This window comes from Platalea leucorodia, assembly GCF_965183815.1.
Source record: "Platalea leucorodia genome assembly, chromosome: 2".
Lineage (NCBI taxonomy): Eukaryota > Metazoa > Chordata > Aves > Pelecaniformes > Threskiornithidae > Platalea > Platalea leucorodia.
This window is the reverse complement of record NC_138824.1, coordinates 70,043,016-70,115,104: the sequence shown is the minus strand read 5'-3', so window position 1 is coordinate 70,115,104 and position 72,089 is coordinate 70,043,016. Positions and strand designations below refer to the sequence as shown.

Sequence of the window (72,089 nt, the reverse complement as noted above, 5' to 3'; positions counted from 1 at the left end):
GGTCCTGTGCAAGGGTTTGTGGAGTCTTTCCCTCTTCCCCCAGGCAGCAATGTACCCATGCATCAGTTTAACATGTCAGGTCCTTCTTTAACAGGACCTGTAGTAGTTCCAACAGCTTTATCAGAGTTTTTGTGGACTACTTCAGAGTTAACCTTTTCTCTGTGTTCACTGAAGTAGAGAAAATTTTGATTCTTTGTTACCCCATGTCCTGGTTTCAGCTGGGATAGAGTTAATTTTCTTCTTAGTAGCTGGTAGAGTGCTGTGTTTTGGATTTAGGATGAGAATAATGTTGATAAGACACTGATGTTTTGGTTCTTGCTGAGTAGAGTTTACACTAGTCAAGGACTTTTCAGCTTCTTGTGCTCTGCCAGGTGCATAAGAAGCTGGGAGGGAGCATAGCTAGGACAGCTGACCCAGACTGGCCAAAGGGCTAGTGCATACCATATGACATCATGCTCAGTATATAAGCTGGGGGAAGAAGAAGGAAGGGGGGGACGTTTGGAGTGATGGCGTTTGCCTTCCCAAGTAACCGTTACGCGTGATGGAGCCCTGCTTTCCTGGGGATGGCTGAACACCTGCCTGCCAATGGGAAGTAGTGAATGAATTCCTTGCTTTGCTTTGCTTGTGCGTGCGGCTTTTGCTTTACCTATTAAACTGTCTTCATCTCAACCCATGAGTTTTCTCACTTTTACTCTTCCGATTCTCTCCCCCATCCCACCGGGGGGGAGTGAGCGAGCGGCTGGGTGGTGCTTAGTTGCTGGCTGGGGTTAAACCACGACACCCCATTAATGCATTGGAGCTTGTTCTGGAGCATGCTGGAAACAGTTCTTAAAAAGAGAAGCTTAAGTGAGCAAAAAACAGACTCAACCTGTAAAGGAGAGCCGAGTACCTTCCAGCAGCCCAAGTCTTCCCGTCAGTTCTAGCTAGGGACAGATATGTGGTTGAACTTCATGGAAATACCAGATGTACTTTCGGTACTCTGAGGCTGCGTTTCATTGCTGAATGTTTGAACTCAGTATGGCATAAAATCTGAGAGGTTTTCTTTGGAAGCCTCCAGTGACCTTTACAAATAGCAGCATGCAAAATTAACCTTAGCACCTCTTCCGCATGCTACCTTTCTAAGTCTGTGGACACAAATACACATTTTATATAAACATATAATTCAATTTAAATTCAGATTCACAGATCAATAACAATATAGCTATATAATTAACTTTGTGATTTTGCATTTCCAAAAGAACCTTTATTTAACATTTCCTTTTGCCTTTTTTTTTTTCTTTCTGTATAAGCTTCCACCCTGTGTTATTTGTTTTAGCCAGGGAAACACTGTCGTTTCTTTCCTTTACTGTTTGTTTCTTGCGTGACTGACTTACACAGTGGTTATTTTGGCTGCAGGAATTTGGACGTCAGCAGCTAGTTAACAAACAGGTAAGGTTATTGACACCGACACTTCTATCGATCATGCAGCCTGCAAAAGTTGCTCAAGGCTTTTCTATTGAATTTGGCTTCTGATTGTCCTCCTGTAATTTTGTAACCAGTCTCAAATAAGCACATTTGCATTTTCAGTTACAGGTACTGTAAATCCCCTGATATTACTTGGAAGAAATGAAAAAGAAAAAGCAATAAAAAATGGTTTAAAAAAAATAGAACTGAAATTCATAGTTCAGAACTACAAGGTCACAGCCATTGTGCAGCTTTCTAATGGTTACATTGCCATAAGATATATCTTTGCTATTCAGATCATTGCAGGAACTTTTCCTAATAAAGCTAATAGTAAAGCAAACTCCTTTAATGAAATTCAATTTTTTTTCCTTTTTTATTTATCATGTTTAGTTGATTTATGGGACTTTTACATGCCAAAGTTGAAAATCAGCTGGAAGAAACGCAAGGTATGTTCTGGGGATAAACACAATTACAATGCCATAAGGAAGAAGAACTTTTCCTCCTCTTGCCGCCACCCTTCCGCAAAGGGTCGAGTGACAGAAGTTGGCCTGTGGTGGTAAAGCTGCAGATGGTACAAACCATGAGCTCCCGCCTGCACACGGAGAGAAATGCTGTGTCTACAACTGGCACATGGGACTGAGGGGCCGAAAGAAGCTGTTCTGGAAAAGCCCTGTAATGGGAAAACAGGAGATGGAGCCTCCAGGGAGAGCGAAACCTCCTCCTGTCTGCATACACTTTCCCTGCGCACCCTTGCTGAACATACCATAAAGAGACCAGCTGCAAGTACACAGCTTGGCATCCAGCCGGGTTGGGTTACACGGGGCTGAAATGCCTCTAAGGATTAGTCAAAGGTTGGGTGAAATTTGCAGTGATTAGCAGCTGAGTGTGGTGCGATGCTGTCCCTGCCAGCGGCAGTGGAAAGAACAAGGTGTGAGAGCACGGAGCAGCTTTTGCCTAGGCGATGCAGATGGCAATGGAGTGTGCTGGGGAAGATCCCAGAGTTTTCATCAAGTTTTCTCTTAAAAAAATAGAACTGTGACATAAGATGTCATGCAGAAAGATTGTTCGGTAGTAACTTGGCTGAAGACTAACTGTTCAGTGGGAATTTGGCCTGAGACTAATTGGCTCAAACCTGAAACACACTGAGATGAGAAGCTCTTTCTTCATTTCTGACAGCTTGCCTCTATTCCGAAGTGCACCCAGCTGCCCTTTCAGTTCATCCCTAGTCTGCTGATTGCTGTTGACCAAAATGTGCCTGTCATTCAAGCACTGCTCTACCCTGTCCCGGCACAGCTCGGAAGCCTCTTGGGATGGTTTTTTTTCAGAAGCTGCATTACTTTTGAAGGCTCTGAGACAGGGACACGCCACTTTGACAGCTTTGGTAGTAGTACCTAATTAAATACTTTTGGGATGGTACTGTTGAAACTGTGCTAGATGTGGCTAGGCAGAATAAAACCAGCCCTGTCCAAAAGCAAAACAGGATTTAATGTGGAATGAAACAAAAGTTTAGAAACTTATGCCCAGAGCTGTGATTCTGGAAAGAGGCAATGCCTGGAGGAAGGGAAGACTGGCTGGCGGGAGCACGATCAGAGTATGGATAACTATAGGTTTTCAATTAGCCCTCTAAGGGTTTTTTTCCTTAGTACTGTCCCAGCTTCAATGCCACTGCTCTTCAGATTAAGGACTCAATGGGTATACGAGCTCAGTGGATAACTTGAACGCAGAAGTGAAAGTGCTTTAAAAGACCCAGGTCAGGAAAGACATGCAGTGAATAAGGGCTGAGAATTTCGGCTTCCCAAAAACCAGTGGAAATGTCTTCAGCACAAACTGTGCACACGTTTCCAGCTGAGCGTGAGATTCTCAAGAGCAATTGTGGATTGGCATTGTGGGCTGCAGATACACAAAACCTATATACACTAGTAATTGCACTCGAGCGGTCTCACAGTTACTCATTATTTCTGCTGCATTAGTATCCCAAGCGGCATCAGGGTTGCCTTCAGTACTTCACAGAATATGAAGCAAACCCCCCCCCGATTTGCCTTTATACAGATAGACATATTTCTGGGTCTCTTCAAGCTCATTTTAAAATTCCAGTCATTCTCCAGTTTTCCATCGCCATCTCCCTGCAGGTGATGGGAGCCTTTCCAATAACTTTAGTCAGAAACAGATCAAGTCCGTAAGTAAAAGAAGCTGCGTGAAAGGCACGCACACTTCACTGGGATACATAGCGCTTTCCAGTGTGAAAAGGCACTGTGCAATGAGCCTGGCTTTCAAAAGTGAAGGAAAAAAAACAAGTAACATTTTGGGGGGGAATTTTCCTAAAGAGCACTTGGTTGTGACATGTGACAGCTCCTCCCTTAAACAACTGTTTCTGAGAATTATAACAAAGCCTTGCAGATGCCTTTTCCAGTAAATCCATTTGCCCAAAACTCTTGCACAAAAGGCTCAGAACAAATAGGACTCATGCTGCAGAACAGCTTGCTGAAGCAGTTCTTGCGTGGGAGGGGTCTAAAGGTCTTGTCTCAATAATTAGCATACGCAGTCAGCTACCGGAAAGCAAATCTTGCTCCCAGTCGCTGGTATGACATGTGAGCAGATGCCACATTGAACTTGAATGGAGCATACAGTTTTTAGGGATGAATGATGCTTGAGGGATACAATGGGGTACAATCCTATTCCCACTCAAGATAAAGGCAAAGCTCCCACTAACTTCAGGCTCTTATCCTGCATGCATAGGCACAATGAGAATTGTCCTGTTGGCAGATTAAGAGTATGAACGGGATATGTGATAATAAGATTGCAGAAAAGCAAACCTTCACTTGACTTACGTTCCCATAAATGTGGGTTTGGCAGGTTCCCACTTTTCCTTATCAGCCCTTGAAATATTTAACTGTTAAGTTCCTACTACACGAAGGTTGTAGCTAAGCAAGAGAACGAAAGATTTCTTCCTTAAGGACAGGCGATTGCTGCTCCAGGTAGGCTGTACCTGCCATAACATGGGTTGTGTACTGCAAACCAGAGCTTTGGTTTTGTTGTGGCTCATTTAAGGTACTGATAATTCATATTGGAAGGAGCAGATCAGCCCTCAGTACATTTTTTCTCTTCTGTATGCCACTGTCAAATGAAATAAATGGTAAAAACACAGAGAGGATTTTTTTGTTTTAACAGGCTCTGCAAAGGCAGAAGCTGGCGTCAGTGCTTAAGCAGTTAGGATCATTTTTGGCTATGTATGTAGTGCAATGAGTAAATATTGGTACAGTCAGGCTCAAATTGAAGCTGTTTTGACTGCAAGTGCTTTAAAAATTAAAGAGAGAAAGGAAATTACTTAATTAGGCAACTTCATAAAATAAGATAGCAAGTTTTTCTTCACTATGGGAGAAGCCAGTGTAACTGGAGAAGAACAGAGTTTTCTTGATTCAAGCTTTAGTCACTGGAAAATGCCAATTTATTAACACCTAAAATCCTTTAAAAAATGGATTAATTTTGGCCAAAATAATTTCCAGGAAGAACCTTTGCCTGGGACATGGGAAAGCTGGGCTGAATTCTTTGTCCCAAAGCAAGTGAAGTGTGAGGTTGAATCTCTCTCACCACTGCAGTTTTGGCTTTTCTTCAGGAGCTAGGATGTTCTTTAGGCTTTCTGGTGAAAAACTCGAGAAGATTTAATCTTCAACCCAATGTGCTGAGAAAAGAAATATCCAGCTCTTTGGTATCTTCGCCAAAAAGATGTTTTTTGTTTCCTCACAAATTCTTTGGATTTTGGAGCAAGAGTCCACATGCCTTTTGAACTAATTCAGATAATTCTCTGGTGGTTGCTCTTCCAGTTCACAGCCAAGTTCAAGGAATTATTGGAACACGTGGCTTGCCACAGATCTTTTTGGATTTCCTCTCAGTCTGTACTGATAAGGCAATAAGAAAGAGCAATGTTTTCACAACTCACTTGGCCTCTTCAGTCTGAGAATTCATTCATGGATTGTAATAGCTGGAACATCGCTGGCACAGACCAGGAGCAGCTTCAGCATGTCGCAGTGTGAAACACTGGTGCTTCTTGCAACATCAAACCTGGCACTTTTATATGAGTCAGCTGCAGGATGAATGCAATTCACACCAGAACGGCTTAATTATCATGTTGATCACTGAGCTCCAGAAATGCCATGGGAATGCGATCTCTGTGATGCTTCCGATATTGCATGTTATCCCCTTTTTTCTTCTGTCTAGCAAGAATTTCATCCATCATCTGTAGAGTAACAGGGGGTTGGTGTCCATCTGAACCTAAGATAAGCTGCAGAGTCCTATCACTTCTAGCCTGGAACCACTTTTCTTAATCTTGAATGATAGCACCAGACTCCCACAAGGGAGAGAAGAGACCGGCATCCTCTTTCCCTCCCACTGTTAATAGGAGCACTTTAGTCTGCAATTTCCTTTGAGTGCTGTTAAGTAAAAAATGATGGTATATCACACTGTCTGACTTATAGTGGTTCAGGTCACTGGTGCTGCTAACCTGCCAGGAGAGCTCTCAGGGGGGTCCTACTCACATCTGTGCTGGGACTTTTAGCTTGTTGCTCTCGAAAAGGTGAGGTGACAGACCTTGTGTGTGCTACAGAATTATTTAGGCTGGTCAAACACATTAAAACATGCTGTAAGAGCTATGGGAGGGTCTTATTAAATCTTCTCACAGAACTGTCTGATAAAAGGAGGCATTTAAATTTAGTGTAGAAAAATACAAAACCTTTTTGTGCCTGTGGAAAACCAGTATTAGCTGTACCAACAGCCGGCTCTTCTTTCACTGTCTGTGTTCAGGAAAGGCACATTGATATCACTGTGGCTAGTTCTCTGAAAGCATCGGCTCAGTGATGTCTGTCTCAGTCTGCCGGATGGGCTATCTGGTGTTGTTAGGAAAGGAATGGAGAATGGCACCAAAAAGGTCAAGATTCAATGTAGGGTTAGGTACATCAAATAACGTTAGGTGGTTGAATCAAAGGATATAGTTTGGTAGAAGGCTCTTCAGCTTGGAAATGCTGAGAGGATCCTGAGTCATGAACGGTAATGGAGAAAGTGAGCAGGGAAAGATGCGTTCGTTCTTTCTCACATACTCAGAGAGAAGGGTGCCTAGCTAAATTATTGAGTGGCAGATTAAGAAAAAGCAGCGGAGTGTTCCTTTTTAATCACAGCGTGCAGTTAGTGTTTAATGATTAATGTGCAAGTCATTTCCATGGGATGTTGTGGAGGCAAGAAAGATAAGAAGTTTAAAAAGGGACTAGACAGAGCTATGCAGGGAAAGTTAATTAGTAACTACTGAGTATGGGCATGACCTTTTGCTAACGGGATGTCTGAAATGCTATTACTGCGAAACAGGAGAGTAGAACAAATACAGACAAACTCTCATTAGCCTTGTTCAGCTAATATTTTTACAAGTACCTGCAGCTGGCCATAGTCAGAGACAAGAGGTTGTCTCATGGGCTGTATGGGCCCTAGATTTGGCTTTATATGTCTTCTTCTGCCACATTGTCTCTAGCAAGTGAAAAATTTTAAATGCTTCTATTTTGTTAACACATAAGCTACTATGCAGAACAAATGCAGGTCAACGATTTAACTAGTGACTGCTGGAAAAAATGAGGATTAGCTTCACTAGAAACAGATACAGAATCAGCATGAGATCAGCTAAAGCCCTGTCCGTGCATATCAACATAAAGGAGAGTGGGAAGGCAGCACAGTGGAGAGAAGATATGAAAAGGTTTCAAATCTACATTAAATATTAATGCCACGAGTCTGTGCCTAAAAGAGACCCTCGCTCAGTTATTCAGTGGACAAGCAAGAGAATGAGGTTAAAACAACGTCATGTGCTGCTTCCTGGTTATCATAACATAACAAAGTCTTATGGTCTGCCGTCTTCTGGGGCTCCTTAGAGACATGGCTGGCTTAGTTTCCTCTTTGGACGTCCTAAAGGATACAAGCAGTAAATGATGCAGCATAATGAAGGGATTATCATCTGAACAGTGCTTTCTCTTCTGCCTTGGCTCTTCCCCAAACACAGCAGTAATTTTTAGGAGCCACAAAAGCGAGACAGTGTGGTGCCTGCATGCTTCCATATCTGGACTGCACAAGTTTGTGCATAGGGCATTTTAATCTTATCAAATGAAAGGGCTTTTGTCATGGATTTGGTCATTACCTTATTTTAAAGGACCAGCCACAGCTCTGCATTTTTCACTAGAAGTTAGACCTGTCACATAAGAAAAAAGCAATGAAGTGAAGATATAGGTCCTGTTCTGCTTGTGATAAAATGAGCTTTGCATTAGGTAATGTTAGTCCAACATTTGACATTTTTGTGAGTGTTTCTAAGCTGACAAGCTTTTTATGATGTCCTCTGACTCCTGGTTAGGAGCTAAACCAGAGCTGTTGGAAGACAGTAGAGTTCTCCTCCACATCATAGACTTGGGATGAAATCTGCGAGCTGTAAATATAGATATACAATTGAATTTATGTTCTCGAGTGATTTCTCATCACTGACAGCATTATAACAGGAATATACAGCTAATTGGCTTAAATGAATGTGCGTGACTTGTAAACGGGGAAAGGCAGACTCAAGATAGTCTACCATACTGAGGTATGAATACCTGATAAACACACGAACAGTGAGAATGATACCAGATATACCCCTGGTATCTGCTGGGGTAAAATTATCACCCGATGACAGCTGCTGACCAGGTCCTTTTCCACTCCAAACAAACACATGGAAGCTGTTAATGGGGTTTTTGTACATCTGCACAGTGAAAACCAAACAAGAGCTGAGTCAAGTCGTCTTTCTAAAATTAGAAACAGCACCCCAGTGAGCAAAAGATGCAAGAGACTCATGGTCTTTCATAGATGTTGGACAGGCTGACCAACGGGTGTTACGGAAACCATGTTGTGGGAAAGATTTGACGTTAACTGCACCATTTTAAACCCCAAGTCGCGCACCAGATAGCCCAGAGCTGCAGGGCTGCATGAGTTCACATAGCTCACCTTCTGTCAGCTCAGATTTACTCTCTGTTTTCCTTTAACTATAAACACATTACTATGTTTAAATTGTCACTGTAGCATAACCTTGCAGCTGTGTTAATAAAATGTACAGAACAATCCCATGATACTGCCGATACGCGTTCAATCTCACAAGCAATTAAAACTCTGTGTTCTGGTTCTCAGTCCCCATCAAGTTATCCATGGTAAGGGTGAAATTGTAAACTACTTCACGTAGTATAATAACCACAATTTCGCCAACTACCTGAACTCTTAACTAGCTAACCTTTTCAGCCTCTCTCTAGACTCAAAGTAGGCACATGCTGTGTCACTTCCTTTAGTTCTGGATTTCTAGGCATTCGTGTTGTGAATCTGAATAAAGGACGTAGCCCTCAAAAGTGAGGTTTATTTTCCATCGAAAACAAGGGATGAGGGGTCCATACCGTGTACTGGGGTGTCTACCTGATATGAGTTCAAAGCATGGCTGGGGCCTGCAGCTGGACCACAGGGACCCACTCAGCTCTTGGGTGCTGAAACCTCAGGGCTAGAGGCAATAAGCTGTACGGATCTTCACAAAACCAAGGTAAAACAATAATGGGAGGCAGGGGGAAGACAAAAGTGGTTGGAAGCTAGGTTTAAAATAATTTTCACAAATTGTGGTCTTCTCCACGAGACTCAGCCCACATTGCTCAGGAAACTTTAAATGCTTACGGCTATAGTGTGCTCTCAGTTGCCATGTTGTGCAAAAGAGTTTCTGTTCCAACAAACTTTTTTTTTTTTCTTTCTGTGGCTTATGTGGTCCCCTTCCTTACTGTAGTGTCTTTACCTTATGAAATTCTATGTTATAAAAGCTATGTGCAGAAAGAAATGCTGCCATCCCCATTGGAATACGGAGCACAGAATGATGGTAGTGTTTGAGCCACCTCATGGTGTTTCCAGTTCCATTTTCCATTCCAGTTTGGGGGGGACTTAAGATCACTTTATCTCTTGAAAGTCCAAAAATAACCTGTACAACCTCCCACTTGTGTTGCTTTTTTGACCTACTTGGTTAACCAAAATTCAGCATCCTGTGGGTTGTCTCTATCTGGAGGAGAGATTGATGATGGACTCAGATATCTTTGATGCACTTCTGTTTGTTCATGTTTTGCAAATAAAGTCTTATTTCCTGACCGCAGAGTGCTTTGCGTAGGAAACTGTTCTTACTCACAGCTCCAAATCCTCTTTCAGTGAGTTTTATTAGATAGTTTATTAGATTTATTCTTGAACTATAGATTAAATGTGGTTGTGCATTCCAGTTTTAATTTCATTATATGCTCCGTATCTGCTATATAACTTCTTAAAAATTAGCTGACGTTTGATGGTCGTTGTGCTTGAACAATTTGCGGGAAAGCAGAGCTTTAGACCGGTCACTACTACTAATCACTATTTTGACCCAGTGGGCTCAGAGAAAATTGCATCAAAACAGGAAAGCATCTTTTGCAAGCCTGTGAAACAAGACTGCTCAACAATGCTGTGTTGCGGAACAGCAGGTGCAAAAGCACAGGTTGTCATCTAGTAGTATTTTGTTGAAAGCAGAAAACTAGAATGCCTGCAGCACTGAAACTGTTGTCAGACTCACCAGGAATTGGCTGCAGAACACAGAAAAGGCAGAACAAATGGTCCGCCTTAATCCAGTAGGATTTGGCATCCTAAGAGCTAGAGGCATTTCCTGCAAAAGACAGAGAGAGTATCTATTGCAGGAACTGATGGCTCCAGACAGCACTGTTGACCTGACTTACTATCTTCTGTTTCTACAGAGCTGACACCTGGCAGGGAGATATATTAGAGAAGGGATACTGAGTCTGTCTGCTTGTCTAAGAAAATCTGTACAGTGGCCTGTAGACATCAAACATCCCTAAGGCTGACTCACATCCCTAAGGATGACAAACATCCTACCGTTGACCTTCCAAGACAGACACCTCCACCTTGTTACCTGCATAGATTTTGTGATTGCTTCTTAACAGTCTGAGCTCCATGAGCTGTTGCCACATATTTTATGCCTTGCTGCTTCTGCAACAGTTTCTACCTGCTGCATGGCATATGACCACACAGTTGAAAGCATGACTATAGTGTTTGCTACATTTTCTTGCAGAGTTCTTTTAAGAGTCTACCTCTCTGTCCCAGCTCTCTTTTCTGAAGAAGAGATGTAACGTAGGGCACAGAACCATGGGACTGCAGAAAGTAGTTTTCTGTGCTCAGGCTCTGCCAAAAATGGGTAAAATACAAGAGCTACAAAAAGGGACAAGGTTGAGTCCCAGAGTCCGCCATTCAGTAAGGCTTCTAGGCTTGGGGCGGACAGCTGGCAGGGGTCAGAGACGTTGTGACCACAGGGACATTCAGCAGACAGGGATTTGAAGGCACGGGGTGTTAACAGAACGTGGGAGGGATGCTATGATGCTCTTGCAAGTGTATATATCCTGCTGGAACTGGAGGCAGAACGAAAGAGAGCCCTTAAGGACGCCTAAGCACCAAGCGCTCCCACTGTGTAGGCTGTGAATGTATTCTCCTGTGCAGTTCATACGCTGCAGAACCAGGATTGTGAAAGAGGGTGGAAGAGCTCCACGGATGAATAAACAGAGAACTTCAAGCACATGCTGTCCAAGAAGAAACTCCAAATCTGAACCCTGAACAAAGTCTGGGGGAGGAAGAGACTAAAACCATGAGGTTTTAGCTAGGATAGAAAAAGTGTTCAAAGGTCAACTTAAAAAGGGAAAGAAGCTGAACACAGCATAAAAACAATTCTCCTTCACTCTCTTCTTCAGTGGGGGCTTCTGTGAGCAATACCCACGCGTGCAGGCTCTAGGGAATCCGTGGGCATGGCAGAGCAGCAAAGGGCTTCTTTTTGCTGAATGATGTCCCAGTGTTTTCAGAAGAAAAACCCTGAATCTTTGGATGAAGTCAGAAGAGATCAGATGAAGTACTAAATGTACTTAAGATATGAAGGAAAAGAAATGAGATGGAGTGTTGCAAAATGAAAAGCGTAGCGCCCCACAGAATTCTCTGCTAATGTTCAATAGGGTTTTTTCTGGGATTTTGTTAGTTCTTCAGTTCACCTGGATTCGCAGGCGTGGGGGCAGAGATGCAAGCCCTGCAAGTCCTGAAGTGACTGTACACTCTGTACTTCCACTTCTTGAGATTACTGTTTTCTTCCAAAGGCCAGAAGGCTGCCTGCCTGCCAGTGCTCTTTCAGAGCCTCTCTCTCCCCTGTGTAATCACAGGGAGTCTAGTCATCACCTTGAGTTATTTTTAACCTTTAGCAAGGAAACTGCGAAATAAGTCTGAAACAGAGTGTCACAGGAAATGGAATAAATGGGGCAGATTAAAAAAAAAAAAAAAGTGCTTAAAATGATCTGATATGTTTTTTCCCTGTAAATCTTTCTTAGGCTGTATTTAAATATACAGTTCAATATGTAAACTATATATTAAAACCTGTATTATTGCTATGGTTTTCTGTTTATGTATTATAAGCTTTTGTTAAAAATACATCTAATTAGAGAGACACAGTTTACTTTGCAGTGTTCAAATCAACTGATGGACTGGAACTCGGAGTCTTTGAAAGATGCCGAAATAGTTTTGTTCTTGGGAAAATGACATTTCTGGCTGAGCCTGTAAAGACTTACACAGAACTACTGTGCTTAAGGCAGGGGAGTTTGCCCGTAGCAGTAGGTAGCTGAGTTTGCTCTGTGCCTGGCTGAGGGCTCTTGGGAATGCACCGGACTCGGAGGAGATGCTGACATCGTTCTTGCATCTTACAAGTACTTCAAGCTCAGTCTGAGCTCAGGCTGTGTAGAAATATTGCACAGTTTAACGGAGGGTACCTGGAGATGCCTGAACCTTTTCCAAAAGGACTTCTCTAGCCAAGAAAGGTCCCAAGCCATCCTTTTTGTTTGATTTTAAAACAAAGGCAGATAGAAACCATATACTCCGCATTCTGGGAGGCTTGAGCACTGGTCACACCTAACATTTGTTCTTGGGAATACCAGCAATTTAACTTTAAACCTTCTTGCATGACATTCATATTATCTTCCTTTCTAAAATTAAGATAAAGATGTTTTTAGTTGAATACTCAACAAAGCTTCACAGTACTGCACTGCAGGCAATGAACTGGAACTGAAGTCAGATTTCAAGTATGGTGTATCACGTAAATCTCAATCAAAAGGGTAAGAAAGAGGCAAAACCAATGTGAAAATGTAGAAAAAGTTATGAGGTTAGTGAATAAGCCATTTTACAAGGATTAGGTTCTGATTCTGATCAGCAGGACAATGATCATTAAAAGATATTTAAAAAAAAAAAAAGCTTGTTATGCTGAATGTCTTCAAATTGTTAGACTCAACAAGAAAAATAAGGGAATGGTTCATGAGCTTGTCCTGTATATGCAAAAATTCATATTATAATTTGTAATTCATTCATTTATATTGTAACTTGTATTAGCTCTGTGTTAATAGAAGTTTCTTTTCAAAATATAGACATAAATTTAAAAAGAAGAAAACTTTCAATTCATAGCTATGTACAGGGATGCAATTAAAAGCAGATGTTATTTCAGATGAGATAATGCTATCACACAATATAGTCCCATGGCTCACATAGTTAATGTACAGGATTTCATGATTACCTCTGTAGGTGTTTTAATCAGTGAAGTAAAAAAAGATGACCATAAATTATTCATTATTTCTGACTTTCACTTCTATAGTATTCCTCCATTAAGATGATTCAAAGTTCTCCAACTTTGATTTATTTTGCTGGTCTCAAGCAGTAACTCAAGACAGTCCAGTGACTCATTTCAGATAGCTGTTTCATCATCTAACTGGGGTAATCAAGGTCAGTCAAGATACAGTATCATCTGGAGTGCCTCTGTTTGTTACAGATTTGGACTTGCTATTTCTGCTGTATGTGCATGCCACGTTAAAGTTTTGATATTGCAGAGGCAGCTTTGTACACAGCATCTCATTCAAACGTATTAAAATATCAGACTAGTGTACTCTCTGGCTGTGGAAGCAGACCAGGAACGATGAGATTTCTTCCATCTGTTTGGGAAAGGGATTCATTGGTTTTGCTTTGGGTTTTTTCTCACAATTTTAATGAGGAAGAAATCCGCTTACTTGGGAATTAGATTACATCACGTGCAGAGCAAAAGTATTTGGTGTATTACTCAAAACTTAATTGATAATGGTTTATTTCTAAATTCCTCCTCTTCAAGGAGCACAAACAAGTAAGTCTTTTTCATGCTCTGTGTGTGCTTGTTTAAGATGTACGAAGCTCTTGGCAGGGGATGAGGGGGACGTCAGGAGTTTTATCACTTCCTGACATTTTTCATATTAAGCCAAATTACTCCCTTCCCGCTCCATTTTTTAACAGGCTGCAGCGTGACCTGACTTCTGGTTCATTACCAGCCTGTAAGAAACACACGGGGGTTATTATTTTGATTTTTGTTGCCTACTGCATTTTTCTGTTTGTTACTTTCTCTACCGGCACAACACAGAGTGTAGTTGCTGCTCATAGCAATAAGGGCACGGCCGTACCTTCAGCTGCTATGGCTTATCAGCCTCTAAAAATCCTTTGGACGTGCATCAACAAACTTCAAAAAGAAAACCAGAAACATCTTAAAAATTCAGTACACGCCTATTGCTCTTTATTTTTCATTCTGTCATATATGGAAGAATTTCAGGTAAAAGCCTTTGTTCGAAAGGTTATCTGGTGGTGTTCAGAAATCCCTTTTGAGATAGGGAGCCCACATATGTGCTCATGAATGAAAGTGGTTCACGGCAGAGGCACAAGCGCTGTCCCACAACTGTCCTTTCTACCTGCACGCTCCCTGGCACACTTCTGGCTTGTGCCAGCTAGCACTCTGCTGGGAAATACCTGCTGTGGTACAGGGACTAGCCCAGGCTAGGGACTTTTCCCAGTCAGAAGTGAAGCTGAGGACACCCTTTTGAGGACACCTTTAGCCACATGGAGCAAGACCTCAGACAACCGGTTCTCTGGCCCATTCATTTATTTGTACTAAGATAACTGGGGATTGTCACGGTTGATCTGGACCTCTCAAATTCACAGGATAATGTACTCTGTAAGTTAAACTTTATTCTATGAACATTAGGAAAGAAAAGAAACAAACCCAACAAACAAGCCTCATTCCCCTTTGTGCAGACTAGTCTACATGTGAATTCACTTATTCGTCACTTAATTCGTGATGTTTCTAACTAACTCACAAGTTCTCTAATTCATAACTCACAACTCATTACTCGTGCACCTATGAGCAAATCAGTTACCTGGCCGATGGTGAGAATGCTCATCCTTCCTCCTCCGTGATGGTGTGGATGTCCCCTGTATCACACCGGGAAGCACGAAAGCCTGAGCAGTCCAACTGCTGTTGGATCTGCTTCAAAAACTTTTTTGGGGTAAGTTGACATATTTATACCTTCCAGCTTGGAAGTCTGGTCTATACAGTTTCCATGAGTTATTGGATTCTGAAGAAACTGCCAGGCAATCAGTATTCAAGGCTGATGGCCGCAGGACACAGCAAGCTGCAGGTGACAGTGGCTGCATAATGACCTTTAGCCCTTCCTGGCCACCGTGTCCTGCCTACGTGTTGCCCTCGCTTCGACCTAGTGGTGCTGCTCCCAGCATACATCAGGCCTTAGCGTGAGCTGTGTGTTAGTAAAAATCTGAGCAGGAGTTGAGTGAACAGTCACGGGGATGCAGGTCTATGGAGTAGTTTTCAATTTTGTTGAGAAAGCTGTATTTTCTTATGGCAGAAAAGATAAAGGGGCAGGGCAAGAACATGGCAAAAGGTAAGAAATGCAGCTTTGAAGCCTGCAATACGATGCTCCTTTGGTTGGAAAAAGCTGTAACTCCCAAGTAGGGATGAAGAAAAGTTTTTCCATCTAAAAAGAATTCGTGCTGTGTGCTACACTGCTAATGTAGCCCCACCCCCAAACTCCACACCATTAATTACACCGGCATCCACCTGGAGCAACATAAAGTGCAATCTGCGTCTCATGTACGGTAAGTTCATTCTTTGTAGCCTTCATAAAGGGTATGATGACCTTATTAGCCAGTCTAGGCGTTGTCAACTTTGCCAGTATTGGGCTGTCAATGAACAGCAGAGATTTTTGCTCAGCTTCTTAGGGTGTGTATACAAATACCTGCTAGAAGGTGCAAAAATTCTCATCAGTTAGATGCAGTATTTCATAGGCGGCCTCTGTTTCTCTCACAAGGCTGAAGCAGGTTATGGGGAAGGGTGAGTTGATCCACGCCCTAATGGAGGCAGCAGCACTAAGGAGCAAAGATGTGCCTGGGAGTGCTCCTCAGCTGGCAACTTGGGGGCACCTCCAGGCCTCCTCGTTGAGGCAGAGATGTGGAGCATGAGGGGACAAGGAGCACTGAGCCACTTTCCCAATTCTGAAGCTGTAAGAGGACTAAAGAAATACCCATAAGAGATGTGAATGTTGTGAGAATTTGTGAAATATTTAGGCACACTGGCAATTTTTAGGCAGCTAGAGAACTGATCTCATGTCGAATGCTATTGTTCAAATCTAAAAATATGCAGAACTTGAAAACAGAGGAAGACGGTTTGGCAGCATCTTCTCTTTTTCCCTGCCATACATGAAACAAGGAGATAAAACAGGAATCTCCAGCACATCCCTTTATTGTTATGTATTTTTCCAATTCCCTGGAAATGAGGGAGAGAAGTGCAGAGAGGTAGAGCCAACACCGTCTCAAGAAACTTCAAAACAATCTTAGCTGGTCATAATTTGATACACTTATACCATGAAAATGACAATTTCCAACTTCTAAGGGATTTATAAGTATTTCTAAATTATAAGTTATGTATGGGCTAATTAACTCTAAGGCATGAAAGAGAGAGGAAAAGCATAAAGTGGGGAAGGAAAAGGATGCATAAGGGATGGGATGATGACAGACACTTCAGCTACACGTTTCAAGGTCTAGCCAAAACCAGTTGAGTACTGGCAATGTCATGGCATGATTTAAGTAGTGCCTATTATAGCCTGGACACAATCCTTCCCTGCTGAACAGCTGGATTTTATACTGTACAAAAATGATCTCATTTAATTACCTAAAAGTATTGCCTAATGTGGTTTGCTCTAATTCTGGAAGAAAATTCTGGATCAAAATAACCACCATAGTTTATGTTTTAATTATGGAACTTTGACTTTATGCTCAGTGGTATACAAAGGAAGAGCTTTTGAATCTTTTTGAGCGGACTTTTGCTCTCCTCCTGGGTTCAGACTGGGTGATGCCATCCTTCACAGCTATTTCTTGTAAAATTAACGTAAGAAAACATTTGTATTTGAAATTGGCTCAACTGTTTATTCAAGACTGACCTACTCAAAATGAACAATGAATCTGATCCATAAGTCAAAGGACTTCACAAAGGACTTGGCAGTGATAGGTTAACGGTTGGACTCGATGATCTTAAGGGTCTTTTCCAACCTTAACGATTCTATGATTCTATGATAAAGTGTTTCACCTAATGAAAGCACAGTCTATTATTTTTAGTAAAGACTTTGTGAAATAAGCACTTATTAAAAAATACTGGCTTGCTTAGCACGATGTATAAGAAAAATGTCCCAACAAGCCATCTTCAATAGGAAGCACAATCAAGCATCAAAGGCGGCACAGCTATGTTGTTAAAATGTGTAAGATACCGATTATATTTAAGACAGTGATTTATAAAAGCCTATCTATCTATCTCCTGCGTACTAAATCAGGTCGATTTCCATCACTAACTGGGTCAGCTAACCGCAAAGGCACACGCTTCACTTCCTCTTCAAGCACGTCCTTTGGTGGCTTCTCAGAAAGTTACAGCTTGTGTACTTTATGGCAATACTTTGAAACACTTCAGAATCATTAATGTTCCTTTTATATCCATCACCTTTCTGTTCTGGTTTTCTCCTTTTTACCTCAGTTCTTTCTGCTTTTCTTTTCATCATCTTAAAATAAAACTCCCTTCTTTTCCATCTTTAATATGTTCAGCTGCTACTTTATATGAAATGTTAAATGTTTGGGGTTTTTTTTTATGATGATACCTTTTTCTGTAACTTTTTTAGACAATTTTTTGTTTCTGCCTATTCTTGCTTATTTCTCTTCTGTGTTTTATCTTGCTTCTCTGATCAAGCTACACACACAGAATTTCTCCACTCGTATCCTCAATTCTTTACTAGTTCAAATACTCCTTTTCCCCTCTTCTTTTTTACATCAGGTTTGGCTTCCTGTTCTCATTCTCTAATTTGTTTAATCAAGCCCCACCTGTTTTCATCATTATGAGAAATTAGGAACTTTGAAACTAAAATACCATAAAATATTCAGTGTTGATAGCTCATTTACGAAATAAATTTGAGAAATATCGTGAGATGATGCCAAATGTTAAATGTCAAATTCCTGCTTTTATAGAACATGGAAAATTCCACAATACAGTGTTAAGGAGAGTCTTCTGAGGTTTAGCAACCTACAGCTCTGAAGATTTCAGCCTTACTGAACACACTCCATAGCTTTGCGGCTGTTAGTGCTCAGCAGACAGAAGTCGTCTGCGGAGCAATAGGACCCTCCAGTCTAGGAAGAAAATTGGACATTCCCTGTATTTACTCTACTAGCCTACAATGAAACTAGACACTACTGCTGAGAGAGGGAAACCTGTCTCTCCTTGGCTGTCCGTGCTCATCCTGCAGCTGGTAAGGAGGCAGCAGAAATCAATCTGCGTGAGTGCATGAGGGACTACACCCAGGCCAGAGGGAAAGGAGTGGAGAAAAGAAGCATGATGTGATACATCTCAGAGAAGAGGCTAAGGGACATGCCTGGGGAGTGGGAGAACTGAGGCAGGATGGACATGAAGCATAAGATTGAGAAATGGACTAACTCCCGTTAAAGTTAGATTAGGAGCAAGTGGTTCATACTTTGGGCAGTAGCTTGAAGGAATAACAGAAAATAGGTAAAGTGGGTAGGAAAGAGAACTTGACAAAGAGAGGAAGTTTTTCAAAGAGATGGAGATTGTCTAGACAGGTATTAGGCACTTTTGTAGGAAGAAAGAAACAACATGGGGAGAGTTTGACAGGAGATGGGTATACAGGGAGTGGGAGATGAAGAAATGGGTGTAAGAATTAGAGAAGAGGAAACTGGGAACTGGTGAGAATACAGGGAGGGTGTGGTGAAGACGTTGTTTGAAGAAGGTGGTCAGTGGAGAGACTGGGAATGACAGTCACTGGGGAGGAGCTCATGGCCAGCTGTACTGTAGGAGCCTCCAGAAGCAGGGAAATGACAGGGAGGCTGGGGGTGTCTGTTTTGAAGGAGGAGGAGGGAATGAGACCACATATGAAAGGAGACTACGACTGGGGTTAGAGGTCAAAGAAAACAGAGACTGTGACAAGAAACTCCAGGCGCATCTCACAGGACTGAGAAAGTAGGCAAAAAGGAGGCAGATAAATCTCAATGTAGGTAGATGTAAGGTAATGCATGTAGATGAAAATAATCTAGCCCATGCCTACACGATTCTGAACATAGAACTGGCACTTACAGCTCAAGAAAGAAATCATGGACTAATCACTGACAGTTCTCTGAAGGGATCACTTCAATGTGCAGTAGAAGCCAGAAGACGTAGCTAAATGGATTGAGACTAAAACAGAAAGCATCATTTTGCCAGTATATAAAACCTTGGGGCACCTGTGCAGAGTATTGTTTGAACAATTCGAGTATTATATGGTACCCTTACTTCAAGATACAGGTGCACTACACAAAATGATGATTAAATGATGATGCAGCTGTCCCGTGAAGGGAGACAAAAGGCTGAAACTTTTCGGTTTACAGAGAAAGTGGCTGGTGGGGGAGAAGAAAGACATTGTTGGGGCTTACAAAATTTTGAATGCAATGAGTAAGATGAATGTAGAACTTTTATTCACCAAGCCTTATGGTACTAAGATTAGAGGATTGTCATTGCCACTGGCACTTGGCTTAAAAAAAAGACAGTACTTCGCACAGTCAGTACCGACCTTCTGGAAACGGGTGCTACAATGGCTGTGGAGGCAGACAGTATCAGCAGGTTCAAAAAGGAATTAGACTAATGGTCTAGATACTCCTGGGGAAACACATCAACGTGCCCTCTAATTCCACAGTGGCATTGCCCCCTTGCTTGACTGTTACCCTCATGGCTGGTTCTGCCTGCTGAACTCTCTTATGGGTCACAGTCAGGATCCCCTCAGATGTGTTGAGGAGGCCTCTCCCTTCAGAGAGGGCTCAGGCTTGTAATTTATGCTTGCCCCGAAGACAGGATTGCACTGCCTGCCAGGGTCTGGGCCAGGGGTCTCAGCTTAGGGGTCCTGGGTGGCAAGAGTCGAGGAGGAAGGGTCAAGGGAGGGAGTCGTCTGCCCTTGCGAGCAGCTTGCGCTCACTTTAGGGTGTCCCTTGTAGCCCCCTCCCCAGGGACCCTGCTTCACCACTGCAGGCAGTTTCAGCTGAGTTGGCCTGCTCACCCTGACCCCATCACCTGGACAGTGCCACAAAGCAAGGGGACGCCTGGGTCTGAAGGGCTACTGGCTATGGTATATCTGTAGCCCTCGTTTGCCAGTCCTCCTTCCTGCATCAATGGAGAAACCCAGAGGTGCCATGAAGCCCAGCAGAGGAAGGTGGGCAGCAGTGGTGGCACCCCACCCATGGGCAGGCACCCATTTGCCATAGCAGTGGGAGTGGGGTGATCCCAGGAGAGGGGAAACATCCATGTGATTTTTTCAAATGCAAGGCAGAAGGAAGGGAGGAGATGGGTAGGACGAAGGACAGCAATTGCCAACAGCTCCCAGCAATCCTGGATGCGAGATTACATGAGAGGAATGGACCATAGCTAGTGGCCATTTGCGTGATGTCCCTTAACAGCATCTCCCATGGCCATTGCTGGAGACAGAGTGCTGGGCCAGATGAGATATTTCGGTATGGTCTAGCTGGGTATTCCTTTTATTCTCAGAAAATTATCAAGATTGCAGATTCATCATCAAGACTGCAAAATGAATGATTCAAAATTATTTGTTGCTTAAAGTTGCTTATGCAGTCTTAACATTTTTTTCCTTTTACATGTGTTAAAATTATTTAGTCACACACTATTGTACCTTCTAGAAAGTCTTTGGCTCTATTGGCAAGAAAGACGGTGCTCTCTTTTAATGACCATGTAGTCAGGACATTTTTTTCTCCCTAGTAATTCAGTGAGCATCCTCATGCCTTATTTCTTGTCTTCTATTCAAGCTCAGCTCAGAAAGTATTTGTTTCTACATGGATTTCTTTATGGTGCTCACCATTTTTTTTCCAGCACTGGCTTTGCAGTCAAGTTCTTTCAACATAGTGAGTTCATGCTATAAATTCAGTCAGGACAAGACTGTGTGCTGAATGCAATTTTTGCTCTTTATAGCTGCTGACAACACTGACAAAGAAAAGAAGGGCACATCATAAATCTGCCAGTAAGATTTACATATTTCAGGTATCTTAGCATCAAGAGACTTTTTATCAACTGAACAATAAAAACTAGGAAAGGCCAAGCAAAGGTGAGATGCATGAAACTCAGGGACTACAGGTGGTTGCCATCTCTTCAGAATGAGGAATGCTTAAGAAATACGACTTTAGGAATGAAAAGGAGCATCTGCCCATGGGTCCCAGCTGCTAGGGCTCACGTGGGTCACATTCATATTGCACATGTGGACTCGACCCAAAGTAGAGTATAGATGTGAACTAACATGTATCTGTTGTAGATAACCAGCGCATTAGCATCCTGTTTGACCAAGACAGCCAAATATTATCAAATATCTGAAAATGTGGAACAAAAAATATTGATAAAATTAAATCACCTTTTCAATAGAAAGCAAACTTGCAACATCTGCAAGTGCTGATGTTACTTTTATTCTTTGTCACCATTACAGTTCTTCCTTTATTGAGTGTTACAGGGAGAGGCAGGAAGCCTGGCAAACCACAGAAGTATAAGCACAGTGCGCTGGGACCTTTTGAGTAATGTTCCAGTTGCAGCCTAAGCTGCTGTAGTGCTGCACTGATTGCTACTATGCCCATAGTATGACTATGCCCAATGTCTATACTTGTAGACATTATTGCCTATGTGTAGCTTCTCTTGTGGCTGTAGACCTCTTGAATGAGAAATTCAAAGAGTGTTCCAGTGACCTCCATGCAAAATCACTCTTACAGTGAGGAGCTGTTTTCCCTGTGATCTACTTTTTTCTAGGTTTTCAAAAAATGTTTGTAATCAATAAAACAGTATTTTTAATCTAATCAATCTCCTTTGAAAATTATTATTACTGAACAAAACTAGTGACCACTTCAACATTGCAACAAGTGTAGGTTCCCAAAAGCACTGTGGGAGGCTCCTTCGACTGCTTGCCTTATCAGGATGAAACAACTGGTTTTTAAGCAACAGAATTGCTGTCTAGATTACTTCAGCGCAGGTTTTCCTAGGAATGTTTTTCAAAGACTGTTTTTCAAGTAGCCATTGCAATGAAAACATAAGGAAAACCCCATCAATCTTTCATATGCAACTGATTTGTAAATAGAGTGTGTTTTGGCCAGTTTTATATCAAGCTGTTATAACTGGCTGGCATTAGACTTCAGAAAGGGAGTTACAATAGCAATAGTAATTAACAGGTAGTATCATGGATAGGGTTGATAGAAACTCCGTAAGTTTCTGAGTGAGCTCTTGTCAATATTGTTAAAATTATCCCTTTGGACAGAGATTTTCTATGCTTAATAGTCATCTAAATTTGTTTTTAAAAAAGGAAAGTCACCCAGATCCATTCAGAATTTTCTAAAATGAGGTTAAAGAAGAAAAACACTGCTTGTACGTACTTTAAAGCCAGGAACAGAAACACAGTCTTTGTCAGGGACATGTAGCTCGCATTTCTGTGAAGTGCTATGTGGACTTGACCAACTTATAAATCACTGCATCTCACACATGCTCATATTTGCTGGGAGTTACCAGCTAAGCCCTTTGAACAGTTTTCTTTTAGGATGTTTCATCTGATTTCTGCCTGTGCTCCGGGAGCTGGGTTTCTGTGCTATGTGAGAAGTGCTACGTTATTGCAACATCTAAATCATTGATGCCATCTCTTTCCAGAAAACCTAGAAAATTCTGGGTCCTAATGGCTGTAGATACCAGTGCAACGAAGGCGAGGAGACATCCTGCGACTGCTCTGTCCAAGGCCAGCTGGGGCCAGAGGCTATTTTCTCCCACATCTTAGGGTGCTTCTGAAAGCTGCCCTAAACTGTAGCTCTTTCAGAGCAGTCTATCAAGGCCACTCAGCTTTGCTTATGCTTTTTCTTTTCCCTTCTCTACTCCAGCTTTCTTAATGACCATATCTCTGAGATTAACAGCTGGTATACACAGCAGAGGTCCAGAGGAGGAACCTACCAGCCACAGAATCCCCTGGAGGGGCAGGAGGCCTCCTCCAAGTGGGGCACAGCCTGCTAACCACGCTCCTTCCCCTCCCTGCCACTTGCGTTTGAGCATCAGTAAGCAACCTCACCCAGTCGGCACAGAAACATGTGTCAGGTTTGTAATGTTTTCAGTAAACTGAAACATGTCCTTGAAAAGCTGCTCTTGAAGAAAGCAAAACAAGCTTTGAGAAGTTTCTGCTATGAAACAACAAGGGAAAATACCAGTTTTGTAACTTGGTGGACCTGTGCACTTGCTCTGTCCTTTCCCTTGTATCCTTTGCTTTATATGCTCCTTCTCCCAAGTACGCCGTCATTCCAAAACCGTTCCCTGCAAGGCTGCTGAGCAACACAGCACAAACACCACACAAATGAAGGACAATAAAGAGAGCACTTACTGTTGAATCATGTGAACAAAAATTATTGTTTCCCGCTTGCGTGTATGTAATGTGAATTTCCACCCTCGGCATGTCCTATTTAAGAAAAAAAAAAAAAAAAGCATAGTGCTGCGGTCCAACTCCTCTTCCCTCCTTCAGGCTTCTGCTGAAGAGCAAGAAACAGAAATGAGGAGGGTGTGAAGCTCGCTCATCACCTGGTGGCATAAGGGAGGCTGGGAGCGTTCAGAGCTCAGCACTGCTTCTCCCATTTGCTCCAGAGATGGAAGAGATGTTTCCTCCCATGGTATCACCTTCCCAGCTCTCCAAAGAGTGTCCAAAGACGCGGTGGGGCCAGAGGGGGTGTGGGGAGCAACCAGTCATTACAGTAAGTTGAATTTTTCATGCATCCCAAACAAGCATTAAAAAAGCACAGCTGCTTTGTCCATTTTAATTCATTTTCAAGTTCCATGCTTAGCACTCATGAGAGGTTTATATTACCAGTTCAATAGTTTAAACTACCATCAGCTCAAACTACCAGTTTGATACTAGTTAAATGGTAGTCCCTAATCCAGATTTTGTGCCTCCTCTTCTATCAAACATTCTGGTCATTTGCATTGTTTCAGCTACGACCCTCTCAGACAGTCATTTAGCACCAGTTTTAGGGAATGTCCCAAAGGAGAAAGCTTTGAAGTGGCTTGTGCATTCTCTTCTGTTGTTCTCTTAAACTGGTTATATTGCTCAGTCTCAGGCCTGGACATTCCTCATCTCAGTGTGGTTGCTTTGAGCTGGAGAAACATCAAGGCTGCTGTAAGCAACTGTGAATGAGGTGGCTCTGAGTTCATTACTGAGTCTTGCAAAAAGAGTTAAATCAGCAAAAGTTGATTTCATCATAGCAGTAAAAGGCAGCAATTATTGTTGAATGAAAGAAAGCAACGGGTTAATTGGAGGTTATGAGGTTACATCCTGTTGTAAGCTTTCTTTGCAAAAGGCAAGACAAAAGAACCTCCAAACAAATTCACATCAATGACGATCTCCTTTAAGCTGCTTTGGATCCTGTAAATAAGGTCAGGCCCCCTCAAACAATATTTGCTCCCACTCAGTCCCCCTGATTATTTAACAGCTTTTTGATACTTCATGCAGACAAATAATAACACCCTGCCTCCCAAATCCAGAGAGCTCAGTTGCCTTGAAGTGAACAAGAAATGGAGAGAGTAACAAAGCTCAGTGACACGTTTCTAACTCTCCAGCTACACTTGCTTGTAAAATGGTGGTTAACCTCTGAGTCAAAGCTGCGGCTGCTGTTTGTACCGCTCCACCCTCCTGCCACAGCAGCCCGATGACATTTGAATGACGGATTTGAATTAGGATTCCAGTTCAAACATTTGTCACAAACTTGTTCTTAAAACTCTTCGTTGCTCTCTTGCAGGGGATCATGAGGAAACTTTTCTCTATTTGTAAGCACAGTCTTGCTATACCTTGTAATGATACTTCACTTCACTTTTCTTAATCTTTCTTCTTGATGTGGCCCCAGAAATCTGGCCCATCCTCCTTTCTTCCACTCCTTTCTCCCTGCTGATATACAGACTCTCTTCTCACCATTCACTTAGCACCATAATACCATATTTTCAAAAGGCTGTCTCTGACTGTCCGTGCAGGTCCTGCTCAAATTTTCCTCTTCTTTATACAAATCTGGCTGATCTGATGAGCTTTGAAGATCTAAGACAAAGGTTGAGAAGTAATACTTTCTGTGGAATTAAAATTATCAAAACATAAACAGATTTATCTCAGAATAGGGGGCTTGGAATAAACTGCATTGTCTCCCTTGGAAGACCATAGAGAGAGTCCTAATTTATTGTTATTGCCATCTTTGTCCTCCCATATAAAAATTTGTTGGTAACATCCTTTAATTTTACATGTATTCCGTGCTCTTTTGGGCAAAGGTGTACATCACAGCCGTTTGCCCATTGCTTTGCATAATAGGACAAGACATGACTGGGATGCAATATTATAAAAATGATGATCATAAATAATACATATAATGGTAAAGCTCTCTTAAAAAGGCAAGGGGCACTAGAATCAGAAAGCTATATAATTAAGGGGGCTCCAGCACTTGAATCTCTAACTGTTACTTTCTACTGTGTTTACTTAAGCTCTACACATTGCGGCAGAAAGGACTGGGTGCTGCAGAGGAAGCCGTTTCCTCCGGTAGGACGCTGGGAGGCAGGAAGGCTGGCAACAGCCTTCTTACACTACCACCCTCTGTTGTGCCTGACATCTCATGAAAAAAAAAAGCTTCAGCTGCAGTGGAGACAAGTCAAATTATTTCAAGGATTTTCACCTCCTGTCACTATGAATTATTTGAACTCAGGATGCATACGGGATGCATGTGCTCTTTGGTTTCTAAAACTTGTACAATATAGGAACCTTGCACTTTATGTGGGGCATGAACTGACTTAATATACCATGAAGAGAAGAAGAAAATAGTTTAGTATAAGATATGTTCTTAAGTTTAACCTTAACCCTGTAAGTTCATCAACATTAAAGCTGGTTAGTTGTTTTACTACCTTGAATGCCAGGGCATAGAAATAAACCCACAGATTTTGTATTTAGTCTGATTTACTGTCAAGAGGTAAGAAGTCTCTGGCTCATTGAAAGAAAAGCTTGGCATTAACAACACAGACTTCTTCTGGCTCAGGATGTTCCTTAGGGGCTGTGCTTTTTTAAAATATAAAACAGCAAAATCAAAGCCAGAACTTCTCAGGAAACCACAGCCTAAGACAGCCCCAAATGGTTCCCACTTTCCTTACCTCTTTGCTCCACTGAATCATCTTCAGCAGTTGCTTTTTTTTAGCCAAATACTATTTATCTATCACATTAATTTTCCTCCTAAAAGCATTATCAGAAGACATCCATTACACGTAATTTACTCCCATCAGACAATGACTTGTTTAAACCAGGCACATGAGCTGCTGAAAATTGTAGAACTACTCTTCTGTGTGGACCATGCTAGTCTCGGACATGTTTGGGGGGCAAGGCAGCATGGATACCCCTTTTCATTGTTCCCAGTCCTCAGCTGCCACCAGAGCCATCTAGGAGATTTTGAAAAGTCACTTACCATGGGAGAGGACTGAGAAACATAACGGGACTGTTTGCTGTTGTTGGTATCCACAATAGCACACCACCAGTTTAGGCTGAACTATCTCTGACTGGTAATTAAACACTCTTGAAAAAGAGTCTAATCATTGGTGGCTGGTTGCAAACGGCACTTAGGAAGTGCATTAGCAAAAAGGGTATATTTACAAAGCTCTGAAAGAGAGGTATCGGGAAAAGCCATGAGCATATCACGCTCTCTCAATTCATTTGTCTGTCATTCTGTCATTCTGGACAGCCCCTAGGTATCCCTCTGAGTTTACCTAGGAGCATCTGAAGGTACTGTGGTGCATGGTCTGGATGATGCCCTCCATCTGTGCAAGATACCATGCTTGACATGGTTATGGTCTCCACAGACTGGGAAGCTGGTCTGGAGGATGGTCCTGGCAGGAGCCATAAGAGGTAGTATTAGATGTACTCAGAGAAATCTTCTAATCTCCTTGCTGGAGAGGCTTTATAACTGGTTTCATCTCCCTAGTGCAGACTAAGTGCCACCTTGTCGCAGGTGAATTATTAAGAGAAGTCATCGTTGTGGCGTTAACTAAAAGTAGTGTATTAATGATTAAACCATGAGCAAATGATAATTAATCAATGCTAGAATGAAAAATAAATCGTAATCAAATGGTGATTAAGCAATAATTGAATGGTAATCAAACAATGATTTGACGATGATTTGACGATGATTTGACAATGATTTAAATGATAATTTAACAGTCTACTACTTACTACACTTCTAATAATTAAGTTATAGCTGGATATATAGATGTTGCTAGCATACAATAGACTTTTAGGCCTAGTGTAAAATGTTGCTTAGCTCGTTCTAGACATCAGATGCTGGGTCAGGGGTCTCTCAGCCTTGAGGAGTAACCCTGAGAGGCATCCCTGCTCAAGGGGAGGTCACCGCCGTGCAGCCTGCTGCTGTACAGGAGAGCTAATGGGCTCGGGGAGGGGGGGCTACAGATGTTTATAGCGTAAAGTGATTGACTCGTAGTCAAGCTCCCCGTTTGGTGTATGTGCAGGAGCGCAGCTGTGGCAGTTTTTAGTTTTGCCTAGTCCCAGCTCAGGCTGGTACTGTTAGCTCCCGCTAAGACCTGGTCTAGACTCCTTAGTCCGAGCAGTTAAGGCCTAGCACAGTTCTCAAGGTTTGCACAGCAGGGCCGATTTCAGTCAGGCCTCCTTGTCAGTGATGCCTGAACCAAAGTAGCGCTCCCCCAGTCAGGGCGGGGGCATGCCTCACACTCTGCCTCTCACACCTTTTGCCTTTGTGTGCTCCTCCCTCTCCTCCACTTCACCGCACAGCAGGATGGAAGTTCTGACAGTCGACTTACCTGACCGTAGACGCCACAAAGGCAACCCAGTAAACATACCGACAAAGAAGGATATCTCCTTAGTCAGAGTCCCAAGACGTGCCTGATAAGCTCAGCCCCTGATAAGCTCAGCCCAAACCTCCTTGATGTGGAGCAGTCGGCAGGACAAAGAAACCCTGATGGGTGCAGGACAAAGAAACTGACCTTCCAGGAAAACAGGAATCAAGAACAACTATTCCAGGAACTGATGCCCCATATACACTTGTGTATCTACCAAAAAGCTATTTATGCCAAAAGGGTATAAAAAGTAACTTGCTACCTCCCCAAAATGAGTTTCTCTGCAAGAGTCATTCTGCAAGAGCTTCTCTGCAAGAGATCTCCCAGATAGACCGGACCCTTGCTGGGGATGCCTATCTGACCCCGGGCTCTGAGATGTGGGTCATCTTTGAAGTAAGACTTCTTCCATCATGGATTAGCCCCACTCTTGGGAGTGGTTTGGTGAGTGTCATACTGGTAACACCTCGCATAATACATTTATAGATGTGCACGCAGGTAAGGGTTCATGAGTATATACTTGCTTCAGTAGTTGGAATTCTGCAATAACTTTTAATATACATATATTTGCTTTCCTCTTGTAATATACATATACTTGCTTTCATAGTGGTAATTTTGTAGTGACTTGTAGCATATATTTATATTTATAGGCACAGTTATAGTTATACTTACACTTATATTTATTTGTTTTTACTAACAGTAGTTTTGTAGTAATTTGTAACAAAGAAACTCTCAGAAACCCCGACCTCTGTGTCCTTGTGTACTGCAGAATCCTGAGAATCCCACGGTCACCATCTTTACACACCCATGGGTCAGGTAACCCCTACAGGTTGTGACCGTGACCGCTACAGTGCCCATCTCTGTGGTACTCACATGCAATCTAGAGAAAAGACAGAGGACAAAAAGAGCACATGGAAATCCAGAGAACGAGAGCATTTGAATTCAAAGAATTTCAAAATGAACTTCATTTATTTTGGAACATAGCAGCTTACTGTGACATCTGCAGCTGTATTTACTGTGGTTGGAGAGCTGGTTTTGATTACCAAAATCCAGGCAAAATATTATCTGTAGCCCAATAACTCAATGAATCCAGCACCAGTATTTTACCGTAACTTTCATATCACAGGGCAGTTGCTGACATAGTTAAGCAAGGACCAAGGGAACAGAGGTGACTAGCTGGGCAAAAGGACACACACGATATTTTTTCTTCTACTCCTATAACAAGACAGTCCTTGAGTGACTGCCAATAGGAAAAATGAAGACATTTTAATGAAATTCAGCAGAAAAGCTCTCTGTGGCTGCTGAAAATAGCAATATCAGGGTTTTTTCCCTGTTCTTTTTTTTTTCTTTTTCTTGTTTTTTTCCCCTCCATCTCCAAAATGCTGATTTATAGCTGTGGTCCAGTTGTGTTTTATAGCAATAAAAGCACACAGAATGAATGTGTCCAAGGGAGAAAGCATAATGCTAGTGGGAGCTGGGATTGCTTAACACCACTGTCAGCATTTGCCAACTCATTTTTAAAGGTTCCACTGACAGAAAACCAGCTCGTGAACTACTCCTGTATTCCACATTACTGTTTGCTTTCTTTTGGCTGAGAACGCCAGCTCTTCAGGCAACAGAAAATTTCAGCAGAGAACAAAAAAACCTCCTGCAGATACTTTTGGAAGCAACAAGAAATTATTACTTCAAAATGTAATCCAACCCATGGGGGAAATTGTCTTCCTTCTCTTCCGTAACATGATCCAATAACAGGAATTATCATAAAATAAATAATAAATTAAAAATGCATAAAAGGTATTAGAGATGCTGCAGGCTGTTCAGGCAGGTGTGAGGACTGGGTTCATCTTCTCCAGTGTAGACATCCACAGTACAGGTAGATTTCTATGGCTGAGAGAATTTTGAAGTGGACAGAGGGGAGCAGGTCAGAGGACTGCTCCCTGCGACTCTCGCTGACCACAGATGGATCATCTGCTGAGATGAACTCTGTCGTAAGTGCTCAAGTCAGGCTTTGCAAAAGCCTGAGAGACCTGGAAGCTGAAAGTCCTGAAGAGCTTGCCCTGAAAGGAGAGTTATAAGGATGAATGTGACATGTATGGCTGGGGAATGGGAAGAGGGAAAATCTAAGAAGAGGAGTGTGGCAGGGGGACACTCTGACACCTTGGCAGCAAGAAAGCTGGAGACTGTTTTAGTTTCTGCTGAGGGCTGTAAGGCAAGAATAGGATTTAGGAGAAGCTGTTGTGCTGTAATGAGTTGGTCTCCTTGGGGTAAGACAAGAGAGAATTGCAAGGTTACTCTTACAAAGTCTGAGCTAATGTTTGTGTTTGAAGAACATGTGGAAGGGCAAGGAAAGAAGCAAAACCATCTGGGTAGTGTTATGTGTTATGAATGCTGCTGATGACTAAAAGCCTACTGAGAAAACAGGTGTGTCCTGATCAGTGTGCTACAATGAATGACAGGGATGCCACAGGCAGGGCTCTGTCATAGGTAAGCTTTTGTTTATATGCGGGAACGGCAATGAAAACCTACCTCATAGGCTTTAAATCTCTCCATTTTTAAGGTGGGTCAATCTTAATTAGAGCTACTATGCCAGCACTGAGCAAAAGCTATGGCCATAGTAGTCTTCTATGTAAAGTGTTTTTGTTCATTTCCCTCCATGTGTACTGCTAATTAGATGACTGAAATCCAGTTTCTACTTCTTATTTCTAATCTGACTCTTCCTATTGTCCTTCCTCTTTGCCTTTGGCTCCTCTTTGCAGCCTAGGTTTACGGTACGGTGGGCACACAGCGGTTGCAAAGAAAAATCGCTGTGTCAAGAACTGTATTTTGGACTTTACGATGAGTACAAAAGAATAGTGGATAGGTATTATTAATAGAGAAATAAAAATCTAATAATAAGCATACCTTATGAGCCATTTTCCCCAGGCAGCCTGAGAGTATAAAATTTTTGAGTGAGGGAGCATGTTGTAATTCCAGCTATGTTCACCACTCCAGATTACTTGGGCTTTTCCTAAGACTTCCTTGCAAATAGGCTAGCATCAGTTCCCTGTTCAGTTTGTGCACAGAGCTTCTGATGACTAATCAATTAAAAACTACTAACAATGGCAATACTACTTATTTGTTATGACATTTTGGCAAAAACAAGGCGAGAAAACTGGAAAATCAAAACTTCTGCAAGAACTCAGTGACAATGCTGCACAGGACCCCTAAACATGCATACAGCAGACAAAAAATCAACGGCTTGGCAAAATATTAATCAAAGTATTCTGCCTAGTCTCTGGAAGCATTTGCGGCAGCACTCAGCACAGTGATTCATGTTCAGCCAGTCAGAGCTCAGCCCTATGACAGTAAATTACTCTCCAAAGGCAAAGGGTTCATGCTCCAGTCATGGGAAATCAATTGCTGTAGATAATTAATAATCTTATTTTATCCTGAGCGTTATCTTCCACACATCTGCTACTTCGATTTTGTTGCTTTTTTGCTGCAAGGAATGCCATAGCTCAGGCAAAAGTAGCTCTGTATTTTGTTTCCTATGTCTCATGCTGTTCTGAGCTTTTACAGGTGGTAGGAGAAAGCAGCAGTACAGTCATTTCTATGTGCTTCTAAGGCAACTAATCCTTTTTGTGCCCTCCTAGCAATTTAAAGAAGAATATTCTTGTATGGGTTTCCTCAGGCCACTTTGTTACTTCAGCTTACTTGTTGCTTTTGATCATGTAATTTTAGTGGTATTCTAGCAAGGCACTGGATAATCTGATTGTAGACATGCAGCCACTGTACAGTTTGTCCAGATTTTATTGTGTGCTGTCCCTTTCTGGCTGGGTGAGAAGGCTAAATCTAGAATTCCTTTGCTCACAGTTCCAGGTTCCTTTTCAGCATGCTGCCCTTTATAGTACAACTTTTAAGAATAATTTCTGAGTGCAAATTGCAAAAGTAGAAGTTAGGGAGCTGCTCCGTGATAACAGCGGACAGATCGTAGTCATTACAGACGAGGACATTTTAAACTCACGTTAGATATATATGAGGGATAAACCGCTGCATCCATCTTACAGACCTCACTGCAAATTACTTACAGCCATTTCAGTTGCACTTCTGCTGACTCCAAGAGCTCTAACCCACAAAACCGGATAAGATCTTGAGGTGGCTGTGTGTCAGGCAGAGATATCAAGTTGTGAAACTTGATTTTCATTTCAATGACTCAACTACTGGCTAGTGAAGCCGTCACTTGCCTTGGCTCTGATGAGTATTGTCAGTGCCAACATACGGTCTCCACCTCAAGGAAGTCCTAAGGAGACCAACAATACCTTGAAGCCATTCCGGGATCTGCCTTGAGAACTGCTTCAGTTCAAACCAGAACTATTCAGGTAATGTTGGTAATACAAGCACGGCTGATTTACTTAAGTAGTAATGTGGTAAAGCCAAAAAAGCAGAGGTTTGGACCTGCTTAGTCACACTGGAAATGAAGAAGGCTATAGAGCTTCTGTGTGCTCAAGGGAAAAAGGAAAAATCCCCAGCAACTGTCAGCATTGCTCTCAGGAGGCATGGAAAAGAGTCACAGAAAAGAGAAGTATCCTGTAAAAGAAATCCACAGTGATTCTGGATGGACAGGTGCTCCTAGCATCCATGCCCGGTTAAGTGTTGCAGTGGCAGTCACATAACTGCAGAGCCCTCCTCTACTTAACCTGCAGTTGCACATGGAAGCATGTAGAACTGATGAAAGACCTTTGATCCTTTTTAAAAAGAAAAATTAAACATCTGTGTTTATTTTAAATGAGGTTCCAATTGCAAAAGCTGTCTTTTGAGACAACTGGTATGTTCAGGTTTTTCACTTACTTAAAATGTCAATTTGAGATCAGTTGCTCTAACCAGTATAAATTTGCTTTAAGTGCATATGGATATACCTGATCAAATACAAACTCTCTCTCTATTATGTGGAAATGCCGGACAGCGTGACCGAACAAGCCTCAATACATGAAAACACGTTTCAGGTTACTGCCATGTGTACAAAATAGGTCTGACATGCCTTTGAAGGAGTAACACTAAAAGCACTATTATGAGTGCAATGTGATGTCTGCGTCCTTATGTTTCTCTTGCTGCCTCGTCCTCTCCAAGAAGGGAGAGCTTTGTATACGAGGGCATTAAGGAAACGGATCTAGTAGCGTATACAGCTACTCAGTTTTGATTTGGACTTTGGACTTGGCTGACCAGAAAATCAACCACCCCCAGATTTAAGATTTCTGGAATGAGGATCTTGGTGGGCACAAGCTCTGTTGTTGTGCTAAAACAGGTGTGTTCACACCGTAGGAGACTCAGAACTGGTTTGTGTTTTCAAAGATCTATAGCTTTTGGTGCTGCAGCAAGCTGTAGCAAGATTTAACTCAGTATAAATAGGCTCTTTGGCATTTATTTTTATTTCTTGCTTGCTTTCCATGTTAATTGATATTAAACTACAAGTCCAAAGAGCCCTGTGGAGAACTTCAGTGGAATTACCAGACTGCCTTGGAGTTTACTAGTGTGACATAGTCATCACTTTCAATATCAGTGACTGATGTGCCAGCAGCTGTACCTTTCAGGGCCAACGGGAACAATTTACTGTGTTGCTCTGAAGTTCACTCTGGCCAGTTACTCCAGGATACTGAAGGGCACAAACCTCTGTCTGGCTTCTTGGTGCTGACTGATTTCTGAACAATGTGGTCTCGCTAGCAGCAATCTGGCATTGGCAGTGCCTCAGAGGCCTGCAGCTGGAAGGAATGACAGGCTTTTCCCAATTATGTGTGAACTCGGCGCCTAGGTACACTCACACAGTTGACTGTGTAATTGAGGTAACAGGTTGGGTTGTAAAACTCACTTGGGAAAACGGCTCTACAGTGGAACAAGAACAGAAATTCGCAGAATTACTCCTCTCTAACTGGAGTCTTACTAGATGTTTCATGATCAGTTCATCCACAACACTCTTAGGAAACTCTAGGAAACATCCTCTGCTCTGAGAAAAATGCATACTTTGCTATTGAATCACGATTTGGCAGTGCTGACACTTACGCGCGTTCTTTTGGAAGTGTACTTTTGGTTCAGGGTGATTAGTTTCTCTAAAATGCGTGCCAGAGAGTGCTTTGGGTTTTTACTTTAAAAGCGTGGTCATTACAGATATGGGATATCAGAATTATGGAAATAGTGATGTGTGCCAGATTCTACAAATGACCATTTTATCCTCAACACTTAGCAAGTATTATGTACATCCAATATGTAAGTGTTACTCTTTCTTGAGACTGCTGGGTTTCTGGCATGCTCCCTATGGTCTTGCTACATGGTGGAGAGCTTTGCTGGTCATTGCTAGCTACTGGGAGACACTTCATTCTCTGAACTCCCTTGTGTCACCAACTTTCAAACTTTGTGCAGCTCAATTGGAAGCATTGCTGTTATCCTTTGGATATTGTGGAACAAAGTATCGGGCAGATAAACACTTAGAGCACTCAAATATCTTTGTTCTTAAGATTGCTATGACCTATAAAGTTCCCCTACTTTAGCCAGTCACCTTAACACCACCCTTGACTCAAAAACAGTGAAGGCAAAAGCAGATTAAAGCATTTAGCACCACTAAAATAGACATGAGAGTTTGCAAAGGCACACACAGCAACAGGAATAGAAATGTACCCATCCAGCTCATAAAGGGGCCTCTCCCCCTTTATATCATCGGATAAGCTGGTAAACATTTCACAGCTTTCCTCTCTGAGAGCTCCATGGAGCAATCCAGCTCTTCATCCTGATACTGCCAACACGGAAGAAGCCCAGCATGAGAATCCTTTCTTTCCTCTAATTACTGTTAATGAAACCAAGAGGGAAGCAAACTAGCCCTTCTACCCAAAAAAGCCTAAGCTTCCCACTTGGAAAACAGTAATGGTTCCGTGAGTCTGGAACAGAGGATCTCCTCCATTGTTTAGAAAGTTAAAACATGCCTTCCCACATTTTTCCAAAGCCTTAACAAGTTGACAGTCCCTTCACATTGGTTTGGGAGTTGTTCAAACCCCAGGGTGAAGCTTCTTACATTCCATTTTTATAATTCATATTAAAATGTACATTTACTTCAACTGGAATGTAAATAAAGCTAATGCATGTGGATCTGGAATAAAAGCAGAGATGGGGATAAGAAATCACTCTGAGTACCCTACAGTCATGTCTCTGAGGAGTGACTAAAAGTAAGCTTATGGGAACCAAAATGAAGTAGGTGAAGGCAAATTCAAGGAGAAGACACTGAACTGAAAACTATGGACAAGGAAACAATTCCAGAGAAACTTCTCCCTGTCTGGAAAAATTTGCATTTCTATGTTTGAACATGTTTGATTTCACCATCAAACTAAACAATGAGAACTAGATAGAATTACTACCCAAACCCCGAAGGAAGAAACTACTGATTCAACTGGAAGAGTGATACCCTGGCAGAGCGGAAGGGACAGCTGACTGAACCAGATAAAAACTAACACTTACATGATGGAAAGCAAACAAAGCTCTGCTCCAAATAGAGACACTGAGCAACTTCAGGTGATGGAACATGGGAATGGTGGCACCAGGCACTCACACGTCTGTTCTGGTAAATACCAGAGAGAAGTGAGGGTCCCTGTATTCACGTCATGAGTGGGGTGCCGGATTCGCCAAGGACTGGTTTCACTTGTGCCACACAGGTCCCCAGGGCACACGCAGTTATGTGCTCCGTGTCCCGGACGCACCGCGGTGCAGGGGTAGGATCCCGTTATTTGAAGAGACGAAACGTCTCTGCTCCCACCGAACTGCCAAATGGGCCTTAGCCCCTCACCGCGGCAAAGCTGAGCGGGCCGCAGGGCCCTCACGCTCCGCAAGATCAGCCGGGTCAGGGCTTGCCATGAAGGGCAGCCTGAGGGAAAACCGGCGTCCACACAGCGCTGGAGTCGGCTCGGCCGCCCCAGGATCACAGCCTGACGGGGAGCTACGCCCAGGCGCGGCGGCTCGAGGAGGCGGGCTGGTGCCCGAGAGGCCGGGGTTAGCTCAAACGGCGGGGAGATGCCCCAAAGGAGGCCACCACGAGGGCCAGCTCGCCTGCGCCAGGCGCCCGCACGCCCGCGGGGTCGGTGGGGCTGGCCGGCTCGCCGGGCCCCCCACAGCCGCTCAGCCCACCCTGACGCGGCCGCCCGGGCCCCCACCGCCGCCAGGGCGGCTCAGGCCCAGCCCGCGCCCCAGGCCAGCCCCCAGCGCAGCCCCGGCGGCGGGCAGCGGGCCGGCCCCCGGGCGGTGCCGGCGGCGGCCGCTGGGAGGGGCGAGGCGCCGGCCGCGGCCGTGGCTCGCCGGGCGAGGCGGGGCCTGTGCCCGCTCGCTATGTGGCGCGGGCCGGGGCGGCCGGCGGGGTCCCGAGAGCGGCCGGAGGTGAGGGCGGGCGGCGGGCGGCTTCCCGCGCCGCCGGCGTGACGGGGAGGGCGGCGGCGGCGGGGTGCCCGGCTGCGGCGGGGGCCGGGGGGCGGCTGGGCTCTTCCTTCCCCGCGTGTCTCCCGCCGCGCCGTGGCCCGGTTGCCTCCTGTTCGGCGGCGTGGGGAGCGGGCGGTGGCGCCCCCGGGCCGGCCGGGGGTCGGCGGGTTGCGGCGCGGGCGGGGCTCGGCTGCTCGGCGGGCGGGCTGCAGCGCTGGCGGTTTGCAAGGAAGCAGACCCCGGGTTTCTGGTGATTTCGGACGCGTGTTTGAGGCCGTTTGTTTTGATGCGCGGTGTGTTTGCACAGTCCCGCTACCCCTGCGTGTGGCTGCTGGTTTTCTAGCTTTTATGGCACCGAAGAGCTTCCTTGGAAGTCATTTTTTATTTTGCATTTGTGTCTTCTTTCTCGTTGTGTTTCGCGTTATACAAACCCAGGTAGGAAGTACGGTATAAAAATGAAGCCTGTAGGAGCGCCAGACGCTAGCACGTTTTTTTAAAGTACTTGTAACAGGAAGCGGGATAAAGCTTGGCATAAATCATCTTGACCCGGTGAAACACTACAGAAACTATTTATTGCACAACCGTGATCAAACAGGGGCTCTTTTTTTAACTCTTCATGTGACGACAAGAGCAAGGCTTGGGTGAAAGAGGTGCCTGCCGAAATACCAGCATCGGACCTAGCGAGGAGCTGCCCTGACGGCCCCGGACCCGCGCTGGGCGCAGCCAAGGCGGTGCTGGGCGGCAGCCTGCGGAGCCGCAGCTTGGTAGGAGTGGGCTGCCCATGAACTCGGCTGAATCCAGGTTCAGGTTTGTTTCCAGCAGCAGCTGTTAAATTTGGAGAGTTTTCATCAGGGGCTCGAGCAAAATGCGGGATGTGTTTTGCTTTTCTTCTTCGTAAATTTAGCAGCTGCGTGCTTGTTTGACTTGGACCGTTTCTGTGTGCTTGGATTCTCAAAAAACCAGGTTGGAGTTACTAAACGAACACGCTCGCCTTTCATATAGATTGCAAAAGTGGAGTGCTGTAAAAGCTGAGAAATTGGCATAAAACTCTTGCACAAAAATTGTTTTATAACGCAGAATCCTTAATCCAGATATTTTTAAATTAAACCTTAAATGAGAAATACCCATTACTTTTTTTTTTTTTGTAAACAATATTACTGATTTCCTCCCCACCTCCCCAAGAGTAATACATTAATTTTTTAATACTTCGCGTCACTGTGGTTTTGATACATACAGTTTTATCTGCATGAGCCCTTCTGGACCTTTTAAATGGCTCTTAACTGTGCTTTGAAAATGTTAGTGGAAAAGTAATAACTTACTTTGGACTTGAGTAAGAAATATTCCACATTAAAGTCCATATTACTTTATATTGACAGGTATTGGGAGTTGAAATGACAGAAAAGTCTTCAAAGTGCTGACTGCGAAATGAACTCCTTCCACTTGATGCTGAAAGGAGGTACTGTTTTCAATTGATTTGAATACTGATAAGATTGCTCCTTGCAAGGTGGTTTGCATGCTCTCATTGCCTCCAGTTTGACATGAGGTAGAAGTGGGTGGATAGGTAGCTCTTCACTGTACTACAGTCAACCGATGGTGGCCAGTTGTGTAGATCTACAGATATCTTTTTTTTTTTTTTTTTTTCTTTTTGCCCTCCTTCTGTGCTTTGGTGAAAGTTGAGGCAGTACCTGTAGCAAACACTTGTTCAGATTCAGATTTAGAGCGGTTAATGCTTTGTCTCAAAGTTGAACTGGAATTTAACTTATAAAGGTTTAACTATTGCAGGCTTCTTTGTGAATATTCTTTGATTTCTGTGACTTCATTTTGATATAGCTTCAACAGAATGTCTTGGATAATGGGTTTTCCTTAAAGGTATGACTTTTCTGTAGGCCTGCAAGTTGCAGGATTGTCTGGAAAGGCGGCATTTAAGGACTAAAGTTTGTGGTCATCACTTCAGTGTCAGAATACCACAGCAGATAACCAGATCCCCTTCTAGAGGGTGCTTGTGCATCATTTTGTGTGACTCAGCATTCATGCATGCCCCTGTAAAATGATCAGCTGCATTTTGTTTATATATTGAGCATGTTAGATGGGAAAGTTGGGACCTCAGAAGAGTGGTAGACTGGAAACAAGGTATAGTCTGTTAGAAATTTTATCTTGCTTTGCTATCAAGGTTTAACCCCGGTAGGCAGCTTAACAACAAGGAACAAGGTGTGAGCTGTATGAATGAATTGTTGGGGGGGGTTGAATCTTTGGTCGTACTTTGGAGCAAGTGGCGATACATGGGTTTGGTTCTCCACACCCTTCTGCCCCCATTTCAATTAAACTGTATTGAAGTTTTACTTAGAAGGTTAATGCAGTTCTTTCGTATAGGTGTGCCACTAAATTGGGGCACTTCACACCTCTATGCTATTATGTTGTTTTCAGAGATTATAATGAGTTGCCTTTGAACCACAATTTCTGTGTTCTTCTGTGTGGCTCAAAGGCGAAGAATCTGTTGGTTGCCCTTGCTGTAATGAGTCCCCCATAGACAGTGATCAATACTGAAAGCTGCTTAAATTAACAGCGACATACTGATACACAGCTGAGGGGCTGAGATGCTTTCTGTGCTGCTGTCTTGAGCATTTTCTCATTGTGTTGGCCTTTGCAAGGATCTGTCATGTCCATGTATTTGTAAGTTATTTACAAGTAAAATCTTTTAAGAATTGGAGATAGAAAATTTGGAAAACAAAGGTACAGCTATGTGTTTTGCACAGCTTCCTGAAGGACAAGTTTGCTAATTCCACTGCATGCAGACTTAGGGACCCAATATGTCTCTAAACCTGTTCTTAATGGCATTTAAAGTTGGCAGTGTGCCAAGGCAAGTAAAAGGGCAAGTTCTGTGAAGACAGACATCCTGCAAAGAACAAAAAGTCAGTATCTTAAATTAGGTCCACATGTTTTCTAGTTCTGTTTTCAAGATGGTAATTTTAGAAATTTGAAGGAGCCGTAGTAAGTTGTATTTTAATTATGGGAAGGTAAATATTAGGAAAGTAACTTGGAAACCAAACCTTTTCTTTTTTAGTAGCTTGAACCACAAACATGATTGGTTGGTGGTGTGGGGTTTTGTTTGTTTGTTGTTGGTGGTGGTTTTTTTCCTTATTTCTTAAAAGACTTCACGTACATTTTTCCTTTAAGCCCAGCAAGCTTTGAGCTGAAACAGTTTTCCAAACTAAGCATGTAGGCAGTGAACTTTTCATCAGTGAAATTTTTTTGTCAGTGAAATTGCCATTCTCTCTACATAAGCGAGATTTTTGAGCTTCTGTGGTTGTATCATAGAGTCATTTCATATTGCTGAGACTGGGATAGAAGGCACTACGAGGCTGAAGTTGTTAGGTATGTGACCAAACATCTGCTTTATAAACAAAGTTTGCTGTTTCACATTTGTGGATTTTGGGTAGTGTTTTTCTGTATATTCTGCTTAAGAAAAAGTGTAAAAACCTTGTGTAGTCACTTGAAACTGTACTGACCAGAATAGAAATGGTCCATATACTGTGAGGTATTGCAACTACAAAAGCTAGAGGCTTCTTCCCTTCTTTCCAGAGTTTTTAAGCTTTACCGCTGCAATATTTGAAGGGGTTGTGTGTGTGTGTGTGTGTGAATTTTGAAAGAATAGAACTTTTTTAAAGTTGGGCTTTAGCATGCAATATTAGAAAGACATGCACCCTTGGTACTGGAGACCAGTAATGAGTGCAAAATATAAAGCTTAACCTGTTGGATTGCTTAGTTATTCTTATCTTGCCCTAAATTTAAGTATTCTTTGTTTCCTTTTAGTGGTTAGAGCTGTCTTACGAAGTGGCTACTTAGGTCTAGATTTGTGGGTTGCTTGATGCCTGTGTGATGTTTTCTTGTTTTTTTACAGAAACTTCATTTTCCAAAGGTCTTTGCTAGAATTCTTGGTCAATCTTTACTGCAAGTTTTGTTGTTGCTCTCTTAAGTCATCTCTAGCGTAGGCAGAGGGATGCTCTTGCTTTTACATTTAGGATGTCTGTAGAAAATTTGGTTTTGTATGTGTATGCTGCTGTTCAAGTGGTGTATTTTGTAAAATCCTTTTTTCCCCTGCTCCCCTCCCCTTCTCCGCTCTTTACAGGTAAACTGAAACTCCAAGAATGATGATCAGCTCATTGGCAAGTTACAGGAAAACCACATACAAGGCAACTAAATAAGGACTGTGATATGAATACTTTGTCAGATAAACTGTCCAAAAGAAGTACGTACTTGGAGGCTGTTACATTAAAGTGTTGAACTCTGCTCTGTGTGTCCCTCCCTACTACCCCAACACTTCTGCGTATAAAATGTTTCAAAAGAAGGAGCTGGTGTGGATTATTTACCACTAAAGTGAGCTACATTGGATATAAAAGTAAGTCAAGGCCATGTGTGTTTTTCAGGGAATATCATCTCTTCTTCCAGCCATTTTTAGCTGAGCAGAAGACAAATATTAACTAGGACCTGTGCAATGAATGTTTTGTAATGGACTGCTATGTGGGAAACCAGATTGCTTTAGAGTGAGAGAGAGCAGCATGCAAAATAAGTCAGGAATGGAGGAAAGGCAAGACAGCTAAATACAGACCTTAACCTACAAGGAGCTGTCAGAAGGGAAAGGGGTTAAGTGTTTGCCAGGTGGCTGACAGTAGAAGGCTTGGGAAGGGCTCTGGTGACATCTTGCCAAGAAAAAGCAGGCACATCTGAGAGGGGAGCCGGACTTGGTTAAGATCTAGAGGTTTCATGGAAGCCGCTTGTGGGCAGTGAGGGCAGTGGGTGTCTGTTCAGTCATGTCTTTGATGGAGGAGGCTGCAAAGAAGACCTGAGGTGTGAAGTGAAACTACAATTCTTGAACACTTTGTTTTGTGTCTGACCACAGTAATCCACGTTAGCTGCGGTTTCGACACGTTTGACTTTAGACGCCAGTTTAAGTGCCAGATCACACTGGAGTTGCAGCGTGCTTGTCCTGCAAAGAGCTGTGAGTTCACCTGCTCTTAAAAGTAGTGCTGCCTCAACTGTACAAGAACAGTTCAAAGAATGAAACCTCACACATCTCTGTGATTGTGTCTCTCGTAAACATGGGGAAAGAGGAGTAGCTTAATCAAGCTTAGTTTCTAAACTACGCAGTGTATATGCTTATATCACTGTACGCTAGCATAATTTGTCTGTGCTAGAGGGTTGGGTTGTTTTTTTTTTTTTGGCTTAACTATGCTGGCAAAAGAAAATTACACTTTATGCAAGAGTTATTCCAGTAGAAATTTGGAAAAATTCCAGTAGAAAGCTTAAAACTGAGCAGCCTTCTGTGGAGGCCAACAGTTGCTGTAGCTGGAATCTTCAAAGGCTGGGGCTAAATCACCAAACCCATTTTTTCCCTCCCCAAGATGACTAATGCTTCTCTTGATTTTTTTAAGGAGTAATGCAGGGTGCAGAGGACAGTACAGCTTGAACACTCTTACCACACTAATGGAAAAAAATTCTTCTTTGCAGCAAAAGATGACATCTGCGTTTTTGCTCATTGTTTGTCTCATTCTACTGATACCTCTCTTCAGTGCTGGTAAGTTAAATACGTTGCTGAAATTACCATTTTAAAAAAGAAAACCTGTAAGCGATGAGTTGTGTGTATTTAGTAGAAAAGAGTTGCTGAGAGCAAAGAGTGGATTTGGGGTTTGTTTTTGCTTCAGTGTATCGAAGATGCCGAATGACTCTTCTTGGATTGAACTTGCACTGGGGATGGAATGTACAAATTGACATAAATATTTTTAAATTTAGCCACATAAATTTAGGGTACTGAGGCTTTGATTAGCCTCTCCCCGATTGCTATGAAGAAAGTCCAAAGAGTGGCTTTCTTGACTTAGAGTTAGCTGTTGAATGCATTCTTTAAGAGATGTGCTGTAGCTCTAGTCCTGAAAGCAGTAGGGCTCAGTTTCCTTTGCAATTAATTAGTAGTATTTTTAATGGTAGATCTAATTTTTCAGTGAAGTTTAGGACTACATCAATTAATGATGCTTGTCTTGCTGCTCTTGGCATAAGCAGTCCAATATTAATGTCTCCGAATTAGTTTAAGCTCCATAGGGACCTACTTGGAAATCTTTACGTTAGGTGATAAGAAGGTCCTGGGACTGGAAAGATTGCTGAAGACTTTTTTATCTTGAAATTGAATACATTAGCTTTGTATTTATACAGTCATTCAGCAAGATTTGTAAAATCAGTTCAGTCAGATGTTTTGCAGTTTCATAGGAATTCAGTGTTGCACATGTAAGCAAAAGTTTGGAAGCTGTATAGCCAAATGGCCTGCTCTGTTTCTGCTGAACTGGTATTCTCCAAGTAGTTTTTGCTTGCAGATTTGGGTTCTTGATGACTTCTTGCAGTATCTGTCCTTCTTTCTCTGGTATTTTTTTGGCTGGTATTTAAAAAACTGCTTGCTAGACTGCATGATTATGTCTTGTCAACTTGTTACGCAGCCATAATTATAAAAATTCTGTTTATGGTTGCCTTTTATGTGATGTTCAGAATAATGTTCATGATTTAAAGGGCCTTCTGGATAAAGATGACAGAAATTGCAAATGTACTAAGGAAATAATACATGATAGTCAAGACTTCTTAATCTAGATACTGCGCCTCTCCAAATTTCCTTTGCAGTATGATATGTTGGTTCACAGACTTCTTTGTCTGGATCTCATTCCATACTGTCTTGTGCTTCAGGTCAAAAACTATCTCCACCTTCCCCCCTACCCTGCCCCCCCCCCCTTTTTTTTTTTTTTCCTAATTTGTTTTTGGCCCCACAGTCATAATGGCCAGAGTATGGTGAGGAGCTCTGCACTGCTACTGTTTGCGCCATGCTTTTCATAGATAGTAGCTACATTAAGAATCTGGTAATTCTACAAAAGTACTAACATGCTCAGATAACAAGGACATGACAGGTGAGTTGTGAAGCTTGTGTTGTCTGGTGAATCCCATGTATCTTCTTACACCCTGGTTTGCACTGAGGCTATTGGATTTACACGTGCTTGTTGCTGACTGCCTTAATAGAGGGAAGTTGTGGCTTAAGCTTTGTAAAACGTGTGTTTTAGATCCTCAACCAGGAGGTGCTAAACAAACAAAAAATGGTAGCCTTGCAGTGTTTTAATAGTAAATTGTTACAGAAAGTTTATTTTCTAATTCTGTGTAACTCAGAATGGATATTAATACTTCTAAAACATAAAAGTATACAGATTAAAAGCATTGATGAGTTGTGTTTTTTTTTTTTTTAATAGAAAAATGTGTTATTTGTGATTACTTTGTGCTTGTTGGAGAGCCTACAGCTATTAGCTGCCCAATAATTACATTGCCAGTGCTTCACTCTGATTACAATCTCACGTGGTATAAAAATGGTAGTGCTACACCAGTAACCACAGAGAGAGACGCCAGGATCCATCAGCGAGAGGGCTTGCTTTGGTTTATTCCTGCAACGCTGGAAGATTCTGGACTTTATGAATGTGATGTAAGGTAAGGAAGGGAGGAGGGAAACAACTGGGTTGCTAATGCTTAGAAGTGTGATGATATATTTGTGGAACTTGAGTGTACAGAATTTTTTGGTTTAGGTAGAAAGCTTAGATCAGTTAAAAGCACTGTTCTGACCATGCTTTTTGTTTCTGCATGCTGCATTTTTTTTTCTTTCCTTTCACATGTAGCATTGCAAAAGTGATTCATACAGAAGACTCCTTATCTTAAGGCATGATAATACTAACAGTGGTCTGTGTGGGTTGTTTGTGTTTTGTTTGTTTGTTTTGGATGAAGTGTAAGGTCACAGGAGAAAGTCTTCAGCTTTTCCCATATTGAAATTGCTGTGTGATACTGACAGATCAGAAGAACATTTTGGTTTCTTCCTTGGACATGATTAAATGTAAGAAGGATCTAGGAGGAACAAACTCTGCATGTTATGCAGTATCACCACATTTGGACTTTCTGGAGAGCTTAGCAACTTTTTGGGAATCCTTTTAAAAATTTACAAATTAAAAGGCAGAAAACCATTCTTATGTTTTATTTTAAAATGTTACCAAATGTTACTGGTCAAAAATAAGAAGGCATGTGAAGAGCAAAGCAGTGTGCTAGACAGCTTTAGAGACAGAGAAAGTAATGCGTCCCCGGTACTGCTCAAAAGATCTGAGTGCATAGAGAAGAAGGAAAGAGGAATAGATTTTTTTTACCTCTTCGGTACTTTAAAGCTCTTGCCCTATCTACAGCTCAGATTAGTGCACTGGACTTCACTACTTTGGGGTGCCACAATGTGACAAGGTGGTCACATTGTATTTGTAATGGCTGAAATTCACTGTGTGCTGAACAGGAAATTCATTTTGGGGAGGCACACAGAAATTGTTCTTTTCCTCATGGTCTTGCCACAGCACATTGAGAACAGCCAATGCAGGCTTTTCGGGTGACCCAAAATTTCATAGAATCATAGAATAGTTTGGGTTGGAAGGGACCTTTAAAGGTCATCTAGTCCAACCCCCCTGCAGTGAGCAGGGACATCTTCAACTAGATCGGGTTGCTCAGAGCCCCATCCAGCCTGGCCTTAAATGTTTCCAGGGACGGGGCATCTACCCCCATGGGCACTACAATTTGTATTAGTAGTGTGCAGTTGTGTGTACTGGTGTGCATATAGTACACCAGTTATGCTGAAGGGCTATGGGTTGCGAATGTAACAGTGATCAGCAAAAACTTCCAGTGAGGCACGGGTCACAGGACTTTGTACCTTCCTGCTGCAGAGTCAATAATGAAGCTAAAATTGGAAGTCAGAAGAAATGTAATCCTTTCAAAGCTACCCAGTTAAATAATTTTAATTTAGTCTTTCCTGCTATGTGTCCAGTTATTCTAGCCGTGAGATGTGTTCCTGTGGGCACCTCGCATCCCTGGCTTGCATAATGTCAGCAGGACAAAAAACTTGCTAAACTTCAGTTGTGTTAACTGTAGGCTACGTTTTGTGCATCAGTCACTTAAACCTTAATTACAGAACTTGTCAAGGTGCTGTATATAGAAGTTGAAGCCAGGACTGTCAAAACATGCAGTTTACTCTTCTGGAAACTTCTCCTTTAGCATAGCATTGAGAAACGAAGAGTTGAGCAATGAATTAATAGAGAGTATTCCTTTACTTCTGGCATAGGCTTCTGGTTTCTAGTGCCATCTCTCCTCTGCAGAGCTACCGTACCACAGGTTCTTGCGAGCTCTCAGTGTGAAGTGGTTTCACATTGATATTGCACCTTGATGTATATGTTATTCAAAAGCTTTGTCTTTCTTCAGCTAAGAGTTACGGCTTGTTTTTCTTGATATGTCCCTCCAAGGAGTGCTGAGATGAACCCATCATCTTCTCCTGTTTGTTTGGCACTGAGGGTGTTCCAGTGCAGATATGTTTTGGGTTACCCTGCACTACTGTGTGTTAGCAAGGCTGGGTTGGTGCTGTGGGCTTGGTAGAGTATCAGCTGTGACAAGCCCTGGCTTCCCCTCCGGCGCTTCCAGAGCGGGCTCCACTTCTGCTCACAACACAAAATCAGAGCTTATTCCCATCTGTCTCAGTCTGGAACAGGGGGTGAGGAGCTGAGGGTGGTGTTTAAGAGCTAGGGGTGGATGTAGCAGGGGTGTTAGAGGCAAGCCTGGTGGAGATGCTGCAGTCCCTCTCCGTAAACTCGCTGGCTTGCTGGAAACAACGTTATTGTTAATGACCTGACTTGTCTGCTGTTCTCATTACAGGAGCCTTAACCACTCTAACAAAAAAACTATAAATTTAACAGTTTTTAAGAACGATAATGGTTTGTGTTTTAACGAAAAAATGAAGTTTGAACAAAAAGTGGTGAGCACAAATACTGGAAAGATTATATGCCCTGATCTAGAACATTTTAAAGATGAAGACAATAATCAACCTGAAGTACACTGGTATAAGGTATTGTGCACGTGTATTTCAGATATACAAGATAGGAAATATTCTATTTAAAATGTGTTATGAAGTAACTGTGAAAAGCAGCTTTTGGAAGGGAAGGTTTATTTTCTCTACAGTTTGAGTAAGGCATCTGCCTTACTGTGCTATTGGGGAGGTGTAAGGAGGTATGGGAGGCATATTTTAACGAAACAATTGTCCATTTTTGGATTGCAAGTTTTTTCAAAGTCAAAAGCATGTGTTTTGGTTTGTTGATTTGTGAAAATCTAGTTTATCCTTTGATTATTTTATGTAGATAATAAGTTTTAAAACTTGTGTGTTTCCTTAAATACAAGGCTTTGCATAATTATTTCAGTTTTGCAGAATATTAGGCTTGTCCTATCTGTTGATCGTGGTGTGCCTCTTGCTCTGATTCTGCCAAAATACTCTGTAGTCTATGCAAGCTTAGAAACATGTATTTTGTCTGTGTTAAGGTAAAATTCTTAAGTAGCTCAACTCTTAATTCTGATGCTGGTATTAAAGTAGCTACATGGGCCTGTACATGTAAAATAACCTTGGTGCTGCACCTATACATCTTCTTTTGAGATTAAGTGATTCTAAACTGCTTATAGGTCAGGGAAGAGAAGGAAGTTTTTCACTGTATTTGCATTGCCACAGAAACGGTAATACACCCAACAGCACGAGGCACTGCTACAGCAGCGCTCATTCATCTCAGTGAAGTAGGAATGCAGGCATGTATTCTCATAAACTCTGCTACATGTGTAATAACTTTTATTACACCTGAAACAGATAACTGTCAAGCTATTAAACGCAGGCAGTGAACTAAAACACAGCATTTGAAAACTGAAAGAATTGGCTGCAGTGATTTTTTTTTTTAAAAAAGTGCAAATGCAACAAGACATCATCAGGCTTCATGTTACAGTGTAGTGACGCTTGGATAAGAACCCACATTGTGGCTTTCAGAAAGATCAGTATTTGGCAAGTATTTTCATAATCAGTAGAGTTCAGTAACTTATTTAATTACCAGATTATTAGTTCCCTTAAATCAGAGGTACTTTTGATATATTTAGGAGTGTAAGCCTGGATTTCTTGAAGACAAGCGACTTCTTTTGGCAGAGGGTGAAAATTCTGTCTTGATTTACAACGTAACTGTACAAGACAGAGGAAACTACACATGCCGTATGGTGTATACATACATGGGAAAACAATATAATGTTTCACGAACCATAAGTCTAGAGGTTAAAGGTGAGTGCATTGAGGTTATTCTCTTCTCTTTTTGGCTCTACTGTAAATGTTTGTATGCAGACATAAGCTACTTGGCATGTTACTTTTCAGCTCCGTGGAATTAGAGTTGCAAATCTTTAATTATTTTTTTCCTGAATGCTAAAATTAAAATAAAATAATGAATGTTGCTACCCTTGAGCATTGCTTCTGAGGAATAATTGTCATAGGGAAATGAGAAATGCAGTGTTAGGAATGAGAATTAGAAGGAGGCAGTGGTTACTGGGGGAGAGGGGGTTGTTTTCGGTAGAACAAATAATGCACCATTAAATTAAATAAATTAAAAAAAAAAAGAGGGATTTTTGCTGAGACCATCACAGCAAAACACCTGCTTGTGGCTCTGTTGGTGAACTTGCTTACACAGTTCGCTAGAATCTCAATTGATGGGAAAGGAGACGTGACAAGCTGCATAAATACTATAAGTTGAATCTTCCTCTGGAAAAGATTGGCTTACTGTTAGCACTTGGTTGTGCTTTTGTGCATCTGACAGGACACAAAACTGGCTGTCTCACTCTCCTGGTACTGTCATTTATTGCTGTGATTGTTGTGATTGCATCTTTGTAGGCAATGTTGCTGATGACCTGACCAGTAACACGATAGTAGTCCTGTCGGAAAAGTTGGCTGGAGGTGGAGTGTCCATCTTTTTAGATTAAATCAAAATGCTGACTTCAGATAGGTAATACCAGAACAGTGGGTTGTTAGCAGTGAGTCTATGTATTGTGCAGAATGATACAATTCCAGTCCGGTTTAAGTGTGTGTTTGTTTACTCTGTTACTTAAATAGCTATTCACCTGGTCTAGGAGGTCGTTGATACAATCCATCTTTCTTTTCCTTATGCATCTCTCTGACAAAGTTAATCGCATTTTTTGGTGTTGTTTTTGTTTTCTCATTTCGTATTACTTTTATATCAACTACTAGTAAATTTGAGATTTTTTTTTTTAACAAGTATTTTTAAAGTAAGCTAAAGCCTTTTGTTAACTTGGAAGCTAAAATAGAATGATTTGGATGGAGTACAGCAAATCTCTTGAGATATTTTCTGTTGTAAATTTGAAACTGATAGTAAGTATGGAGCTACAATAGTACCAAACAATAAAACAAAACCATTGTAAAACTATCAGTTGAAGTAAGTTGTGGGACTCTTCTGGCCTGAAGATTTTATTTTTCTCTTTGTTTCTGTTAGAAGGACCACTGCACATGATACCAGAGTTTATTTACCCAAAGAACAATACAATTGAAGTAGAACTTGGTAAGTAGTTACTATTTAAGAAGTCATTCACATTCAGTAAAACAAATAAGCTCCTGGTCTTTCTGAAATAACACGTGAACAGTTCCACTGACTTCAGCAAGAGTGGGAGATAGGCACATGGATTGAGGATATCTGGAAGACAGATGATAGAACATGATTCCCACAAGTAATTTGCCGGGGGAATAACTGTGTACCTAAGATTGGAGTCTCTTGACCAGCAGTGTTGGGTGGGATGCATATTTTTTTTTATTATTATTGCCATCTGTCCTTTGTACCACTTCTCAGTGTCTATGTCTTGACATAGACAAGTTTGCCGATGACAGCAAGCTGTGTGGTGCAGTCAACACGCTGGAGGGTAGGGGTGCCATCCAGAGGGACCTTGACAAGCTGGAGAGGTGGGCCCATGCGAACCTCATGAAGTTCAACAAGGCCAAGTACAAGGTCCTGCACATGGGTCGAGGCAATCCCAAGCACAAATACAGGCTGGGCAGAGAATGGATTGAGCGCAGCCCTGAGGAGAAGGACTTGGGGGTGCTGGTTGATGAGAAGCTTAACATGACCCAGCAATGTGTGCTTGCAGCCCAGAAAGCCAACGGTATCCTGGGCTGCATCAAAAGAATCGTGGCCAGCAGGTCGAGGGAGGTGATTCTCCCCCTCTACTCTGCTCTTGTGAGACCCCACCTGGAGTATTGCGTTCAGCTCTGGGGCCCCCAACATAAGAAGGTCATGGACCTGTTGGAGTGAGTCCAGAGGAGGGCCAGGAAGATGATCAGAGGGCTGGAGCACCTCTCCTATGAGGACAGGCTGAGAGAGTTGGGGTTGTTCAGTCTGGAGAAGAGAAGGCTCCGGGGAGACCTTATAGCAGCCTTCCAGTACCTGAAGGAGGCCTACAAGAAAGCTGGAGATGGACTTTTTACAAGGGCACATAGTGACAGGACAAGGGGTAATGACTTTAACTAAAGGAGGGTAGATTTAGATTTGATATAAGGAAGAAATTCTTCACCATGAGGGTGGTGAGGCACGGGAACGGGTTGCCCAGAGAAGTTGTGGGTGCCCCATCCCTGGAAGCATTCAAGGCCAGGCTGGATGGGGCTTTGAGCAACCTGGTCTAGTGGAAGGTGTCTCTGCCCATGGAAGAGGGCTTGGAACCAGATGATCTTTAAGGTCACTTCCAGCCCAAACCGTTCTATGATTCTGTGATATCCTTGATATCTGTGGAAATATGGTTACATATATGTAACATGCTAGGGTAGTTACCAGTTGACCAGTTCAGTAGTTTTTCCTCCTCTTGTATGTTTCCTGTTTCCCTTCCCTCTCCACAACCTGGATTTTATTCCTCGTTCTAGAGTATTAAAAGGTTTCAGATAATGATCTTTTGTGAAACAGTGAGCTGCTAGTTGATGGATATCCCAGGTATTGTTTATCTTAGAAATTTCTTAAACAAGAGATTCTGGATATAAGGAATAACTTTTTCCCAGTGAGGACAGCCAGGCAGCACAGCAGGCTCCCCAGAGAAGTTGTGCAGCCTCTGTTCTTGGAGGTTTTGGAACCTGGCTGGGTAAAGCTCTGAGCAGCCTGGTCAGACCTCAGAGCTGGCCCTCCTTTGAGCAGGAAATTGGACTAGAGACCTCCCAAAGTCCCTTCCCAGCCTCATTTATGCTGTGATTCTGTGGGCCAAGTATATGGTATGCAAGTCTTTTCCTAAGCAAATTTGTGCATGTTTAGATTGCACCATATATCAGACAGAGTTGTGTTCTACTGATGTAGCCCAGAAGAATGAGTTTTGGAGCTCCTTGAACTGTATTTTTTTTTCTTGTTTTGCACCAAGAAGTACTGTTTCAAACAAAGTATTTGATTAAAAAGGGCATTAACTGACTTTGGAGAAGTGTGATTGGCTATTTACTAGAATTTCCTAGTACAGGATCTAAGCTGTCTTGTAATCTTTTGAGGAAGAATTATTACCAATTAGGTCAGTAGAGAAGCTCTGAGGAAAGGTTGTGTTGGGGCTCTGGCACCATACAGGAGCTGAGGCCAGAGCATTGTGGATTATTCTTATGTACATCACATTGATGGTAGTCCCGCATAACATGGCTATTTTTTCTGCTGCTTTTTCTGACATTGAGCTTGTAAATACTGTGTATATCAGGTGTTCTTTTCTCATGGTGAGGCTTTATCCTCCTTTTCACATTATGTGAAACATTTTTTCTGGCCCAAATTCTGACTTTGAGTATATGGTATTAAACTAAAGTGAACGGCACTGAAATACTGGTGGGTTTTGTGGTTTTGTTTGTTTGGAGTTTTTTTTTGTTGCAGTTGTTTTGGTTTTTTGGTGGTTTGATTTTTTTTCTTTTCTTTTTGACCTCAACAACTTGTGAAAGATATCTCATTCTGAAGTTGCCAGGTTCTGGTGAGGATGAGTAGATTTTAACCAGAATAATGAATGAGCTTTAATAGAAATTATGTTCCTCCAAAGTCAAAAGGCTTTGTTTTAACAGTGGGAATATTCAGGATCTGATACAAACAGTATTATTTTCTAGACTTACAGTCCTGCAGTCTTCAGATGGTTATTTAATTCTATTGGAAATATTCAGAAATGGCTCAGCAGCCTCTTCTTTTCTGGTAATTACATCTTCTCTGGCTTCATTACAGTTGCATGCCTGAAAAGCTTTATTTGTGCTCTTCCACTAATGAGGAAATTTGTTCACCAGATCTTAGACTGAAATAGGGAGACTTGCCACAGCCATTTTTTTACCTCACATAGTGCTAATCTTCATGTGTGAAAACTTTCCTTTTCCTTTGTTATTGTAACTGTGGAAGAAATGAAGTAATATTACGGTGGGGCTTCCCTGTACTGCATCTCCCACCCATTAAAATATCCTGTAAATCTCGTCCCCAGTTCTGACTGGTAATTACTTATGACTTCCCATTTAGTTCAGAAAAATTCTGACCAATGCAGCCTCCACTCAGAAGGAGTGCATAGGCCCTTAAAAGGCTCTTTAATTTACTGAAGACATCCTTTAGGATTTTCTTAATCCTTGGTAGTACTTGCTGAGAATAGAGCAATTATTAGTCCAGGGGCTGCCTGTGACTCTCAGCCTATATTAAGATGTGTTATGTGACCACTTGTTTAGACTCCTTATTTTAGAATAGCATTTCGTCCATATTTGTTATGGCTTGGACACTGCATTAATTAAGTTGCTGATGTATTATTGGATGCCTTAGGCCAGCTAAGATGAACAAACCCAGCCTTGATTGCCTTACAGACATTAGGAAAGCAGTCACACATGAGACTAAAGGAGACACAAAGCCTTCAGCCACAGAGTGGGTTTATTGTGGCTACTGAACAACTACGAACGATTCCCTACTACAGGGGGACCCTCTAATGGAAGCTGGTGAAGTTCTTTTTTTGTTTTGTTAAAAAAGGCACTGCCATTCTGTATTGGGTTTGTATGGCAAGGTTTTGGTAGTGGGGGGGGGGCTACAGGGGTGGCTTCTGTGAGAAGCTGCTAGAAGTTTCCCCCATGTCCGATAGAGCCAATGCCAGCCGGCTCCAAGATGGACCTGATGCTGGCCAAGGCTGAGCCCATCAGCGATGGTAGTAGCACCTCTGGGATAACATGTTTAAGAAGGCAAAATAAACCCCAAAAAACTGCACAGGAGAAACTGCAGCCAGAGAGGGGAGTGAGAATATGTGAGAGGAACAACTCTGCAGACATCAAGGTCAGTGAAGAAGGAGGAGGAGGAGGTGCTCCAGGTGCCGGAGCAGAGATTCCCCTGCAGCCCATGGTGAAGACCATGGTGAGGCAGGCTGCCCCCCTGCAGCCCATGGAGGTCCACGGTGGAGCAGATCTCCACCTACAGCCTGTGGAGGACCCCACGCCAGAGCAGGTGGATGCCTGAAGGAGGCTGTGACCCCGTGGGAAGCCTGTGCTGGAGCAGGGTCCTGGCAGGACCTGTGGACCCATGAGGAGCCCAGGCTGGAGCAGGTTTGCTGGCAGGACTTGTGACCCCGCGGGGGACCCACGCTGGAGCAGTCTGTTCCTGAGGGACTGCGCCCCATGGAAGGGGCCCACGCTGGAGCAGTTTGTGAAGAATGGTAGCCTGTGGGAAGGACCCACGTTGGAGAAGTTTGTGGAGGACTGTCTCCCATGGGAGGGACCCCACACTGGAGCAGGGGAAGAGGGTGAGGAGTCCTCCCCCTGAGGAGGAAGGAGTGGCAGAGACAACGTGTGATGAACTGACTGCAACCCCCATTCCCCGTCCCCCCGCAATACTGTAGGGAGAGGAGGTAGAGAAATCGGGAGTAAAGTTGAGCCTGGGAAGAAGGGAGGGGCGGGGGGAAGGTATTTTAAGATTCAGGTTTTATTTCTCTTTACTCTGATTTGATTGGTAATAAATTACACTAATTTCCCCAAGTTGAGTCTGTTTTGCCTGTGACAGTAATTGGTGAGTGATCTCTCCCTGTCCTTATCTTGACTCACAAGCCTATTGTTGCATCTTCTCTCCCCTGTCCAGCTGAGGAAAGGAGTGACAGAGCGGCTTTGGTGGGTGCCTGGCATCCAGCCAGGGTCAACCCACCACACATTCAAAAGTAATATTCTCTGGCTGGTACCTTCAATGGAATGCTGGGAAAAAAATCTTGTCTCCTGTTAGATGCCTGCCTGTGAGGCAGAACCTGGAAAAACCTGTATGGACCTGGAAACACCTGTATTTTTGAATGAGAAATGGCAGGAGAGGGTTGTGCAGAAACTTAATGGTACATTCATAAATGTATAGAAATCGAGGGCATAGAACACTTAAGACGTTTTCTTCCTTTTGAATTGCTGTGCAATGCGCTAACCACATCTTTAGAAAAAAACCATTATTGTGGTGGAAGGACATGAGGGAAGAGATTGGGGAGCATCTGTGATTTCTATGTGAACTCTTTTTCAAGTAACTGCTTTGCATGTGAGCTAAAGGTTTATTCCATACTTTTGATAGAGACTGTCCCTTGGTGGAAGCATCTAGATCTGATGTGGTTCTAGGAAACGAAACACTGAGATCTTTACGTAGGTGAACTGAGAGCCCACCTTCTATCAAATCATAACTTCCATGGGTAAAATACAGAAGGAAAGGACTCCAAGAAAGCTGCTTACCTGCCTGTAAATGGAGCCCTCTGAGGTACACTGGCAATAAATATATGCTGCAACTTGGCTTGCTGTCTTAATACTGAGGCATTTTGTAGGATCTGGACTGTTGGTGGCAAAGGAGCTGAGTGACAGGTGAGCTTGCTCTGGGAGCAGAGTGTGAGGGTATTCAGAAACCATCCCAGTGGACAGTGTTGGCCAAAAGACTCTGATCTGGAGTAAAGATATGCATGGTCACTAAAAATGCTCCAGGGTGTAGTTGTCTATGCACGGGTATGAGCTAGGGGCCTTAATTCATACTATTATCAACAGGGGCTCAATTCAGTTGCCTACACATAGACGTCTCATGCTGTTTTGGGTGGTCTGTCTACTCTAGCAGTGCAGGTTTCATGAAGGTCTGCAGTATTATCTCCCAGCTCCGTATAGATGCCTTGGATGCTGGAGAGCATCTCAGATGTCACCATACTGTGTACCTGCAACTGGTTTGAGTGCTGAGATCTGTCATTGGAGTCTGGAGAGCCATTCAGTTGATAAGGTCCAGGTGTCTACTTTAGTGTGAGTGGACTCCAGCAGAGCTGAACTCTGTTACTGGGTTAGACATCTAGCTCATATGTAGACATGAACATTTAGACACCTACATTTAGGGTGGAATTTGTACCCAGATTGGGAACACCCAAGTGCGGATTACAAATGGATGACTTTTAAGGTCTCTGCTTTTCATAAGGTAAGTGGGTTTTTCAATATCCCTCCTTTCCCTAGCTGTTCCCTAATCACTTGATCCTGCTTCTGTTACAAGACCTTCAATTGCTGTATTTAAATGTTTTTTGTAGGCTCTCATGTAGTTATGGAATGTAATATATCAAGTGGCATAAATGGCTTGATTCCATTCTGGCAAGTTAATGATGAGGATGTTGATAGCTTTGATAGCACCTACAGGGAACAGTTTTATGAGTAAGTATCCTTATACATTGAATTGTAAGTGCATTTCTAGGTGAAGTAACCTGCAGTAATTTGCAGTGAATTCACCATAAAGTTGACTACTAGTCAGATGTCAGTGGTCATTGAAAGACTGATTAGAAGTCTGCATCAAGTACATTATACTCTTACTGCTTGATTTTAAAAGAAAAAAGCATTTTATTATAAATACTGATGTATCTGATAAAAATGTAATGAAGCAATCATATGTAGGCTTTTATAATACTGTTGTGAAACATAGAATTTTGTAAGGCTTATTTATGCATTTGTTCTTACGCAGTCCTTTTTGCTAATAGATTAAAGCCTGCCCTCTAGCATTTTATATGGGAAGGATAGATTGTTCCAAGACAAAAAAATCATCCCACTTATTTTTATTTGTGAAGTTGGTCCTTTTCTAAGTACAGACACAGCTGCTAATCCTCAAGGACACAAAGCAGAAGCTCTTGTTGCAGGACATTTAGGGTCTTCTTATGTTCAGGAAATTTAAACACAAATTAGGCTGATAAAACCAGCAATTTCTTTTGAGAGAGCAGGACCTTTGTTACTCAGTGACTGGTCTATGCTGTAGCAGAGTGTGGATATACTGTTTGCTGTCTCATTGTATCATTCACTGCTGTTAACTATAACCCTTAAAATGTAGTGCAAAGAAGAAAGGAAAAAAAAAATCTCAGCTGATCAGTTCACACTCATGCAGAAGCATTGCCGTCTCCATGAAGTGCCATCATCGGTGCAAAATATGGCTAGAGAGTTATGTTGCAGACCGCTTTTAAAACTATCTTTTTCATTCCTCTGTATCTGACCTCCAGAAGGAATCTTAGTTCTGCTTTGTCCCCAACTTCCTTTAGGGAAGGTGATTATATTTTCATTATAGGTGTTATACTTTCATTATAGAACTGTGTACTTGGTTGTTTGCCTGTAAATATTAGGGCCTCAGCTTATGGTGTCTAAGGCACAACTAAGTCCATTATTCTTTAGGGCATGAATTTTGTCAGCTTCAACAGTTAAGACACATGTGCAGCTCTCTGTTTAAAGTTATTATAACTGCAGCTTCTTCTGAAACCAACTTGGTGCTGCTATTAAACACATCTTCCTGAAAAGTATTTAATATATTTAACTTAAAGCAATTCTCTGTTAAGATTTTTGGCTTGCTTGGAAGTGATCTCCATTTCTAATCACTATCCTGCCTGATAATTTTCCCATACCAGAGATGGAGATGTGCAAAATACATCCTGTGCAAGTCCTAATTAGGATTAATAGTTCAAAGTTATCCGGTATCAGAGAAATTAATCTAATAGTAATAATAATGTTTTATTTAAAAAAATAGTAGCAATTTCTCAGCAATTAAATTTGTGGAGCATTTGCTAGTAGCAAAGCACACTGTAGGCATGGCCAATGGTATGGACTTGAGGGCTTACACCTAGGAGGTAACTCTTCCTCTGCTGGGAGGAAAGTTAGAACTGAAAGGGATCTCCTGAGATTGTCTAGTCCAACCCCCCTTCTCAAGCTGGGTCAGACAGAGCAGGTTGCTCAGGGCTGTGTCCAGTTGGGTTTTGAATATCTCCACAGATGGAGACTTCACAGCTTCTCTGAGCAACCTGTTCTAGTGTTTGAGCACCCTGACAATAAAAAAGTGTTCAGATGGAATTTCAGATGTGAAAGTGTTTCAGTTTGTGCTCATTGCCTCTTGTCCTGTCAGTGGGCACTACTGAAAGGAGCCTGGCTCCCTCTTCTCCACTCCCTCCCATCAGGTATTTACACACATTGATAAGATTTCCCTCCCCCCACCTGCCCCTGAGCCTTCTCTTCTCCAGGCCAAACAGTCCCTGCTCTCTTGTATGGCAGGTGATCCACTCCCTTAATCATTTTCACGGCCCTGCACTGGACTTGCTCCAGTAAATCCATCCATGTGTTATACTGGGGAGCCCAGAACTGGCCCCACTACTCCAGGTGTGACCACACCAGTGCTGAGCAGAGGGGCAGGATCATCTCCCTCAGCCTGCTGGCAGCGTTCTTCTTAATGCAGTCCAGGGTGCCTGGGAACTGGTCATTCCTCCTCAGGTGCAGGATTTACATTTTGCTTTGGATTTCATGAGGTACCTGTCAGACAGTTTCTACAGCCTGTCACAGTTCTTCTGGATGGCAGCATGACCCTTGTATCAGCCATCCCTTTGAGTTTTGTATTATCTGCAAAACTGCTAATGGTGTAGTCTGTCCCACCCAGAAACAAACAAACAAACAAACAAATAAACCCACCCAAAACCAAAACAACCACCCAATGTGTATGGAAAATGCCAAGTCACCTCTGGTCATGAAGCTGTTTGTTACAGGGGTGATATTTATTGTGCTTCACTGGCTTTTTAGGTTTATAGAGGTAAAAAATGAATGTTCTTCTATTTGTGGATAGATGAATCTATCCTATATTAAGCACTGATATGTCAGTTTCTCTACAGATGTTTCCTTTTTACCCTTTTTTTTTAAATGACAGAGAGGGGATGCCTCATGGACTTGCTGTATCTGGAACAAAATTTAACATTTCAGAAGTAAAAGTAAAGGATTATGCTCATAAATTTTTCTGTCACTTCATATATGCTTCTCAACAATTTACAGCCTACATCAAATTGGAACGCCCAGGTAAGAGATCTCATCTTGATAAAATGGTGATCAATGATGCTTACTTGTCACTTAGTTTGACAACACCCTACTTGGAGCTAAAACTGCGTGATGGACCATTGTGCAAAGGGGCAATGCAGCTCAATACCTTTCTTTGTGAATTTTTTGTCATATTCTTAGCAAAATTAAAGAAAATAGCACTTTTAATTTGCTTTGTCTTCTCTCATTCAGTATTTTAGGAAATACTAATGAAAGTCTCCAGTTTATTTGAAGGAAGTATGAGACCTCAGTGTAATACTGTGCTTCAGTTTACACAGTTGTACTTAAAGAAGGATGTGGATCAGAGGAGATCATGTGTCTAGAGGAGCAGTGAAAATGGACAATTGCCTAAAAAAGCTGGGGGGAAGACATAACTAAGTGTGGAACAGACTGTCAAAAGGACATGAATGTATAGGCAGACCTGGTTGTCTTATCCTTCAGTAACAAGTAATGGGCTCAGATTGCCAGGAGAAAGAAGAAAAAAAAAATCTATTTATAGAGTAGGAGAAAGTCTAACAGTGATGATAGTGAAGGAATGAAATAGATTGCTTGGAAAGGTTATGGACTTCCCATTACTGATGCACGTGCTGTGTTATTGCCTTGTAGATAGGCTCATGCATGTTGATTGGGAGCATCCTGGCACTTGTTGGAGACCCCAGTCTTGTGCTCAGAGACAAGGATAAGTTTGACCTATTGCTGGCTAGCATGAAATTTTCTTTTTAGTAGATGAACTTAAAGGTAAAGTGAGCTTTAAAAACTCAAATGCAAGGCTGAAGAAGTTAATTCTTTTTATTTAAAAACAGATACACAGAAAAGCAAATCACTAGATTTGTAAGTGCCCATTTTTTTCAATTTAGCTGCAGAAGAACCTCTGGTCTATTGAGCTTGTATTGAGCTGGCTTTGTCAACTGTGAGCCAATCCTTTGACAAATGTTATTCTCAAACTTACCTTTAACTGGCCACATTGTAAACAAATAATTGACTGAAAGTGGATCTGAGCTCTATCTTGTTACATAACTATAAGTTCTTCATAAAGATTGTCAGGGTAGGATTATAACCTCAGAAATCCTTTAATATGCATGAAATAAAAAAGGCAGTTTGTGCAGGGTGTTTGTTTGTTTTAGGGACAACAAATCTATTGAGGACAACAAATTAGTAGGTTCAATGATGGATCTTCGAAGAGGCTAGAGACAACGGAAAGCTGGTTGGTCTGGGGAGAATTACATGGTCAGGACATCACCTCCCCACCTCTGACTTTCTTGCTTTCTGACTGATAAAATTTTGTACAAGGTTCTTGCTCTACTGCTGCACTGTGATATACGTCAATATTTTGGTGTTTCAGCTGAAGAGTAGCCTCATTTGTCACATTGCTAAGGTATCTTTTCTCTGAAAGATAAAAGTAGGCTTGTCAAATAACAGTATTTGCAGAAAGCATGCATGAAAAACTTTCAGTCCTATTCATTCATGCCTTTTTTTTTTTAAATATATTTTAATGACTAAACAATTTTGAACATCTCTTTTGTCTGTCTCCGGTTCTAGTGTATAACTGTTTTGTTTGTTTTCTCTCTTCTTATTCCACTCTACTACAGCTCAGAACATTCAGCATTACTTAATTGGAGGAGGAGTTTCTTTGGTATTTTTAGTATTTTTTATTCTCTTTATCTACAAGATCTTCAAAATTGATATTGTGCTTTGGTATCGGGACTCCTGCCATCCCTTCCTCGGTAAAAAAGGTACATTTGTGTAACAGTGCTGTGTGTTGTAATGAGCCTCCACCTTCCCTTGCAAAGCAATGAGTTAACGTTGTGGACTGTGATCAGTCTTCCTTGGGATTTTTGAAAGGATAACATGTTTTTAGGATGTATAGAATCAGTTCAGATAACAAAAGCATCTACAGGGGAAAAATCAGCAACTTTCCAGGAGTCCAGTACTATCATTCCTTTCCCTGAAGACCCACTTCAGTGGTTTGAATACTGTCCTGATAGCAGTTGTTCAGGCTTCTTTTAATTACTGTTCTTACAGAAAGCAGTAATACAGTGGAATTGTTGGGTGGTTTTTATTTTCCATAGATGAACCAGCACAAATTTCACCTTCTTTTGTTTTCTATTTGAAGACACTTCTGATTATTTTACTCTCTGTAAATTCTTGGCATGCAGAAAAATGTTGATAGGGGTGCTGTCTATGGGAGTATGCTGAAGTATGGGTCATTTCCAAACATCTGAGAGGAGGTACATGGCTAGAGAAACAGAAAATATTTTCTAGAGGTATTGAAGTTCTTTAAGACTTCTTTGAAGTCTTTTAAATCTGGTCTTTCTGAAAAGTTTGTTCCAAAATATCTAACACAATTCAGACCTTGAAATTTGCCAAATACTTTGGTTTTCTTTTTGTGTCTAAGCGGCTGCTGTGTTTTGAAACTGCAGGTTACAAAAATGACATATGAGTTATATGGCAGTCCGAATTTTAAGTATTCAGTTGTACTGCTTGAACCGCTGTTTTCCAGATGACTGAGTAATAACATTTTTTTATTTAGAGTTCAAAAAAAATATTCAAATCTACTTAATTTTTCATGTCTCTCTTATCTATTCAGATCCAGCATACTGAATTCTAGAAGGCCTGATGCTGCAGATATTTCAGGCTTAGTATAATTATACATGTTTAGATAATAGCAGGATTAGGACCTAAAACAATGATTCAAGAGGAGAAAAAACAGAGTTTAGAGATTTTTGTTTGTTTGTTTGCTTGCTTGGTTTTCTGTCTTTAGAATCCATTTTTATATTACTCCTATCGCTCACTCTTTAGTTTCAGATGGGAAGATCTATGATGCTTATGTTCTGTATCCAAAGAACAGAGAGAGCTGCTTGTATTCATCAGATATTTTTGCTCTGAAGATACTGCCAGAGGTCTTAGAAAGACAGTGTGGATATAACCTCTTCATATTTGGGAGGGATGATTTACCAGGAGAAGGTAAGCTATCTGAAGACAAATTACACTTGAGTTTTCTCACTGGCAGCTGCAAATACAACTCAGAAACAGGCAATCAATCGGATGTGATTCTAAATATCTCCCACCGCCGAATGAGCTATGATTTTCTTATTCTCTCTGATGGATGCTCCCATGAAGTCTGTTTATCTCAGCCTTTCCCTTGTCATTATTTAGCTCTTCCAGTTTTTTTCAATGTCTGGCTAACCTAGACATCTGGAGATGGAAGGATGCTGAGGGGAAGAGGAGTTGAAATTGTGGTTGTGAATGATGACTAATGGCAGGAAACATGGAAAAGTAGGTCTCGTGAGTGGTGTGAAAAGAGCCCGTTGCTTCGAGGTGCTATTTAACAGGATGACCTCTCTACTATTTCATTTTTATTTACTCTGAGAATTGCTGTCAAACCAGCAGAATCCAATAAAGGGTATAATGGATGCTTAGACGGTGCAGGTGGAAAAAAAGAATACAAAGCAACACTAAATTATCAGGAACGATCAGCTGTATCAAAGACTACTTGTCCCTAGTGAAAGTTCTTACAAAGCATTGCCTTCCTTGCAAGGCTTTGCAATCCTTGTGGAGGTTTTCTCTGTGTGCATATGTGCATCAGATTTAAATTTCTAGCGTCTGACACTGAAAATTGCAAAGTCTGTCCCATTGACTGCTTATGTGAGGCGAAATGATGAAAGTCGTCTGAATCCTTCCTGGTCTTACGGCTTTAAAAAGATAATACTGAGACTGAATAAGTTTGCAGACTAGGCCTTAAATAGAAGTGTGTTTTGTTTTTTTTTGGTTTTGTTTTGTTTTTAAAAAAATGGGTGTGAACAAACCTACATGAGGTGGTTTGTGGATCACTTTTTTACATCTGAAGGCTTTTGGCAGTGGTTTGAGAAGGAAGAGTTCCCTGAGAAGTAGAATATAAAGTGCTGCTTTATTTTTCTAGCTTGAAAAAATGCAATAGTCTGTTCTAGGGTTAACCTGTATGGTTTTTGTGTGGTATTTACCGTATTTTGCTGGTTTAGAATTAGTTGTCTGGAATGCCGTTGAAGGGAGGATTCTTTGCTTTCTCTTCCACTTACATGTAACAAAGAACAGTTAAGCATATCAGAACAAGCCGTTTAAGGAAAAAGGTCATAGTTTTATCTAGGCCTATGGTTTTGGAACTTGTTTTTTTGCAATTGTACCTATGATGATAATAAAATGGCATTAGCAAGATAAGTAGTAGACAGTAGCTCTTCTCTGTTCATGCAAAACAAGAATATAGACATGCAGTCTGATGGCATCATTGTGTTGCATTGGCCAAATCTCTACTTGTTGGCTAGCCCAATGTAACTGCTTGCACGCTCTTATCCTGTCCCTGTTTGTGAGGTAAAGTGTGTTGGCTCAAATATCAAACAGTGAATGAACCAGCTGCAACACGTTGGTAACAAAAATAATAGAAACATACAGCCTTAATTTTGCACAATCTTTTTCCCTACAGCTGTGATCAGTGTTGCTGATGAAAAAATCCGTCAAAGTAGAAGAGTGATAATTGTTTTAGTACCAGAACCCTCCTGTTACAGTATTCTAGAAGATGTGTCTGAAAAGCAGATAGCCATGTATAATGCTCTTATCCAAGATGGCATTAAAGTAATTCTCATTGAACTTCAAAAAATACAAGATTATGCAACCATGCCAGAATCCATCAAATATATTAAGCAAAAGCATGGGACTATCCGATGGAAAGGGGACTTCTCAGAAAGGTCTCACTCAGCAAGTACCAGATTCTGGAAGAAAGTGCGCTACCACATGCCATCCAGAAAAAATGGATCTTCATCAGGATTGCATTTGTTACCAAAAGACTTTAATTCTCCCTAAATAACAAAAGAAAAATGACACTTAATGACTAATTCAGTTCACATAGTTGGTGATGGATTGATTGAAGGTCACATGGATCTGTTTTGCGCAGACAATCTTAGCCAAATTTTCTGAATTGAAGGTACTACAACTTCATCTACAGATGTGAATCATTTTTATTTCTGGCCAGATCAACAGGATGCCTTGAAATGTCGTCAGTAGCACAGTGATGACATGGAAACCACGTAGGAAGTATATCAGGCCTTTTCCAAGACTTGCACTGTGATTTGGTGGAATTCTTTTGGTGTTAAAAATGGAAGAGGAAAAAAACTATCAAAAAACCAGAAAACTTGCGTTTTGCAATTAAAGGTTGAATATGAAGGGAACTATATTAATTATAATTGTGATATTATCTAATGGGCATGGTTGATGCCAGTAAATGTTTTTGTTTCAATTTGTTTAATGAAGTGACACAACTTTTTTGTTACAAGTTCATTATTTGCCTTGCTCAGTTTGCTGAAAGATAAATCCTTCTGTGTTACTGCATCAGTGTGTAATCACCCAAGAGAAAAGGTAAGAGACAATCCCAGCCCCCCAAAAGTGCTATTGAACCTGACAAAGCATAAATACTCTTCCCTGATCTTTTTTACATTTTAAAGAACTGTACCATTTTTAGTCACTTTTCATAGAATCATAGAATGCTTTGGTATGGAAGGGACCTTTAAAGGTCATCTAGTGCAACCCCCCTGCAATGGGCAGGGACATCTTCAACTAGGTCAGGTTGCTCAGAGCCCCATCCAGCCTGGCCTTGAATGTTTCCAAGGATGGGGCATCTACCACTTTCCATTTTCCCATGCAGACACTGTAAAAATACCATTGTAATGCTGTACTGAGTAAAAAAATTAATCTTCAAAGGATTTTTTTTTTTTCCTAGTTAAGTGGCTTAATATATTTGTTCTTATATTACCCCAAGTGGAACAATTAGCTAATGACAGAGACTCTCTCATGGGGAGTACAGGATGGCTGGCTTCATCTGCCTTACCTTAGGGACCAGATCAAGGGACTTCAGGGCACCCACTTCTCGTGGGTTGCTGTTGCTGAAGGAGAGCAGGTCTTCCCTCCTGTTCCCAGCCAGGGTGCTGGCTTTAGCATTTGTCAGCTCTGAAAGCTGAAGCTGGCTGAACAGATTGATGTGGCAGAAATCATTCTTGGGATAGTTTTCTCCCAGATTAGTGAGTTTATCTGGTTCCTGGAGGGTTCAGAGTGCAATGGGAGAAGAAAAGGGGTGGTGGAACCATTCTTTTTGGCTCCAGATGTGTTTAGAAAATAGAGCTAAAATAGCATTGTTGCCCAGTACTCCTTAAAGCGAGGGGGAGAGAGAGATGTCCTGTGTTACCCCCTGCAGCTGCTTGCTTTTCTCCTTTCCCTGTGCCCTGATGATGTAAGGAATCTGAGCTGACTCTGTACTGAATTTGGCTGGGGCTGGATGAATTGAGGCTGGAGTCGCAGCTACCGAATAGCTGCTCAGGAACGGAAGTTGTTATAACTTACTGTGCATGTTGAATCCTTTCTCTTTCCTTTTTTTTTTTTTTTTTAAAAAAAAAAAAAAAAAAGTTATGTATGTCACAGTTGTTAACTCTGAAGTTCAGGATTTGACTGTTACTGCCTCTAACTGCTGCGTGCAACTGTGAATTCCTTTTTGTGCCCTATCAGCTTCTCTTGTGCAGCACCTTTTGCTCTCCTCCTATTCAGACTCCAGCCTATCTTTTCCCGTGCAGCTCCCTTATCTTGGAACAAGCAACTGACTATTGTGTCAGACTCCATCACTTTCTAAGCTGTCCTTGAAGGCTGTTGCTAATGCAATATTAGGCAGAAATTTTCCCTTTGAGTGGGTCCTTTGATATCTCTGCTTTTTCATCTGAAAAAACTCATGTTCTGCATCCTTCAGAATTTGTCTACTCATTTTGACACTGCAGTGTTGGCTTTTTCTTCTTTCATGGCTCAAGCATTTATCTTCTTATGCCTCCATCCTCAACCAAACAAAACTGATAGTCTGAGGTGCCATCCCACGGAAGAACTGCCTAGTGAACGTGCGATGGTGTGACCCTCATGTTCTGCCTGATAAGTAACAAAACCAGTGGAAATATGTTCCTCTCCCACCTAAAGTGCTTTGGTTACCTCGGTGTATGCTGGAGACTTGAAGTTGTACTTCTGAGAGACAGGGCCTTCTGAACTTTGTGAGTTGAGTATGTGTTTGGCCAGAATGGAATAAGACTCTCTTCATTTCAGGATAGGAGGGAAAAAAGTGCATTTCAAACATCAGATTGTTTCAAACTGTTATGGTACTCGAGTGTTGTATCGATGAACGTTAGGTATGTATAGACCAATGCACATGCTTATATTCTGTTCTCATTCTGTGTTTTAGTCAAGACAGAAGTGTCAAGGGAGGATCAGTTCTGGTCATGAAGACGCACATTCACTTAGCTGTTGCACACAGTCTGCTTTTAAATATGGTGTGTGTTCAGTGACAGCCTGTTGTAGGGTAAGAGAGCCTTGAGATCCATCTAAAGTTGCTGAGATCCATCTGAGCAAGGCTAATTGTTATGGTTCACATCGATAGAAGAATTTAGTAGTACAGAAGCTGTACGGTTTGCTCACAGAACTCTTCTGTAAGAAGATCCCTATATCAAATGTGAAGACTAGACGCTGGAAGTATGGTATTTGTACTCTGAGGACTAGGGTATAATACTGCCTTTGCACTTCCACCTTGACAGCTCGCAGTATGCAGGCCAGCCAACAGAGTTCCAGCGACCTCAGGCCTCCTGAATTATTTTTGCTGACTGGAATAGATTGAATGAAAAACTGCTACTTGTTATCCCTACCTTGAGGGATAGGAAAGTTATTTTACTGAGCCAAAATACTGTTTTTTAAAAAAATATTTGTTCCTTTTGATATATTTATACAAATGATGTTGAAGTTTTCATGTGTGTTATGTAAAGGCACTTTGAAGAAGGGTCCATTTTTTAATTCAATAAAGGCACTACATATTTTTTTCTTACAGCAGTGCTGGGTTTTTTTTCTTCATTCCTCCACTAAAGCATGCTGAGAATGAACAATGGCAAACACTCTTGACTTGAAGTGTCTTAAACAAGAGTGCTATATTAGATCTTCATTCAGGCTGCTGAATGTGTGTGGGGGGAAAGGGTCTCATTAACCGTTGTGTCAGTCTGGTCTTGGCACAACATTAGCACTAACCACCTCGCCCTGCCTGGGCAAACGCGAGCCGTGAGCTTGGCTCTGCTCTGTCCTGTACTCTCCTTGCAGTGAGGTGAAGCTAGAGCAGCCCCAAGGCTGCTGCCTCGCTCTCTGGGACCAGCACAGTCCCCAGCAGTGCCCCACTGGGCAGCTTTCTGCTGCAGCTTCTCAAGAGCTGGGAGAAATTCAGGAGACCTCAAATGGAGGAAATGTGAAGGGCTTCTCCGCAGCAGTGGAGAGGCAGCCTTCTCTGCTTGTCTCCTTGGGCAAGCCCTGATGCTCTGATCTGCTCCAGGAAAGCCAGAGCCTTGGCAGTGGGGCAGTAGGGGCTGGTCTCGCATGAGACCTCATGTTGATTTCAGAGGGGCTAATGTGCTTAGCATAGGGTTACAGAATAATTTTCAATCCTAATAGGTAAAAGGAGCTTATAAAAGTAGGAGTTTTAAATTTGGTCTGTACTTTTTGCATTCTGATTGTTTTGAACTTCTTGAAAGCTGTTATTGAATACCATTTCTGACCCTTTTTCTAGTACAAGTAATGCCAGCTCTGTTTACTTGCTAGTTTAATCCTGGGTTTGTTTTTTTCATGCAAGATAGATAAGCAGATAAGAAAGCCATTAGAGGAGTTCTTCTAAAATGAGTTTATATATACCTGTGTAACTCTCACAGTAGTTGTTTTTCTGAATCCAAGAACTTTTGTTAATGTATTGGGTTTGCATGGCAACGTTGTGGTAGCGGGAGGCTACAGGGGTGGCTTCTGTGAGAAGCTGCTAGAAGCTTCCCCCATGTCCAATGGAGCCAATGCCAGCCAGCTCCAAGATGGACCTGCCGCTGGCCAAGGCTGAGCCCATCAGCGATGGTGGTAGCACCTCTGGGATAACATTTAAGAAGGTGAAAAAAACTCCTGGGCAATTGGTGCCAGAGAGGGGAGTGAGAATATGTGAGGGGAACAACCCTGCAGACACCAAGGTCAGTGAAGAAGGAAGGGCAGGAGGTACCAGGTGCCGGAGCAGAGATTCCCCTGCAGCCCATGGTGAAGACCATGGTGAGGCAGGCTGCCCCCCTGCAGCCCATGGAGGTCTATGCTGCAGCAGGTATCCTCCTGCAGCCCGTGGAGGACCCCATGCTGGAGCAGGCTCCTGGCAGGACCTGTGGACCCGTGGAGAGGAGCCCACACTGGAATAGGTTTGCTCACAGGGCTTGTGACCCCACGGGGGACCCACGCTGAAGCAGTCTGTTCCTGAAGGACTGCAGCCCGTGGGAAGGACCCATGCTGGAGAAGTTCATGGAGGACTGTCTCCCGTGGGAGGGACCCCACGCTGGAGCAGGGGAAGAGTGTGGAGTTCTCCCCCTGAGGAGGAAGGAGCGGTAGAGACAACATGTGATGAACTGACCACAACCCCCATTGCCCATGCCACTGGTGGGGAGGAGGTAGAGAAAAACAGGAGTAAAGATGAGCCTGGGAAGAAGGAAGGCGTGGGAGGAAGGTGTTTTAAGATTTAGATTTTTATTTTCTCATTACCCTACTCTGATTTGATTGTTAATAAATTACACTAATTTCCCCAAGTTGAGCCTGTTTTGCCCGTGATGGTAATTGGTGAATGATCTCTCCCTGTCCTTACCTCGACCCACGAGCCTTTCATTGTATTTTCTCTCCCCTGTCCAGCTGAGGAGGGGGAGTGACAGAGCGGCTTTGGTGGGCACCTGGCATCCAGCCAGCATCAACCCACCACAGTTAACTTCTGTATAACCAGCAGCAATAAGTCTAATTCTATTTTTAGACTGTATCAGCATTTTCATGTGAAATTTCTCAAGTGAAGTATTTTCAAGACCTGTATTGATAATGCTTTTGCTTTTTTTCAGGCCTAATCTATACTATATGCCTGTCTAAAACCCAGGCAAGGGTTCAGAGTGTAAATTAATGTGTGTTTGAAGGTCTTAGGCGTTTGTTGCTTCCCCTTAGGAAGGAGATGACTATAAGCATCGCTTCCATGCTGACAGCAGAACAGCACAAATTCTGTTTAAACAGGAGGTGATGGACAATTTGCTTCTGCTAAGGTGCTCTTCGTTCCCCACCTCTTCCAAGATACAGCACCTTTGAACTAAGTCAGCGTACTTATAGATTAAAAGATTGCAGTGGGAATAGTCAAGTCGGAGAAAATCACTATTCCCTGGTAACTGGACTCAGCATGGTTTACTGCGAGAGCTGACCAGCAGGTTTCCTGCCTGGACTAGAGGAACAGTAGGAATGTGGTCAGTATTGTGACAAAGCCCTCCCATGTGAGCTTTTCAAGTCTTCTGCATTAGCTTAGCCCTGTCCTCCCCAAAGCTATTGCAAGCAAAGCTTTCCATTCGGTAAGGAGAATAAAGAAGATCTCGGTGTGAGGCGAGTAAAGCTGATGTAGCTCTTGGATGTCTTCACTGGTAACGAACTCAAAGGGAAGCAAGTTAACCAAACCCTAAGCCCCTGGATGAAGCAAGAGAAAGAAAGAGGAGTGAAAAAAAAGAACTGTTAACTTCAGGCGGACACTAAAGCAGACATCCAGAGAATCAGTCTAATTTCTGCATGTAAAATGAACTCGGGAATAGGATTTTAAAAGGAGGTTATGATGTTTACGATGTAAAATTCACAAGTTTTGTCCGTTATATTTTGGGTTGTGCGCATTCATTGTTTGAATGGTTGTCTTGCAAGAGTATTAAAGATACTCTTCAGCACCTACATACTTTTTTCTGTAGTTTTCTGCTTGCTCTTTTTAAAATTCTTGTTTGGTTTTGTTCCCATGAAAGGGATACTTGCACTCTCTAAAAAAATACAGAGAGATGATTTGAACAAGGCATTGCATAATTCATGTTTAGTGTTTGCAGAGAACGGGTGGTCTCTTCTTACCGATTGTCTATGAACACCAGGGCCCCGAGGGCGCTAATAAGCCTTACTGGCCCTCATCAACCGCGACTTGGGTCCAGGAGGCCCATTTTAGCCCACCCTGCTTCCTTGCTGGGGACACTGGGACGGACCCTGGCTGGGAGGGAGCTGCCAGCCCACGTGGCATCCCGATGGTTAGGTAGTGCAGTGTCTCATTATCAAATGAACTTTAGCTTGACTTGGTACAGCAGTAGAAGCCAAATGCCTGTGATGAGCGGGAGCCAGTCCAGAGCGCATCCCCGTGAGAAGCTGCTTTGGTTTGTTCTTGCAGGTGCAGACTAGGGGACCTGTGCAGGTGGCACACAGGAAGGAATGTCTCTTTCCCTCTGATTTGGATTTTGTTCCTAAATGCAAGAAAACAAAACCAACCAGCCAAAAAAACCCAAACCCCAACCCCCAAAAAAACCAACAAAAGGAATTCTACCCAAAACTGAAATGGATTTTGTGAGGGTAATTCAGGAATACTTTTCTGTTTCTGTTCCCAAACACAGGTGGAGCCTTCTGTTCTGATTTTAACAAGGTTAATTTTGCTGTGGCTGGTACCTGTCAGAGATAAGCATCTCTAACTACCTCAAGAATTAAGCTAGCTCTATGGTGAGAGATGTTTGAGCAAAGTTATGGTTCCAGCAAAGCTTTTTAAATAAAAGGTGATTTTATTTATTTTTATTCCTGGCAGGTTTTCTGTTTTTCTCCTGCTTTTTTAGAAAGCTAGGAAGAAGGTGATGACTCTCTTATAAGCATTTAATTGCATATGGGAGGTTTGTGCCCCATTTTGTGAGCATGCAGCTTCCTGGAGATTCCTTGGGAGCTGGAGCTCTCTTAACTCCCAATCTAACATTTGATAGATTCACATGGTAAGCTTCAAATGAACGTGAGGGATGACTAGCAGACTTACCCAAAACACCTTCCAGTCATCAGCAGCCCAGAGAAGATAACCCTGATATAAAGACCATCGTCCTACTGATGCAGGGGACCACAGGCTCTGACTGACAGACCAGCGAGGACAAGCAACCTGGCCAGCTTGTCCTTGCCACCCGCCGGCTGGAGTCTCGCACAGGCTCACACAGCTTGCGCGGTGGCTCCAGTGCATAGATATGGAGCAGCGCAAAGGAGAGTGCTGCACCTGCCTGCTCTGCAGAGTGGGTTCATTGCAGGACTCAGTTTTTCAGTGGGTATGAGTGGTTTGTCTCAAGTTATACCTGATCCTGTTTTTCTTCTTTTTGTCTGAAGTTCTTACATGATTGAAAAAAAAAAAAAAGTAGTGAAACCAGAAAAAATGAAGATGTGAGAGGGAGGGGAGGATGGCAGGAATGGTAATTATTCTTTTTTATAAGATTGCTTGTCTTGTGTTGGTACATCAGACAGCAGGGAATTTGCTTTTGAATGCAATGCTACTTCCATAACCTTATGCACTGATTTCATTAGAAGTTAATGACGAGATGATAGTATTTGTGGCAATTAAACACGGATTCCGCATATGAGTTTAGACGAAGACACTTTATTTTACAATCTGTCCCTTTTATAATATGATCTAGTGTCCATGAGTCTCTTCAGCTTTGCTTATTGGTTCTTCATCATCCTTATTTTTCTGCCTCTAAGTTTCACAAACTTGTTTGTAACAAGCCTCAAGGGCACAGCTTCATCTTGTCAAAGTAAAACACAATCTCATTTATTCCCACAATTCCCCCTTTTTGTTTTTCTACCACAAAAGCTTGTTTAATCATATTCTGTAGCATTTTCTGTACCCAAGACACTAGACAAGAAACTATCATTAATATAGCGCAAAATATTAGTAACAACAAAAGACCCATTTTGATTAGAGACATTATCCACCCGCCCGTTCCCCAACTTGTTAGTAAGTGATTCAGCCAATCAAATCCATCACTGACTTGTAATTTGCCAACCCCCTCCTTCAAATCTTTGATTGCTTTATGGATTGAGTCAGAGTTATCTGGTAAGTCATTCCCCATCAGTCTTCTCAGAGTTCAGTGTCTTCTGCTGCTCGTTCCTGTTATCCGATGCAAGAGCTGGTCTTACGCACCTTGCAGGTACCCACCTAGGTCCTACATCTGTTGAGACACAAGCATACCCTCTGCCCCAGGTTAGTAGATCAAAAGGACCTTCCCAATTACCTGTTTGTAGCGATTTTGTAAAAACTCGGGCCTTCTGTGGTGTGGCTGTTAAATCTTTTGATTGAAGAGACAGAAAATGAGAAATAGTAACAGGAATATTATTTTCAGACATATTCAGGTAGTTTAACACATACACGGCTTTACTTAGTCTGTCTGCTGGAGTGGCTCCTGGCATTCCCCCTTTTTGTTTTTGCAACGTGGATTTTAGAGTGCGATGTGCGCGTTCTACTATGGCTTGGCCTCGTGGTGAATGTTGGAAACATCCAGCCCGGCACTGCTGGCGGTGCTGGCTCGGAGACAATCGGAAAGGCTTGTAACGGCGTATTTGCTGTCTGAGCGCGCTCCGCTTTCGCGCTCCCTCGCGAGTTTCCCGATCTCGGTAACGATGGTTTGCCATCTACGTCATATTTCGATCGACATTGGTTCGCGAAATGCCTTCCTTTTTTACATTTTGGACATAGTCCGGGTGCGCTTGATGCGCTCGGTTTTCCTCCCCTTCTCAATTGTGGGCAATCTCTTTTAAAATGTCCACTTTTTCCACAGAAGAAACATGATTTCTGTACTTTCAGTGCAGTGGCAAAACCTGTAGCTAATGTTTCCATATTACGTGACATTGACCCCACCTTCTGGGTAGCTTCTATCATATCCATTAAGGAGGGATTTTTTAGAGGCAAAAGCACTTTTTTACAGTCCGTATTCGCATTTTCAAAGGCTAATTTTAGGAGTAGAACCTCTCTTGCTTCTGCATTTTCGACTTGTTTTTCCAAAGCCTCTTTAAGACGATCTAAGAATGAGATATATCCCTCTCCTGCCCCTTGCTTTATTAATGTAAATGATTTTGTCACTCTTCCGGCATCCGGCACTCTTAGTAATGCCTGTAAAGCAAGGTCTCTGCCTTGTGCTAATATCTCTGGTCGTAACCGTGCCTGTAACGTTGGGTGATTTAGTGGTGGATCCCCCATAAGGTGGGGGAGTCCTGCCCCTTGTAAAGGGTTGCCTTGTTGTCGCTGCATATTGATAATTATGGCGTTTTGGCAGGCGGTACGCCAGGTGCTTTCAAAGATCACCTTTTGCGTTGGGGTCAATATAAGACTAGTAAGTGTGTATATATCAAATGGTACTATTTCATTTGTAAATATTCCCCATAGCAGGGATTGTGTAAAAGGAGAACCCAGTCCACGCACGGCAACTGTTTGTTGTAGATCTTTTAAAACATTATAGCCAAAAGGTTCATGCTCATCGGCGACATTTGCGTTGCTGCGTATGACGGGACACCCTATCGCTGAACAAAAAGCTGTATCTCCCGCTTGCAATGCTTGGTGTCTGATCTTTTGCCACCTCGCAGCAGCGGCTGACGCCCCCCATTCCTCGGGCAGCAATTGCTTATGGGTTTGTGGAGTATCGGCATTAGGAGCGGTAGGGAAAGGCGGTACGAGTGCCGATGCAGCAGGGGCCGGGCGGGGGAGTGGAGGGGTGCTGGTTGCAGGGATCGGGAGGTCTAGCAGAGGGGTTGAAGCCATGGGAGCAGGTGAAGGAGACAGCGGCACAGAGGGTA

At 42.4% G+C, this 72,089-nt stretch overlaps 1 protein-coding gene across 6 annotated transcripts; it reads left to right on the top strand.

Annotated features, from left to right (window-relative positions):
* Positions 1–36,088: 36,088 nt before the first annotated feature.
* On the top strand, positions 36,089–65,234 carry LOC309586782 (interleukin-1 receptor type 1-like; the record flags this gene model as incomplete). 6 transcript variants are annotated; one of them, XM_082304263.1, is made up of 14 exons in its annotated part: positions 36,089–36,172; positions 36,841–37,018; positions 37,588–37,667; positions 40,338–40,457; positions 41,717–41,783; positions 43,483–43,714; positions 45,953–46,142; positions 47,207–47,381; positions 48,598–48,663; positions 54,620–54,740; positions 57,250–57,395; positions 59,003–59,146; positions 60,213–60,377; positions 61,870–65,234. In XM_082304263.1, the coding sequence occupies 10 exons, from the start codon at positions 41,723–41,725 to the stop codon at positions 62,244–62,246; spliced, it is 1,677 nt and encodes a 558-aa protein (XP_082160389.1). In that variant the 3' UTR covers positions 62,247–65,234. The 6 variants fall into 6 exon arrangements, 5 of the variants coding, with proteins under 5 accessions (XP_082160389.1, XP_082160387.1, XP_082160388.1 ...); XM_082304261.1 differs by having other exon boundaries at positions 40,338–40,607; XM_082304262.1 differs by lacking the exons at positions 36,089–36,172; positions 36,841–37,018 and adding an exon at positions 37,138–37,174 and having other exon boundaries at positions 40,338–40,607.
* Between the last annotated feature and the right edge of the window lie 6,855 nt (positions 65,235–72,089).